Consider the following 71424-nt stretch of genomic DNA (forward strand, 5'->3'; position numbering starts at 1 on the left):
TCGCAGTATAACGTACATGCAATAAAATTCCATCACCCAGAAAATTCCTTTGTGTCCTTTAGTAGTCAATTTTTACCCCCAAAATAACCACTTGTATAATTTCTGCTACCATGGATCAGTGTTGTTTGACTTTGTATTAACAGAATCATGTAGTAATCTTTTCTCCCCATTTTTTTACAGCTTTATTGGGATAAATCTGTGAAATTAGTGTACATACACTATACCTGTTTAAAGTATAAAATCTGAAGTGTTTTTAACATATCCTACCCCCTTGAAACCATCAACACAAGATAGGTTCAAGATAATAAACATATCCATCATCCTGAAGAGTTTCTTCCCGTATCTTTGTACTCCATCCAACCCTCCCCACCCCAACTACTGATGTGCTTTCTGTCAATATAAACTACTTTGCATTTTTAAGAATTGTTTATAGAATCATCCAATATGTACACTTTTGTGCCTGGCTTCTTTCACTCAGCATAATTATTTTGATTCAACCATGTTGTATCAATACTTCATTTCCTTTTTTCCCCCTGAGCAGCATTTCATGATATAGAAATATCACAATCTGGTTATCCATTCACTTATGGATAAACATTAGAGTGTTTCCTGTTTGGGACTCTTATGGAAAAGCCACTATAAACATTCTTATGCAAGTGTATTTTTTAACATAGTTTTCATTTCTCTTGGGTTAATATCAAGGCATGGAATTGCTGGGCCATAGGGTAGATGTATATTTAACTTCTATAAAAAATTGCCAGGGATGGCTGGGTCGCTCAGTTGGTTAGAGCACGAGCTCTGAACAACAGGGTTGCCGGTTTGATTCCCACATGGGCCAGTGAGCTGTGCCCTCTGCAACTAGACTGAAGACAGCAACCTACCGCTGAGCTTCCAGAGGGGTGGCCAGATGGCTCAGTTGATCAGAGCACGAGCTCTCAACAAGGTTGCTGGTTCAATTCCCGCATGGGATGGTGGGCTGCGCCCCCTGCAACTAAGTTTGAAACCAGCGACTGGACTTGGAGCTGAGCTGCACCCTCCACAACTAGATTGAAGGACAGCCTGACTTGGAGCTGATGGGCCCTGGAAAAACACACTGTTCCCCAATATTCCCCAATAAAAAAATAGTTAAAAAAACGAAAAACTGCCAAACTTATTTCCCCAAAGTGGTTGTACCATTTTTCACTCTCACCAATTGGCTGAAGTTTAACATCAATCTTGCTCCTGTTTCACGGCTTCTGTACTTATTCTTTTTTCCTGAAATGCCTTTTCACTAGTTTTACCATGGCTGACTTCAGGTCTCAGTACAGCGTGTTATATTCCAAAGAGGCTGTTATAAACCGAACTGTGTTTCCCCCCCAAAAAAACCACCCTCACTTAAATTCGCATATTGAATTCATAAGCCTCAGTCCCTTAGAATGTAACATTTGGAGATAAGGTCTTTAAAGAGATTATGGGGTGGCTGGTTGGGTCAGTTGGTTAGAGCACAGTACTCATAACACCCAGGGTGTCCTTCGATTCCCACATGGGCCAGTGAGCTGCGCCCTTCACAACTAGATAGAAAACAATGACTGGACTTAGAGCTGAGCTGTGTCCTCCACAACTAGACTGAAAAAAAATGGCTTGACTTGGAGCTGATGGGTCCTGGAAAAACAGTTCCCGATATAAATTTTAATTAATTAATTAAATTAAAATGAACCCATTAGGGTGGGGCCCTAATCCAATATGACTTTTGTCCTTCCAAGAGGAAAACACCCAAACCAAGGAAAGGTCCTCTGAGGACACAGCCAGAAGGCAGGCCGTGTGTAAGCCAAGGAGAGAGGTCTCAGGAGAAAACAAACTTACCAACACTTTGATCTTGGAGTTCTAGCCCCCAGAAATGTGAGAAAATAAATTTCTGTTAAGCCACTCAGTCTGTGTTTTGTTATGGCAACCCCAGCAGACTAATACAGAGGCCTTTCAATCACCATTTTGCAACCATTATAATAACAATTGATTCAGGCAAGAATCATCAATGAATGCTAAAACCAGTGGGTGAGAGTCTGGTAAAGAACAGGACAGTCTCAAAAAAATCTTTTCACGAGACACTTCATAGTTACAAAGGGAAAAACAGTTAACTTTTCGGGCAGACACCCCCTTAATTAAATTATCAAAGTTAACATCACCAATATTGACACAAACCAATGTCACTGTGCCTCCCAACGTGATACAGTAAGGACACAATTTTCTTTCTGTATTTTGGTATTTTTACCAAAAATGCATCGTCTAAATCTAATCATGAGAAAATATCAGACAAATCCAAATTTAGGGACATCTACAAAATACCTCACCGGTACTATGCAAAAATGTCAAGGTCAGGAGAAACAAAGAAAGGCTGAGTAACTAACTGCCCTTCCAGATTAGATCAAAGGAAACTAAGGAAACAACCAAATGCATCAAGTGATCCTGATGGGATCCTTGGAAATAGCTATAAAGGACATTATTGGGACAATTAACAAATTTAAATATGGAAGGTGTATTAAATAAAAGAATGATATCATTGTGAAAATTCCTGATTTTGATACTTGTACTGAGATTATGCATGAGAATGTCCTTGTTCTTAGGAAATAGACACAGAAGTATATGGTGATAAAGGGACAAAATGTCTGAAACACTAAAATGATTTAGGAAAAAACAAAATACATGTTTTGTACACACAGACACACAGATGCACACAAGAAAGAATATGATAATGAAAATATAGCAAAATATAATTTGTTATTCTGGTTGAAAAGTATAGGAAATTGTTTACTATTCTTGCAATTTATATGAAAATTTGAAATTTTACGTATTAAAAAATAGTTAATTTTTCAATGACCACACTATTAGAAGTGGCCTGTCCCCAACCTCCAGGAACCCTTTAGCTCACTCTTTTTCATCACACTTGTTGTCAAAAGTTATGCTGTGTATATATTTAATAATAATACCTAACATTTATTGTGTGCAAAGCCCTGTCTTGTCCTAAGTGCTTTAATTGTATAAACTCAGTGAGTCCTCCAACTACTGTTCTTCCCAATTTACAGATGAGGAACAGACACAAGAAAGTTAATTAACTTGCTCAAGGTGACGAGAGGATTTGTCCTTTCTAATGGCACAGAAACTCAACTAAGGTAGAGACTGTCTTGTGCATTGTTCTTTCCCAGGCGACTTAGAAGGATGCCTAGCACCTTTTAAGAATTCAATTAAGTATCTGTAGATTCAGTTAACAAATATTGGGCATCTTCAAGGCATTGGGGTACAAGGCAGTGAATAAAATATTCAAAAACCCATGCAACCCTAGGAGGTAAGGCTCAATCTACCCCTTTGCAGAAAAGGAAAATGAGGCTCTGATGGGAGCAACGATTTACCCAAGATCAAGGGGCTAATTGGAGGCAGGCTGGGATTCCAACCCAGTCCGGGCGGGTCCCAGGAACGAGCTTTGAATCAATCAAACCGACCAATCCAATCAACCAATCAGTATTTATTAGGCGCCCACTGCGTGCAGTTCCTCTTCACGCAGCACTGGCAAGGAGATAGGAGATTGGGGCGTGCAGGCAGCTGCGGAGACCCAGAGGCCGCAGCGGATCGCGGGAATTTGGCGCCTACTTTTTGTAGGTTGGGTGTTCTCAATTGTGATTGGGCCCCAGCTGCGGCTGCTCGGTGGCTGTGGCAGGACGGGGGCAGCTAGGTACTCGACCGGCCTCCGAAGGAATGGGCCACCAGGAGCCCCCGCTGGCCCGAGTGCCCGCGGGAGGTGCGGCTTATATAAAGAGGTTATGTAAAAGGATCAGCTGGCGCGAACACGTGGAGAGCCGCGGGAACCTGGACTCCGGGTTCTCCCCCGCGCGCTGCGCTGCTACTACGGCCGCAGCAGCAGACTCCGGCGCACGCCCGTCGCAGGCCACTGCCTCTGGCGCTCCTCAATACCGAAGGAGGCCTTGGCCGGGAGCCGACCATCCCCAGCCTAAGGCTCCGGGGGGGAAACGAGCCGCCCGGAAGTGGAGGGGCGCCCGCCAGGTAAGGGCGCAGTCGGCAGAATAAAAGTAAGCGCTGAAACTAGAGCTACCCCCACCGCCTCGGGAGCTTGGGGAGGGCTACTGTTTCCTGGATTTGGCGCGCTCAGGGACGCCGAACTTTTAAGCCTACCCCCTCCACCCGCCGCCCTCTAGCACTTGGGTCAGTCCGCTAGGCTCCGCTCGGGCTTAATTCAATGGACTGTTTACACCCTGGAGAACACACGGCGGGACGCGGGGAGGGAGAATCCCTCAAGGGGGCAGGCAGGAAAAAAGATTTCCACAGGCCGAATTGCTTCTTAAGGCGATTTTAATAAACCATGAAGACTGCTGGTCCTTGTTTTTCCTATTCCTACACGATAAATTAACTGAGAAGGGGGTTTTTTTTGGCTTTGCTTTCCGGTTTCCCCTCTGAGCCACTGCCTGTGGTTTCGTCTTTCCCGCTTTCCCCTCCTCTCCCTAGTTCTCCGAGCAGCGGTGGCTTCTGTCTTAAAGGGGCCGTGGCGGCTGGAGGAGGAGGAGGTGGGGCGCTTTGCGGCCTGCGCTCCTTGCCTCCCCGCCTCGGCCTGGTCGTTTAACCGATTCTTTAACCCGCAGGTCACAATCCAAGCTCCCGCTCCTCCGCGTCCTGGGGCCGGACGGAGGGATGAGGCAGGGGGGCGCCGGGCAGCGCCGTTGCTGCTCCCCCCACCGCCCGCAGCCATGGAAACGGGGAAGGAGGACGGCGCCCGCAGAGGTACACAAAGCCCCGAGCGGAAAAGGCGAAGCCCAGTGCCGCGGGCGCCCAGCGCGAAGCTGAGGCCGGCGGCAGCGGCCCAGGCCATGGATCCGGTGGCGGCCGAGGCCCCGGGCGAGGCCTACCTGGCGCGGCCGCGCTACAGCCTGTTGGCGGAGATCGGGCGCGGCAGCTACGGCGTGGTTTACGAGGCAGTGGCCGGGCGCAGCGGGGCCAGGGTGGCGGTCAAAAAGATCCGCTGCGACGCCCCGGAAAACGTGGAGCTGGCGCTGGCCGAATTCTGGGCCCTGACCAGCCTCAAGCGGCGCCACCAGAACGTGGTGCAGTTTGAGGAGTGCGTCCTGCAGCGCAACGGGCTAGCCCAGCGCATGAGCCACGGTAACAAGAGCTCGCAGCTTTACCTGCGCCTGGTGGAGACCTCGCTCAAAGGTAGGAGCACAGGGGACCCCGGCCCCTGCGCAGGGCCTGGACCCACTGCGGTGGACGGCTCGGCCCAAACTGACCTCGGGCACCTTAGGCCCCGGTGCTGTCACCCTGGGCCCAGACACACCCTCCTTTCCAGGGCCCAGGCATTCGGCTCCACCTCTCAGCTCAGGACTCGGGATCAGTTCGTGGGACACAGATTAGCTGGTAGTTTCATAACTAGCGCTCATGAAGTGCTAATCGTTGTCTTAATAAGTGCACAATACGTGTGAGCCATTATTACGAAACGTTGAGTACTTTTAATCGGTTTGGGAGTGAAGGGGGTTGGGTTCAGAATTGGTAGAAGAACTTCAAGCCCCCCCCACTGTCTCTCCTTTCCCTCCCAAAGCTAACAAAAAGAAGCGACTTGACTGGACCCACCCACACCCCCTCCCTGTCGGGTACCAAATATCCCAACACCCACCCAACTCCACCCCCCCAAACTTGCACTTCTTACTTTTTCTTTTCCTCTGAGACCCCAGCCCTTCTTCCCAGGGCAGTCAAGCAAACTGTCGTTTTTCTGGCTAAGTCCCTGGGGGCCTGCAGAATCATAACCCTGTCACATAACTACCTCTAACATCTTTCTGATCCTTTTTTGCCTTCTTAATCTTTTCCTCAACTCTCTGAGGCTGGCTTGGAAGTGGTTTTATTTATAGGAAGACTGGACTCAGTGAGGCAAGGGGGCTTTGTAGTCCTTGGGAGGGCTAATCCTAGTTTCCCGTTTTTTCTCTGCAGTTAGGAAGCGTGTTCATCCTGAGTGCTCAGTACTCACATATCTTGTTCATACTACAGAGCCATGGATTTGTTCAGAGAGGAGAGGGCCACTGGGCTAGAAGGATCTGAGAAACTGAGTCCCAACTCTGTCCTAGATGTAATACAGAAGTGACTTTAGATAATTCTAAAAGCAAATCCTCACCTTTCTATAAATGGAGAAACTAAAGATTAGGCTTTCGAGTAGATGCTTTTAGCTCACCTGTAATTTACAGGGTCTTCATTTCATTTCCAGACTGTCTTCCCCACTATGGTTGATGAATGGTCTAGACTTCAGTATCACACGACTGCCTTGGGATATGGGAATTTGCCAAACTATCTCCTTCTACTCTTCAGTTCATTGATACCAGGCTTGAAACTTTAGACTGGGTTTGAAAGTCTTTGCTTCCTCTCACTGCATAAATACAGTTAACCTTTGAACAATGCATGGGTTGGGGCGCCACTGCCCCTGCCCCATTGATAATTCTTGTATAACTTTTGACTCCCCAAAAACTTAACTACTAGTGGCCTACTGTTGACCAGAAGCCTTATGGTAACATAAACAGCCAATTAACACATATTTTGTGTGTTATTTGTATTACTTACTGTATTCTTGCAATAAAGTAAGCTAGAGAAAAGAAAACGCTATTTAAAAAATCATAAGGAAGTAACAAATACATTTACAGTTATTTATTGGAAACAACCAGTGTATAAGTGGACCCGAGCAGTTCAAGCCGTTGTTCAACGGTCAACTGTACTGTTCAGACTTCCCTCACCTGTAGAATTTGTCACAACTCCACACCACAGTAAATAGTGGCAGCATAGCATCATGGTTAATATCATGGGCTTTGGGGTTAGACTCACTTTCAGTCATGGCTTGTCTGAACTGACTGCATGAGACATGGGACAAGTTGTTTCAAACCTGTGGGGACCATTCCTTTCTCCCTAAGATAAGGGTACGTGTGTCACAGGGTTGCTGTGCAGCCTGGGAGTGACAGTAAGTGTTCCAGATAAGTAGGAATTCAGTGTCTCAATAAGTTCAGGCTATATTTTGAATCCCTACCATCATCCGCTTTGAGATGCACAATTTTCTTGTTCAAATTTCCCGAACTTGTTGGACCATGGAACACGTTTCCTGTGTTGTCAGGAATGCCAGGCTGACAGAAACACTGGTATTCTTTCTCCCTTTGTGAACTGAAACAGTCCTAGAGAAATGAAACATTTCGCTTTAGGCTGCATACTTAATATGTCTTTTTCAGTAGTTTGGAGTCTTGAAGATTTGAGCCTCTGTTACGGGTCAGGTAATATTCTGGGCTCAGAGATAGAGCAGTAAGAATAAAGCCATTTCCTTGGCTTATGAAACATTGAAATTTACAAGTATTGATTTAGGAAGCAGTAAATAGGCATTTGGGGTTTATTTTGCTGGTAAAGTGGAGAACAAAGACCCAAATTACTCCATTTTCCTGGCTGTTTAGCAGTCTTAATCTGCCCTGGGGCACCTGGGTTTACAACATACTGTGATTTTCAGAAATGTTAGAGCTGGAAGGAATCTTAGAGATAATCTGGTGCAGCTCTATGATGAAATAGAATATCCTTCGCTGTCACCTTTCCCCCATCTTCTGCAACTTAGAATAATTTTGAAACAGACCAGAAAGTGTTAATTTGCCTTCAAGTCTCAATGGAACCAAATCTATGTACATAAAGGCATACCTCGGAGATACTGCAGGATTGTTTCCAGACCACCATAACAAAGCCAGTCGTCATCTTTTTGCTGGTGGAGGGTCTTGCTCTCAGTTGGTAAAAAACAAACAAAAACAAAAAAACCTGAAACACCTGTGAAGTGTGATAAAATGAGGTATGGCCTGTACTTTCACTGAATCCTTGTAGAGTTATTTGCAGGGGGAAGAAACACTCTTTGCCTCAAAGGAACTTAATTTGAAAAGTTTGAGGACTTGTAGAAAACGTAAATGCTAATCAAGGTCACAGGAGGAAAAGGCCAGTTGGCTCATTAACAAGGGCTTTGTAGAGAGTGTTATACAGAATTAACAAGAGTGAAAATCAGAAATTAGCCAGAAGTTGGCAGAGAAGGTGGGCTTGAAAGAAGGGAGCCTAGGACCATGTGGATAGGTAGAGGAGAGAAGGCGGAATAATTTACTTCGCAGCTGGGCCAAGTAGAGGACAGTTTTGGTTTTTTCCCCCTATCAATATCAACTCTAGTGAATGCGCAAAGGCATTTTTATAGTCTTAACAAATTATTTGATGTATGAGTAATTAAACATCCAAAAGAAAAGGGAAAGTTCTTAATGCAGTTCCTGATCTTCTCCAACCTCGTTTAATAGACTTCTGTCTCTGTCCTTTCTTTCTGGACACAGACAAAACAAGTCCTACTCAGAGCATTATGTAGAGAACAGAAGCTTCAGAGTGTCTATAGCGGTCTTAGATGTCCGATCTGGCCTTCTGTTTCGCTGGGAAGGAAACTGAAGCCCAGAAAAGGGACAGACAGGACTTGCCCCCAAAGGAGTTAGTGGCAGCATTCAAACCAGCCTCCCGGACTTTTTAAAACCAGATCAGCAGTCCTGTAAATTATTTGGTTGATGGTCTGGTGTCTGTTTAACTTTTAAATACTTTTCACAGAAAGGAGTTAAGTCATCAACAGTTTGCTCTTCCCTCCTTCCCTCCTTGTTTCCATTGCTAAACACCCCTGTCCTGAATGCACCTAAAACTATTAATAAGTTCAAGATTACTGCCACTTAGAAGACAGCAGGCAAGCCTGAGCTCATTGTTAAACTCAGAAGTTCTGGTGTTCTCTCTAAAGCACACACCGATCCTGAGGACAAAAAAGAGAAGGAAAAAAAAGGACAAACTCTCAAGGCTCATGAAACCGAGTAATTAGAAGTTTGGAAACGCTGGGAGCCTCGCTTATCCCAACTTGGGATAAGCACGAGCTCTGCGTTACCAATTATGTGATGCTTGCTGTCCTCAAGATACCTTTAGGTGGCTTGCCGTGCACGGGAATCTGAAGCCCTTGGTGGGTAGTTTTGTCTGCACCGATGCCCAGTGCTGACTGAGCCAGCACTGTAATAGAAGAGGCTGCACAGTTTCCTCCATGCGGCATATGGAAGACACATGCCCAAGCGACCACAGAGCAAGGTCACGAGTGAGTAGTGGGTATCCTAGAAAATGGTAGAGGTTCTCTCTGGGAGTGTAAGAGGCACGAGGAAGCAGGGAAGGGAGTAGACTTTAGTAAGCTGAGCTGGAGGAACTATGGGGAGAGAGACCAGGCTCTTAGCGGTGGGTTGGTTGTTGGCCTGCGAACTGCCCCCAGCCTGTTGAGTACCTGGGGAAACCTTAGGCTCAGCTCTGGGCCACCCCTGCCAGGCCTCTAGAAAGCAACTCTGCCTTCTCTGCTGTAGCTTGAGGCCTCAAAGTTTAGAGATCCCCCTGGTAAAAGCAGAGAGCTGAATGGTGTTCTTTGGCTACTGTGACAGTGACATAGGTAAAAGGAGGCATTGGAGGCCCTGGAAATTAATAGGATACAGTAGAACACTGGTATTGACTTGGAGTCAGGAGGTCTTAGTCTCAGTTTCATCCTGTTACTAAGAGCTGGAAACTTACTGATCGCAATGTGCCAGGTCTGTTCTAAAGGCTTTATACCTACTAACTGATCCAGTCCTCAGAATCCCCTTTGGAAGTCGGTACTGTGATTATCCCCATCTTACAGGTAAGACAACTGAGGCACTGAGGTTAATGAAATTGCCCCGTGTAAAACAGCTAAGCAGATAACCAAGTCAGGATCCAAACCCAGGCACCCTGCATGGAGTCTGACACCCTGTGTATGTGCTGCCCTCTCGGCTCAGGTGGCTTCAGTTCTGAGTGGTTCTGTTTTTCCGGGTTGTTAAATGGGTATAATCATTTTACACAGAAACTAACATGGCTACTCTTTATTTTTAATGTATAGTAGGTGTTTGTGGCACTGCTGATTGCTCTTGGTGCCTTCCCGTTACGTCTCAGCTGCCAGGGACCCTTCACCTCCTTTCTGGTCTACTCTTGAATGTCTTGGGACAACCTCGCAGACTTGTCTCCTGCTACCCACTGACTGCCTCCCTTCTGTGTGCATTCGGGATTTTAGATACCAGCCCCAGGAGATAGAAGCAACCCTGACTTAATTGAGAGCTTTGCTTAATTGGGGTTGCATTGGGTAGGGCTTTTTATAGTGTGTAAACTCTCAAGGAAAGCTCAGCTTCCTAATGTCAGTTAATTTTCAACTCCAATTTGGCCTTTGGCACCCTTAGGACCAGGAGTCCTGCTTTAGTGACTCAAATTTTGAATGCTTACCTCGTCTTTAATTTACATATTCTGCATGCCCTATACTAGAACTTCCCCTATTTCTCTCCTTAAAGCCTCTCCAGCTCACAATTTTCATCTTGATTTATTCCATCCAATTACTGAGTGCCTGCTATGTGAGAGGTGCACTGTGGGGAGCCCAGAAACTTGGTTTCATTCCACTGTGGGCACCCAATCTAATGGAGAAGATGGCTACAGCACGACAGATGTTACTTCACTGCAGCCTGTGAGGTGCTGTAGGGGGAACAGCTGCCAGGAATGTGGATTGAGTTAGGGGAGTTCCCTCCCTTAACTTACTAAGGGTAAATCAGAAGCGATTTTGGCCAGAGGTAAGGCCTGGGTGTGTGGCAAGGCCTGTTGCATGTGGAGACAGACACAAGCCGGGCCTGCCATGGGTTACTCCCCGCTCAGCCTGGCTGTTGGAAGCTGCATTTTAACAAGATCCTTGTAATGTTCAAGTACTAATAGCTAGCCTTTCATAGTATTTTCTTATTCATTCTCATTTAATCCTCTCCACTTTGTGTTTTTCTAACCTGGTCTTACACATGAGAAAATCAAGATCCATCAAGATGAGTAATTTGTCCAGTACCACACCAGTGGGGGGTCAGGCTCTAGATTTACATCCAGACACGCTTGCCGATTTCCATGTTCTTGATATGCTGCCGCCTTATGACCATATCGGAGGGCTACCAGGGGTGTCCAGACAGGTTAACATAATTAACACTCAGTAGTTGTCTGCTCAGGTGTCCAGGTACCGTGACCGTGCAAGATGCTTCCTATGTCACAGTTAAGTCTTACAGACAGCCCAGTGAGGTAGGTGTCTCTTCCCAATTTATGGAAAATGAAGCAGATTCAGAAGATTTTCCTAGGGTCACATAGCCGTGTAGGTGGAGGAGTGAGGATGGCAGTGACCCCAGGCCTGGCTGGTTCCTTGTCCTTCCTGCTAGGCCTGCTGGGTCATAATTGGCCTCTGTAGGACCCTGTGTGTTGCCCGGCAGCCACCGTAAGGGATCAGTTCTCTACTGCACAATGACTGTGACTAACCTTAGGAAGTACTGTGACTCCACCCTGCAGTGTTGACACTGGACCCAGCCTCTTATAGTGACTTCACCCAAGGCCATTGAGACTGGGACCAGACCTGGTCTGCATGCGTTCTTTCCTTGGGAAGACGTCCTGGATGGGGCCGTCAGCAGCTTCTCAGGGCTGATCTCCAGATGAACCACTTCATTACAGTGGATTAATGTGTACAGCTCTTAACTAATCCAAAACAGAGGTGGCGTGGTCAGCGGGTTCCAGTGTCACTGTTCTAGATTCCTTTCTAATCCTTTTTCTTCAACACTATAATTTCTTTTTCTTTTTTTTTTTTTCTTCACATTAAACTTTCGTAGGATGCATTTTTGGGTTTTTTTATTTCAGTAAATTTTGTTGAAGTATAACATGATCCTTTAAAGCAGTCAACCAGTGGCAATACTATAATGAACTGTTAACTGTTAGACAATGACGTTGTTTCCAGCTCTTCCCTTTTTCTGTATGAAAAAGTGAAATGTATGAAATACCAGTTCTGGGCGTTTTTGGTGCTTGGTGTGTCTTTTTTGTTGCTGTTGGTGATAGGGGGCTTTTTGTTTTGTTTTTTAGGTACTCTTGTCTTTTGAGTACTCTTCTCTTAGACTAAATTGTGATTTTTATATCAAATGGATTGAGCATTTTTAAAATCTGTGATACACATTGCTGAGTTATCATCTCAGCATATTTAAGTCACCATCACAATTAGTCTTTTACTGCAAAATCAACCTGCATGTCATGTGGTTGAACTGGCAGCATGAGGGACTGCTGAACATTAACGTCACTGGGGGCATGTCACACATAGGCGTGCACTTAGCGGGGAGCTCGGGTCACAGGGGAGATAAAACATCGCGATGTTCAGTTCCGCCGCTGGCGTGAAGAGGCAACAGTGGAGCCTCCAAGTTAGGAATACAGGCTGTGGAGACTGGGTCCTGCCCTAACCAGCTGTGAGGACACAGGCCAGTTATTGAATCCTTTATGCGCCTCAATTTCCTCACTTGTGAAAGGGGTGTAATGATCATCCACATGACAGGTTTTGGACTAAGAAGAAAGGGCGGGCTAGAGTACTCTCTGAACTCTTCCCGTTCATCATACTTGACCGGTGTTAAGTTACCAAGTACTGTTGATTCTCAACCTCCCAGATCTCTTTCTCCCATCCCCTTTTCGCCCCTCCCTTGCCAGCCCTCACTTCTTTGGCTTTCAAAACCTCCTGGTGAATCTCTGGGCCACTAGTCAGTTTTCCATCTCCAACTCCTCATGTCTACAGAGGGAACTTATTTCATCAATTCTCAGACATGCTGTTTGTCCCATCCTCACATGTTAACATCTCTGGAGTCAGAACGCAGCTTAGTCAATCACATACCGTGTTGGTGTCAGCAGCCTGTAGGTGTTACTTAAATGTATGTCTTAAAATCGATGACTCTTAGAGTCAGTAAGGAGTATGTATTTCTAAAATAGATCAAGAACTTTCAGTTACTTCCCATTTCTCAGAGTTGAAGTTCACATCCTTTTTGTCTGCCAGACACCACTTCTCATGACCGACTCCAGCTTCTTTATCTGCAGCCTCCTTTGTGCCCATCTCCTACTGCACCTCTTCTGTGATTATTATCCCAGATTACTTGGGTTCCTTGCTGCAAGGTCACACCCTGCTGTGCTGTGCGCTCACTGTCTTCATCCTGGGAGGCCCAGGCAAGGGCCACGCCAGCAGCACTGATTCTCGGCCTGCCTTTGTCATGTCCTCAGTGCCTTTCCCTACCGACCCCCGCAGAGCTGCGCCTTGGTCCTCGTTCTCCTAGCTGTAGTCATTCTACTCGAACTACTGCTAACCTTTATAATGCAAGGGCAGAGACCCACCACTTCTTAACTCATCTCATGGCTGATGTCTGACAAGCACGGTGTTCTCAGGAAGTGTTCCAGTGGAGTTGACTAGAACATGAAAACCTGGCTTATGGAGGAGATCTGGGAATAGACGTATAAAACCCTTAGTATTTTGGACCTTTCCAGAAGGTGCCTGCCTGCCTTTCTGCCTCTCATACTGACTTACCCTTATGCCGCGCATGCTGGCCTCAAGTTTCTGGATAGAGCAGGCCCTCATTTTGGGGCGACTTTAACTCTTCTTATTCCCATGAGTAATAAATCTCATTACTGTGAGACACCTGCTTGATTTTTCCGTTTTCTCTGTCTCCCCGTGAACTGTGACAGGATATGTTTTGGAATACAGAGTTTATTTCATGGTCCTGGCTAATGGGCTTGGGGGGTGGGGATGGTGATAAAACCATCCTGAAGGTGAGCCTGCCTTTCTTTAATCAAAAGTGCATCTCTTAGCCCCCTGTAGCCGGGGAGCTGTCTAGTGGGATGACTTGGCTGGAGTATTGTCTGGTGGAAGGACTTGGCAGTGGTCTTGGGCCAGTGGCTTAGCCTTTCTCTCGTTTCCTGCCTCTAAACAGTGTCTAGCGAGGTGACACAGCTCACATAATGAGCCTTTAAAGTAGTGCCTGGGACCCAGTGGGGCTCTTAGAGGCCAGTTTATCTAAAATCGTTACCACTCCAAATAACACTCTCACTCTTAGAAGAATCCTCCTCTTGGAAGCGAAATTTTTAACTCATTAATCTTATAGAACTATCAGATTATGCCAGACAAGGGAATTATTAAACTTAAGTCAAGTTTGTTTCTATCCGTTCAAAAAACTCTAAGTTTTATTTGGATATTCTACTAGTGGCTGCATTTGTCTGTTCCAATTATACATTCTGAAACTGGGGAAATAACCACAGGCTGGCTTCGGGTACCCACGGGGCCCACTGTGTGATGGACCTGAGCTAAAAGGCCATTGATCACCCGACCTCCGGAAGCCCCTACTCTGACTTGCAAACCACAGGGACATTTTGGGTCTCCAGGAATCAGTGTCATTTCAGAACCAGTCTTTGGTAATCCCTTAAAGTTCGACCATTTTCCCTTCTCCAATTCACAGTCACCTTGGCAAATTATAAGACTAGGGCCTTGGCCGCTCAGAAGAGGGAAGTTACCTGGGACATCAGGCAAGTGTTACTAGGTTGGCATTCAAGTTGCGCCCTAAGGTGCGCATTCAGATGCACCTGCAGAGATTTGAGGGTGGAGGGGGTGCTTTTAAGGTAGAGAGATCACTCAAAAAAAGAAAAAAAGAGTGGCCTGGTGTGGCTAGAACATGTGTTTTAGCTGTAACAGCCTGAGAAATGTGATGTATGATCACTCACTCTCATTTTCTGATCCATTTCATCTTTTGCCTGATAGTTGAGAACTTGATTCTGTGGCTTACAGCCCTGGGACTTACTGAAATCAGTGACTTCCTAGGACTTGGATGAGGTCTGCTGGGATGATGACGTCAGTGATGGTCAGGATGTGATGCCCTCCAAGTGTCTTCTACTCGGCAAATGTATTTCATGCCTGGGCCTGAACTCAGTAACGTGTGGGGCAGGTGTCGTTCTCATTTGGCAGATTGCAATACTCGGGCTCAGAGGGGTTCAGGGATTTGCCCAGAGTCCTAGCCATCTTTATATCATACCTTAGTCTCTTCATGTTTTCCTTTGAATTAAGAACCACCCAGTAAACCCATGGGCAGAGCTGGGCTCTGAACCCAGATTCCGTGCCTTCTGGTCTGTGCTCTTCCTAGTACTTCATTCACACTGACCTGCTTCTTGAGAGAAATTCGTTCATTGAGTGCCGTGTCCCCTCCCTCCATCTTGCTGTGAGGTAGCTGACAGGCCCAGGTAGGCAACCTGCCTGAAAGGAGGACTGGAGTTCTAACATGCCTCGTATGTTTTTTAGCAGGCAGCTGGGATTCCTGCGTGAAAACATAAGCTGTAGCCCTTGCCTGTGCAAAGAAGTACTTTTTATCTCTGCGAAAGTAGCTACGTTCCCCAGTTTTTCCATTCTGTCATACTCACTGGTGCTGTGTATATCTGATTGTAAGAATGCTGCTTCCTGGCCGGTGCTTTCTTCTCAACAAACAACCCCCTCCTGTGGCATCTCCTGAGCTCAGCTCACTTGCGCAGAGCAAACCCTTCACTCCTGGGTCCCAGCTATCCCACCCACTCTCTACCTTAGGGCACTTTTGTACTCTTATTTCTTTCCCTGGATTCTTATAACCTGGATTACAGTGTCGTCTGTTTTGCAGACTTGTTTTCTTTTTGCTTCAGTTGCCATAGTTCCCAACTTTGTATATAAAGTCATCATCATTCCCCACCCTCTATTTCCCCACTGTTTCAGTGAAAAAGTTGTTACTGTTTTCTGAAGTGTCCTTTGCAAAAGGATGGATGGCTTTTTAATCGTTTCCTTTCTGGCTCTACCACCAGCAGAAATTTCTTGTCTCCTTTTTATGGTCTTGGCTCTGGAGTCTAGAATGATTCAGGTTCAGATCACCGGTTCATTTTGTAGTGTTTTTAGATAAAGAGCCTCAGCCCACTAGCGCTGATGACCCAGAAAGAGGATTATGAGATGGGAAACAACTGATTTTTTTTTTTTTTTACCCATCTGCCCTAAACTGGTTCTACCTGTATTACTTTGATGTGAGTAATATCAACAAATTATATAATGACGGGGCCGGTGAAGCCTGTCAGATCGTGGTCAGAAACCTAAGGCTTTTGACTTGTCCATCTTCTTGTCTTAACCTAGAACTCCCAAACCACGGGCTCTGGTGGACTGTGGGCCTTGGTAATGTCGGAGTCATTTGAGTTAGTAGGGGATCCTGGATCAGCAGTTCTCTTTATAATCGACTGAATGACTGGTAAAAGCAACCCTCTGGGAGAGGCTGTGTGAAGAGACGCAGTCCTCATTTTTGGTAGACTGGACACACCGTAATGGGGATACGAGGACTTGTCTTCAGGTCCTGGCTCAGCTCTAAATGATCCATGTGACTACCCAGGCAGGCCTACCCTTATCACTAGATAAGACATCTGTCACTCTTAGGTTTGAGGGCACTGGTAGTCATCACATACCTTCACGCAAGGGCTCAGTGTGCCATGAATTGCTTTATAAACAATATTGGGATTTGTTTGGAGTTGCCAATCCTCAGTTTTCCTGGAGTTTCTGTGGTTCGAAAGAAAAGACTTGGAAAGGCAGAGCTGGGGTTTCAAGCCAGCACGACTTGATTCCACCTTATACATCTACCTTGTTCCCAACAGACTTCCTGTTTACACCTCTAGTCCACTTGTTCCTTTGTTCCATTATCCTTCCATCTCTCAGTCTAGAATTCCCTTCTTGCTTCTCTCTGCTAATCTACTGCCAGTCCTTTAGGGGTAACTTAAATCCTGTCCCTTCTGATTTCTTTAGATCTGGCGACTCCTACCCACCCTTCACTGTTCATAAAGCGACCTTGATACAGATGCACAGCGTATGATGGTTGCTATTTTAGATATGTGGTAGCTCCTCGAAACCAAGCTTCATAGAGACAGAGGCATGTTACGTACTCACTGCTAGGCATATGGTGAGCTAGTAGAAAACACTGATGAACTAGAGTGTGCCTCTGGAATAAACAAAATCGTAGCGCCAGTCTAGGTGCATTGAGAAGAATCATACAAATCAGGAAAGAAGGGGGAAGGTCATTTGCCTAGCATGGAATAACAGGGAGTAACAGACATTTGACCTGCCTCACCTCGTCTCAGCAGCAGCCCTGGGAGGTGTGGGTGGTATGATTCTGCCTGTTTGGAGACAGTATAATGGAATGCCATGGCTTTGCAGTCAAATGCATTTGAGTCTCTTAACTCTAAATCTCTGTGAGCCTCAGGTTCTTCATTTTATAAGATGGGGCATTTCCTCCTACCTCCTTGGGTGGGGGTAAATGTTAAGCTGAATGTCAAGTGCCGGTGCAGGCACTCTGTAAGTGGTTACACGTTGCCATTTCCAAGTGGAGAAGCAGAAGTAAAAACTTGGGAAGGTGAACTCGGTTGTCTCCCGACTGCTCACCCAGTCGGCAGTAGACCAGGCACTCTTAACCCCAAACCCAGGTGCTTGATGCCCGTCCCTGCAGCCTGTGTCATACTGCGTTTTGTTTATCCCTTGACTCCTATGTGTGAGTAGAGACGGGCGGCTTGTGTAGAGCTGGCTTATTATGCCCATTGTGCTGGTCCTTATGGATTGGAGAGATTGTCACCACTGCCACTCTTACTTTAATACGCTGCATTCCTGTAGTCTAAAGGTGGTGTGAATGTGCCATCTCACTCAAGCTTCTTTCCTGGTCTTCCTTTGATTTAGGAGAAAGGATCCTGGTTTATGCTGAGGAGCCCTGTTATCTCTGGTTTGTCATGGAGTTCTGTGAAGGTGGAGACCTGAATCAGTACGTCCTGTCCCGGAGGCCGGACCCAGCCACCAACAAAAGCTTCATGCTACAGCTCACAAGCGCCATTGCCTTCCTGCACAAAAACCACATCGTGCACAGGGACCTAAAGCCAGACAACATCCTTATCACGGAGCGGTCTGGCACCCCCATCCTCAAGGTGGCAGACTTTGGACTAAGCAAGGTCTGTGCTGGGCTGGCCCCCCGAGGCAAAGAGGGCAATCAAGACAACAAAAATGTGAATGTGAATAAATACTGGCTGTCCTCAGCCTGTGGCTCAGACTTCTACATGGCCCCTGAAGTCTGGGAGGGACACTACACAGCCAAGGCTGACATCTTTGCCCTGGGCATTATCATCTGGGCAATGATAGAAAGAATCACTTTCATTGACTCTGAGACCAAGAAGGAACTCCTGGGGACCTATATCAAACAGGGAACTGAGATCGTCCCTGTTGGTGAGGCGCTGCTAGAAAACCCAAAGATGGAGTTGCACATCCCCCAGAAACGCAGGACTTCCATGTCTGAGGGGATCAAGCAGCTCTTGAAAGATATGTTAGCTGCTAACCCACAGGACCGGCCTGATGCCTTTGAACTTGAAACCAGAATGGACCAGGTCACATGTGCTGCTTAAAATTCAGGGCAAAGCATCTTGGGTGTTTTTAAACTAGGTGAGTGTACTTTTTTTGTTGTGCATGCACTCTTCCTGGAGTGGATTTTTCAGCCTGGGCCCTGGGGTGGGCCCTAAGGAGTTGGGGGGAAATGCAAGGTTGAAAGATCCCCCCCCCCCCAAGTCTCGATGAGATACGTGGGATTATTTGAGTATGAGTGGAAAGTCTAGAGAAATTTTCTGAGTGGAGTTGAATTTGAGTTGAGTCTCTTAAGTTTTTTAGAAATACTTTTTCTCATCAATTAATAATGCTTACTGTAGGAAATGTGCAAAAGAGTGCAAAAGAGGTGCGGGCAGTTTTTTCCAGAGAATATTATGCTATCCCTAATTGGATCCCTCCACACACATCCAATTCTAATAGTTCTGCTCTTGCTTAGGTAGGTGCAGTTTTGCTTCCTGCTTTTTCGGTGAACATCAATCTGAGCATTTCCTAATGTCATACTTTGAGAGTATGGCTTTCAGTAATTGACATTTCATTATCTGTATCATAACGTAGCCATTCTCCTACTTTAGCTATCAGATGGTTTCTCCATTTTTAGATACCATAAAGCGTGCTGAGTGAATATTCTTATCTTGAAGTCTTTGCTTATTTAACAGGCTTATCGTAAGCTTTAATTTGTCAAGTATGGTGCTAGGCTCTGGGATAACAGTGGTGAGCAGAATCAGAAACTTGCCCCATCCTCACGAAGTCTGCGGCTTCATCTGGGAGATAAACAGTATTTATCACAGTTGCTGTACAACAAAGGAGAGGCGGTATTAAGGGAAACTGAGCTTTCAGGGGATGGTGCCCAGAGGTGAGAGTAGGGAACTGGGGGAAAAGAGGCGCAATCCAGGTAGAAGGACCAGCTTCTGCAAAGGACCTGAAGCCAAAGGGGCCCTCGGCACACTTGAGAGACTACCAGTTTGGGTCAGGGAGAATGTAGACTTGTGGTAGCCAGGGAGAACGGACCTGCCAGTGGAGTGTGCACAGAGCTGAGGTGGAAACCCAAAAGTGGGGTACTAGGAACAGCAGGTTCAATTGGACCAGAGTCTGAGGTGTGAGCAAGGGAAATAAGATCACAATTGAGCTGAAACCTGGGACCCCTGGAATTTGCCCTTGACTTAGGCAGGCTTAGAAGCCGTCTGTGGCCCAGAGCACAGCACTACAGTGTCAAGAACTTCAGCTTGTGCAAGTTAAACAAAAGGACTGGAGACTGAGAGACCAGTGGGATCAATGATTTTATTCACACTACTAAGGGATGTGTTGAACCTGAAATTGAATAGTAGCACTGAGGACAGAGGAGTGTCTTGATCTTCAGGGCAGAGAATCGGCAAGACAACTGGCCAGATGTGGAAGTAGACAAAAGTAATATAGGAGGTTAATGGCAGTAGATACAAATGCTGGCTAATGTATTAATCAGATTTGAATTCTTTTCCTTAACAGAAATCCTAGCCTTGTTTTGTGGGAAGGAAAAGAACACTGACCACCATATTTGCTAGGTGTTTTCGTATGCTCATTTTGTTTCGCCTGTGCAACCCTGTAAGGGGCTTGTCGTTGACCCAATATCCTAGTAATGGAAGGGCAGGTACAGCTTACTCATGCCCATCCCTCCCCCCTTGTTCTTAATACCATATGGCAGGCGGGAAATACGGTACTGAAGCCCTGAGATGAAGTGGTGGGGCTGGTGCAGATCCCAGTGGTCACAAGAAAGGAGCCAGCACATCGGGCACAGCCGTCCATCCCCTGGCGGGGTGGGTTCTTAGGCCCCGCCTCTCCCCTCCCCACCTTCAGGCTTCTCGCTGGAGTTGATGAGTACTGAGTTGAGCCGGGTTACACCTGTCGTGTTCTCACTGAATTCATTTCTGGAGTGAGGCGCTAGGTTTAGTTCTTCCATTCCACAAACGTTATTGAGTACCTTCCAGGTGCCAGACCAGTTTGTCCTACTGCCCAATGAGTAAGAGAATAGATTCCCTAAAGTTAGGTTGGGGCTAATACCACGTTGGGCCCCCCAAAGGGTTGGGTAGACAGTGTTTTAATTGTATGTCCTGCTGTCACTTCCCATTTCCATCTCATCTTTTCCATCGTTTCCACAAAAACCTTTTAGAATTCAAGTTTGCCCAGGGTAGGAAGAAGGTTGTCATTGGAAGAGGACCTGAATTTGGGTTAGGATTATGGGTTGTCACAGCTAATTGAGATCATGGCTCCCTTTTGGACATCCACACTTGAGATTTGTGCTGATTTGCAGGGCAAAGTTTTAGCTAAAGAGGAGTGATTCCTGCAGGTAGGAGAAGTAGGTGACCTTGAGAGGAGACGAGATTACAGCCAAGTGTCCCAGGCTCTGACAGCTAAGGAAGACAGTACTTGGTCTTTTGGTGTCTATTTGACCATAGCCTATCCTGCCCCGTCCTTAGAATTATGGCCCGGGGGCCAGGACTACAGTGACCAGGACCTGAGCCTCAGGGCAAAAGTTTCAAATCAGTTGTGGCGAAAGTGAGCTCTGTCTCTGCCTGGTTAGAGAATCAGAGGCTTGAACTGGGAAGAAGAGTCCAAACACCCTTCCCTCCCACCGGGCTTTATAGATGGAGAAGCTGATTCAGATATTCATTTGACATATCTATTGGGAAACTATTTGGCAAGAACTGTTAGACACAGAAGATACATTAGTGAACCAAACAAACAAAAATTCCTGAAATTGTAGAGACATTCATTCTATTAAGGAAACAGACAAACGTAGGTCATATGTTAGAAAGTGCTCAGTGCTGTTGGGGGAGCAGGAAAGGGAGATCAGAATGCTGGAAGGTTGGGAGCGGGGGTGTACTTTTTTAAGTAGAAGTGATCAGGGTGGGTCTCCTTGAGACAGTGACATTTGAGCAAAGGTTAGAAAGAGTTGAGGGAGTGAGTCATGAGGATTTCTGGAGAAAGCATCCCAGACAGAGGGAACAGCCAGCCTAAAGGCTTGAAAGCTATAGAGAGTGAGCAGGGAGGAAAGTGTAGGAGAGAGGCTAGAGAGGTAACTAGGAGTCAACTAGAATAGGCCTTAGTGGCCCCTATAAGGATTTTGGCTTTTATTTTTGGGTGAGATGGAAAGCCATTGGTGTGTTTTCAGCTGTGTGATATCTGACCTTTTGAAAGGATCTGTGACTTCTGTGCTAAAAGTAAACAATAGGGGAGCAAGTGAAGGGATAAGATGGGAGGTTCCTGTAAGAACCCAGGTGAGAGATAATGGTGGCTTTAACCAGTGGAGCAGGGGAGGTGATGATTGGATTTGGGGTGAATTTTGAAGTCAGCCAACAAGATTTCCTGTTGGCTAGAATGTATGAGAGAAAGGAATTAAGGATGACTCCAAGGTTTGGGCCTTGGAAGCCATTGGAAGGATAAATCAAGTTGCCATCAAATGAGACAGGGAGGAACAGTTTACTGGAGAAAGTTCGGTTTTTAGTCATCTGAAAGTTTGGAATGCCTATTTAGAATCCAGGTACAGTCAGAGTAAACAGTTTGGGTGCATGGAGTTCAGGGGAGAGATCTGGTCAGAGATACAAGTTTAGAGCTGGCCAGCATACTGCAGAGGGGATAGAGAAGATTTCAAAGAATGACTGAACTAACACTAACACTGAGGTTAGGAAAGACAAGAGTCAGCGATTGGACACCTGCAGGTAAAGAAAAGACCTCAGAGGGAGAAGTAATCAGACACAGCACATAGGCCAGTCGATTGAGTGAGATGAGGACGGAGGATTGACCGTTGGATTTAGCAATGGAGACGTCCTTAGTGCTCCTGAACAATTTGGGTGGCTCATAATGGGGGGAAGCCCTTCACTAGAGTAGGTTTGAGAGTGAAACCTATGAAAGAATTAGAGACAGTGAGAGAATAGACCAATGATTCTTAGTTTGTGGTCTGAAGACCCCGTTATACTCTTGAAACCAAGGACTCCAGAGAGCTTTTGTCTTAGGTTTTATCTATGGATAGTTGCCGTGTTAGAAATTAAAACTGCGAAATGTTTTGAATGCGCCTTTCAGATAAATACCTAATAATAAATTGGTTGCATATTAACATAGGTATCATAATTTATTAAAAAAAAACTTTTCAAAAAGTAATATTTAGTAAATAGAATGGCACTGTTTTATATTTTTGCAAATCTCATTAATATCTGCTTCAATAGTCAACTGGATTCTCATCTTTGCTTCTGCATTACAACCTGGTGCTATGTCCCTCATTACAGAACTTCTGGAAAACTCTGCTATACTCTCATGAGAGAATGAAAGTGAAAAAGGCAAATACTGTCCCAGTGTTATTTATGAAAAGGTTTGACTTCATGGCTTCCCAAACTCCAGACCATACTTTGGGAACCAGTAGAGTAGATGACTGGTCCTGAGGAATTCTACTGGGGAGGGGAGCTGAGAAGTAGGGAGACCTAGAAAGAAGGGAATTGTATTCAAGGTCCCAAATGAAGGGACAGAGCTTGTGTGCCCTGATTCCTAGCCAACTTGCCTGTCAGGCCTGTTGTCATGGCTCCAACTCTACCTGCATATAGGAAACGCACGTGTCCCCAGTACCAGCATGCTGGAGAAACGCCTCAGTAATCTAGATTTGTAGGTTTCACAGTAATGTTTAAATCAGGACTCAATGGTTTTAGTTTTTTGCAACAATGAATGAAAACACACTTTGGATTGCAAACCTTGGGATTCCTCTGACAGCAGTGTTGCCTGATGGACTATCTATGATTGAGTCCCATTTCTGTGGTTTACTGGCTATGTGACCTCAAGCGAGTTATTTCACCTCTCTGGGTTTTATTATCCATAAAGTAGAGTGGATCCTATTTATCTTATTGAGGTTGTTGGGAATCATAAGAGGTTGTGAAAGTGTCCTGTGCGAACTGTGTAAAAGGTAGAATTTTATATACACACTTTGGCTTGAGGTAGTATTGTTTTGTCTTTTGCTTTTTTCTGAAGACAGTGGTCTTTGGTAGTGGCCTTGATTCTGATGATTACTAAATTGCTTGTTTTATTTTTTATTTTAAACAAGGCTGTACTCAAGGCAACTCTGTCCAATTAACTTGTTCCATAAATAGCATCTATTTTTAAAGATTACTGAATGATGGATTCTGTCTTTCCTCTATTTGTCACTTTTTGAAGATATTTAATAATTTCTAATGGTTCCTACGAGCCAGCCACAAGCCTTACCCAAAGTGGGAAGCCAGCCAAACAGGTGTGCCCGGTGCCACTGCCCGCAGGTTACCAGGGTGTTGTGGGATGAGGGAATCTGCATTCACGGGCAAGTTTGCTGTCTAATATGCAAACCTCGGTTACTAGGGCCTTTTGAAGCCAAGGCCCTTGAATGACATTTGTTTGGAGGAGGCAGCTCAAGCCGCTGAAAGAAATCAGATGTTGCTGTGACCCGAGGGGTCATAGAATATTCTTTGCTCCGTATGCAATTTTCATAGCTGCCTAACACCAAAGGAGTCAGGCCTAATTTCTTGCTGAAGTAATAAATGATATCTTTATCCTTAGCCTGGGGTCCAAAGATGTGCCTCTGGCCTAAAAAGCTAAGTAACCCTGGGTGGGTCCCTTAACGTGAGCTTCAGATTTTGCTTCTGTTTTACGAGATTTGAGGACTTTTTTTAATGTGGGGGGGTCCTCAGACCTCCAGTTGGGTCCCTAATGGTCATTGAGGATTCACAAGCTTTTTCAGGTCATCTAACAGGCAGTAGCACGTCTGCTCACATTGAAGCTGTAGAAGCCTTGGCTGGAGTTATACCTCAAACTGTCACAAGTATCAAGTTAATCAGAAGTGATACTAAAAACTAAAAATGGAAAAGAAATGCTTAAGTAATGTGGTTTGTTTTAAACAGCAAAGTCTTCAAAACAGAGTCCCTGGAGGATAAATTAAAAAGGAGATTTTAGGTGAGAAATTGGGAACCCAGGACTAGCTAGGTCTCCAGATCCTTTCTCTATTGAGTGTGACTTCTAGGCCCGGCCAGCAGGGTGGTCATGAACTAATCCAGGAGCACCTAAGACATGCCCTTCCCTGCTCTCCCTGAGGGAGGTGGCAGGATGAGACTTAGCGTTGGGGGCTGTAAGACCCCCACCTACAGCCTCACCCAGTGAGTGTGGAGGGCTAAGGGGTTAGGCTTTGAAAGAGGTGACCGTGCCAAAAAAGATAACCAAAGATGATGATTCTTAATGGTGATCCCTGGGCTAAGTGCTTTATGATCATGATTTCATTTACTTCTTTTTAAGTAACTTCCTGACGGTCACAGAGCTAACAAAGGGCAAAGCCCAGATTTGCACCCAGCCCTAAGCTCATAGCTTTACCCAATATGGTGTATTACCTCATTGAATCATCTTTAAACTCAAATGTTTTTATAACTAAATTCAAACATCTGAGTACCCAGTAGATTGAATTTGCTGCCCTCCTGGCACCGCATATTGAGATGCGTAATGTGGATGGGAGGGGCCTCGTGTAAGCAAGGAAGGCTTCATGGAGAAGGCATAACCGCCGAAACGACCAAAGTCAGAAGTTCGATGCTTCCACCCAGAGACTTGTCCCGCTTAGGCTCTGATGGAGCCTTGACCTGCTCCTGGGAGGGTGAGAGGAGGGAAATGCCAACCTCACCCTGAAGTGGATGAGTAGATCCTTAAAGAATGCGGGTTTTAGTTCAAGTAGAGAGATGGTTGGGAGGGGAGTATATTTAGCCAGTGATACTAATTCTTTGAGCCAAGCAGACCTGGGACCCCTGAGCCTCTTTTGAGTCCCTGTTGGTAAAATGGAAGTCCGAGCCTTGCCTTACCCTGTCTCATTAGACTTCACGGAGCTGTGCAGAGTGGAGGGTCTGGGGGGGTGTGTCTCTTTTCTCCAGGGACTTAAAGCTCAACCTTCACTGTGAAGACCTGGCAGCCCTAGGACCTAGCATAGAAGGAGACACCTCCGGGGGCCTGGTCTGTCTACTGGTGTTTTCTGGGATTCCCCCATGTGGGGAAGGCTGGTGTTTGTAAAGCCAGTCGGCTCCCCCCAGCAGCTTTTGTCCCTGCTGTTGCCATCCCTCATCTGCTCTTGCTGTATCCACAGGAGGAAGCTGAACTGTAGGTTATGTAATGGGGCCGGTGGCCCCCAGGGATTGTCTGTCCCTGAAAGCTCTGCCGGACATCAAAACATCTGTGAGGGGACAGGCCTGCCCCAGGGCTGTGGCTGCTCACATTCTCCTCCTCCCTGGCATCCTCGGCTCCTCCGAGCGTACACAGCTTCCCTTTCGGCAAATCAGAATCCATCTGTGTGCAAAGCTGCCTGGTGGTTGGGGTCCTTCCAACTCCCATTTCCTCTTCCCGGGACAGACACACAGACACTCCCACCAACACGAACAGAACCTGCTTTGAGGGGCCCCCTGACTTGTGCAGGGCAAAGACCCTGCTCTTTTATCTCCAGCTTGAATTAAGTACTTACTAATTACTAAGTAATTATTAGCATATTACTATCATGCAGCGTGCGCATGGGTTCTGTTGTCTGTCATCCTGCTGACGGAGGAAGGTGATCATCACTTTCCTAAGGTTTTGAGAGTTAGGATTTGAAACAAGGTACCTGACTGGAAATCCCACTGTTCCTTCTGCCTCCTGCAGCCTCTGTAAAAGCTCCTGATGGGTTTATATTCTGAGGCAGACGATGGGTGCCCCCCCAGATAGCACCACACCGGTGGCCCCTCAGGTGTAAGAGGGCATCCTTCTGCGTCTGACAGTGGATTGAGCCCAGGCACCCGTTGCTTCAGGTCACCTGTGTGTGGATTCCTCTTGTGTCACACTGATACAGCCTCACACATGGGCAGGTGAGGCGTGGCTGGAATAACCGAGGGTTGGGCAACAGTAGGCAGAAGCCACATACGCAGGCAGACATCAGAATTACCAAAAGAAAGTGGGAGACCCAAAGCACACACCATATAATGGCAGCCGGGAAAGCACTGGCACTGAGGCAATGTTGACAGAACATTCTATGGCATCTGTACAAGCAAAGGGCTCTGATAGGACCCATAGGTACTCTGTGGTCTCTGCTCCCCAGTACCCTGGCAGAAGTCGATTCCAAGTGAACTTAGCTTGGGCATTTGAAGTTCGTGAGGACCCAAAGCGAAATGGCAGGGGTTGCTGGGTTTCTCCCAACAAATCTAGCTCATTTACTGAATCTTGACCAAAGCAAGGGATTTTATCACGTGTGCCTATTGTTGGTATTGGTTGCCTGCAGTCCTGTGTGGAAAGATTCTGGGGCCAAGGCAGGTTCAGTGAGCAAGAGCCCTCCCGGCATGTGGCAGGCACTGGTACAGTCGTGGTGTGGATAGTGTAGACCCTCAGGTTAGCGGTGGGGCTCAGACATAGACACTTCATTGTAGTAGGTGGGAGGGAAGGCTTCCTGGCGGAGGTGGTGCCTTGGGCTGCTGCTTGGAGGTACGTTTAACTTAAAGGGCACCTTGTCAGCCAGGTGACAAGTGAGGAGGTCACATCTCAGTTTGTCACAATCTCTCCTTGGCATATTGAGGCTTTTTTGGGTACAGGACTCAGCTGGCAAGGGGAAAGGGTATGTCCTAGTACGCAGTGAAATTCCAAAGCCGAGATGCATGCTAGGCGCAGGACCTGGGGAGACTGCCCAGGGTTCTGTCTCGATAAACTAGGGCAACAGTAGATAAGCTCCCAGCCCCTCGTTTCATTTCCACTAGTGAGTCCTCAGTGGTATTGCAGAATCAGAGGAAATGGAGACCTCCTGCAGCATTTCTAGGATTCAGAAGCATGGCAGGCCTTAAAACTGCCAGCCAAGTTTAAAATAAATCAATACCGTAAAATACTGCAATGAATTTCCAACTTAAAGGAATTTCACTTTCCGTTAGAGGTGCCAGGGGAAAGCTATAACTCAGCCCGCATCGTGCACAGGTCAGAATTCTGTATTTTGTTTCTTTGTAAAAGAAAGTGATGTCTGGGGACTCAGGAAGAATGGATTAGAGCCATCCAGACACACCGCAGGGCCCAGTGAGGAAGATGGAAACGCTCTTTTCCCCAGCGGCAAAAAGGAGCTGAACGTGGGGACTCAGCAGGTAGCCTTATGAATGGTCACCTTGACTTTTCATAATTCCTAGGTATGGCGCTATCGTAGTAATGGAAGGCGGGTTGGCTTTGGTATATCATGTTGGATTTTAGTATTGACCATCTGTTCCAATGGGAAAGGCACAGAGGTGACGTGAGCCAGTTGACTCATTCTGCCTTTACTTCCATTCTTTTGAAAAAACAAAACCCTAAAATATCATGGACTGTACCCTTTTGTTTTTTTCCTTTCTGGTTTTTTCAGACATGTCTAAGACATGTCCTTCCAGAAAGCTCCAGTCTGGGACAGATCTGAGGCCTGGAAGTGTAGTGCTGTCAGATCTTGGCACCGTGCATGGGCCTCTCCAGCACCGCCCAGCCTCGTACCAGACAGAGAACTGGAAGTCACCAGTAAAGACTCATTTGTTGTTAGTAACGAGATTGCATGCTTGAATTTGGTGGATGTTTGGAAGGAACCGTTGGTTTGCGTGGGGTGGCAGAAATTCCACACCCCAGACAAACAACAGGGTGACATTTTTACCTTTAAAAAGAAATTACTTGGGAGTTTAGACCGACTGCCTAAAGTGAAATCCAGATGTCACCACTGACGTGATCCAGAGGTGGTCCTCCCTCGCCTGCCCCGAGCGTCTTGGCCTGGGCACCAACCAGGTATAGCACCGAGAGCCTTGGGGGCCCAGTGTTTTGGAAGTCCTACAGCAGTGGGACAGCTGTTCCTGGAACTCCAGTTTCCTGTCTCCTCTGAGGATTTCGTTAAGTTGGCCCACAGTGGTGCCATTGGCAGGCCCAGATGGCACCTTCAGCATCTGAAGCCTAATGACATGGCCTGGGTGAAGTTTAACTGGTTAGAAAGACTGCTTCCATTTTATCTGTGGGAGGAGCTAGGATGTCATAAGTAAGTTTTCTATCTAATAGATCAAGCTTCTGTCCAAACTTGAATCTATCGACGAGCTATTGCCACGCTCCTCACTAGTCCCCACCCCCCAGCGCAGTGCTAGTGCCAAACCTTAGCAGCCGTGGCTCTCCAAGTGTGGATCCCAGACTGACAAGCATCCCCTGGGAACTTGGTAGAAATGCGTATTTCTGGCCCCACCTCAGACCTGCAGAGTTGGAATGTGGGGAGGGGGTTCCAGAAGCCTCCGGTGATGCTGCCGCACACTCGGGTTTGAAAACTGGCATGGAGGGTAAAGGCACCCTCCACCTCCTTACCATGTGTTACACACAGCCCACTGCCTCACCCTCCTCTTACCCTTTGCCCTCAAAACCCTTGGATCCACGCCTAAGAGCTAGGAGGGCTGGCCAGCTTCTCATCCTGGCTCTGTCTCCTGTAATTACCAGCATTGGCGCTTTGGGCAGGTCACTTCTCTGTGGCCATGGTTTCCTCATCCAAAACAGCAGCGTGCCTGAAGGACCACTGTTGGTCCTCTGCCCTACTCCATCAGCCCTGGCGTGTTCACAGTTCCACAGTGGATGCGGTTCTAGGACCCGGGACTCCTGGCTCTTGCCTAGTTCCCCCCTTAGTGCGTGTGTCTTGAAGATGGGGTGAGGCCCTGCCTCCTCCAGCTCCTTAAAGGAGGAAGAGGAAAGCAACTGAACGTCTCCGTGGACTTCTGAGCCATAGGAGCAGTGAGCACCTTGGGGTGCTCTCGTGTAAGTACCATCAGGGGAATAACAGGCCCCGTGAGGTCTTTATGGTAGGACAGGAGGCCACCCTGAGAGAAAGGGGGGTTCACAAGGCAGCGAGGCATAGGGACGGGGGAGCAATGGGACGCACAGGTCGGGCTTAGTTCTCCACGTGGCATCTTAGACATGGCTTTGAAGTGGACTGGAAACCTTCACGGGTTCGTTTCACAGGCCTGTATTGAGCACCTGCCAGGTGTGAGACGAAGCTAGTCCTGACCTCAGTCCGTCTACATTAGGGTTTCCAGGCAGGAATTCCCGCCCATTCTCAGGAATTTTTTTTTGCTTTCCCGTTTCCGTATCCCGAGACAAACTGTTTTCTGTTCTCCGCGATGAATCATTTCCGCAAAGTGACGGCCGATACTACCAACCACCTGGGTTCAAGGAGCCATTTTTCCCGATTTCCTGACCAACTTTTCGTGGGATTCCGGAACGGGAAAGCAAAAAAAATTCCTGAGAACGGGCAGGAATTTCCACCTGGAAACCCTAGTCTAAACCGTAGGCATCTCTCTGAGCCTTGGAGTCCTCATTTATCAAATGGGGTTGCTAATGCCCACCCGTTGGATTTTTAGGGGGAGTCAGAAGAAAATGTGAAAGTAGCCTAGGCGTGCGGTAGGCGCTCCAGCTGTTGAATCCTGCTGGCCTTTCATACCAGTTCTGGGCCACGCTGGTAACAGAGGTCAAAGTGGGATCTCAGGGTGTGCGGGTTCATGTGCTTTCCACCCCATCCCCCACCGATAAAAAGGAAAACACACCCCCGAGGGCCCATTACTTTTCTCTTGATTAGCTGTGTATGTTCCAGGCACTGTGGGCAGTGCTTGTAGTACATCAGTGAAAACCCAGACATGGTCCCCACCTTTGAGGCTCTCATACCTCCATCCACATGTCGTGTCGTACAGGAGAGCTTCAGATACGACTTCAGGTGCATATGGATGGAGGAAGTAGAAAACGGGACCTGCCCACGATAGTCAGGGATAGTCGTTCTGAGGAGGTAACATTGAAACTCAGACCTGAAGGATGAGGCGTGTGCAAGAAGAGACGCAAGGAACTGGCAGGAGGGGGGTGGCCAAGAGTCCCATCAGGCCGGGCTTTGTAGGTCATGATAGACCATTTATTGCACAGAGGCTTTGCCCGTCCAGTCTACATGTGTACAGGATCACTCTGGCTCTGTGGCCAGTAGGATTGCACAGAGGCAAGCATGGAAGCCGGAGCCCAATTAGGAAGCTGCAGTTTTCCAGCTTGGGTGGGTGGTATGACAGGTGGAGAACAGTGAGTTACAGGTGTGTTTTGCAGAGCTCTACAGAGTTCGCAGGTGGACTGAGTTAGGGGGCAGAGGAAGGGTGGCTCAGGGTAACTCCAGTATCTGTGGCTTGAGTCCCTGGGCGGGGTGGGGGCAGAGCCGTTAAAGAGATAGTGAGCGCTGCAGGAGAGGAGTTTTGGGGGGTGGGGAATACCCAAATGTATCTCGGGTGTATGGATATAAACCCATCCTCTCTCTAGATGGGTATTTGGTAAGTTGTGAGTGATTGTCCAGCTCTTCTTGGGGGGCTGTTGAGTCCCGAATTGGGGGCTGAGCATCGGGTACCTGGGCACAGAGTGACCTCCTTAGACCCAGGGCTGTGTTTACAGTCTTCAGTTGATGGCTGAGTCTTGCTGTGTTTTGTTCTTCCCTTTGTAATCAGCTTCTCATTAGGTGACGGATGTGTCTAGCTCTTCTGTGTCTTCATTTGCATATGCAGTCCGCTGTAATTATGTCTCAAGAACATAGCGTTTTGTTGTTTTGGTATTTACTTTTGCATTTTAGGGCTGAAAACCTGTGCAGTGTCCTGTCACATGGACAGGCTGGTGTTTCTGCCAGAGAGCAGCTTTCTAGCCCTGGCATCTCTTTGTTTTTGTTTTTAATAGTTATATAACATCAGGACCTGAGTGCTGGCTATAAAATTGATTTTGAGAGCCACTGTAACTTAAATTGGGAAATACTTTCTATTCTAGGTTAAGAAAAGGAGCACAGGGGAAGGAGGTGGGGGGAGAAGACCTGATCTCAATTGCCTCCAGATTTCTAAGTGCAAGTACCAGGAGCACAGGGGCGGCCCTTACCTTGACACCCAGCTAGTGGAGTAGGGGCTTCGAAGTCAGTCCTGCAGCTGCCCTTCCGCCGCTTGGTTTGAATTCCACCTGGGGCCTCGAGTGGAGGCTGGTGCCACCTGCCTCCTCACCACCTCCCTTTCCCTGGAAGCCAGGAGAGTCCTGGGTTTTGGCACTGGTTTGGCAAATGCTTACTGAGAGCTTCTGCAGCTTGCTGTTAGTCTGGTATTCACTGTTATTTGTTTCTGGATAGGAATAAGCCTGGTACAGCCGGGAGTCTTTATCATCGTAAGGCACATGGGCAGACGGAGCAGGGGGACACCTTCGAGGAGACTCACCTGAAGTTTCTGAGCAGAGGCCATTTGCCAGACTTCATACTGTCCCCCTGTTTATTATCTTTGTAAATCCTCATGTGTGTCCTGGGTAGGTGTCTTCCCCCGTCCCACCCCAGAGAGGAAGTGATTTGCCCCATGGCTAGAGCTCTGGTGCCATGGTCTTTTCCATGAGCTTCCACAGATAGGTCACATTAGCAAGTCTGTAGTGGCCACAGACTGTCTCTGCTCCCAGGAGCTCAGATGAGCGAGTGTGGGCTTTTTGTTGAATAAATAGCAGCAACATGTAGGACGTGCCTTAAGATGACCCTGGAAGAAAGAAGGGCAGACGAGATTCTAAGCAGGGGACACAGCGTGAGCAAAGGCACACACTGGGAATTTGTGCCAAGAGCAGACCTTTGGGTTGGTTCCCACAGAGGTTATCCCAAGATAGCACAAAGTTGCCAAGGGCCTTGAACGTCAGCCTAAGGAGAGTGAACTTCATCCTGTACAAAAGGTGAGGATGGGTGGGGATGGGTGGGGAAGGGGGTGCATGAGGCTGTAGTTTTGGCAGGTGAGTAGGTCACAGTGAGGAGACAACCATCAGCCCCTTGGGGTGGGGTGTGGCGGAGATGAGATGCTACACCTGCCGGTACCGGTCTTCAGGTGTGAGACTGCACAGGCACCTTCCTGAGCAGGTGAAGTGAGAAAGGGCGACCACTGACTGGGGCATTGAGAAACCCTGTGCCTCCGTGTTGGTGCCAGGACATTGGGAGACTTGCTTTCGAACCTGATGTGCTGAGGAACCTGGGCTTCAGTCACAGCTCTGCCACTGAGTAGCTGAGTGACTGGGGGCGAGTCACCTGACTTCTGCGCCCCCATTTCGTTGTCCATTAAATGAAGCTCAATGTACACCGTTGTAAAGACGTAACTGTACAAGGAATCTAAAGGCCCCAGTGCAATTCCTAGCATCCAGTGAGGTTAGTAAGGATGGCTCTGTGTTGTCCCTGCCCTGTTTTTGCCAAATCCTCGTAGGCTAATCATTCATTTTCACTTCGTTTCTCATGAACAATTTGCTGTGCCCTTCTTTTCCCTAAGAGAGCTCCAAACCCCTTAGCAAGAGCCCCCGGTGAGTTCCCCTCAGCCTAGGGGGCGTTGGGCTGGTTGTTGTAACCAGAAGTCCATATGGTCTCCTTCTGCCCAGACCGCCGGGGGCATGACCTTATTTGAGTCTTTCCTTTTCTAAGCACAGATTGTCCTACCCCCATATGGGGATATGGAAGGGCGACCTGTCCCCTTTGGCTGTAGCTGCCCCGTAGCCATCTTCCTCCTGGCAGAGAGCCCACAAGGAGAACTCTCTCAGGAGCCCAGCTTCTCCTGAGCCCTTTCCGTGCTACTCACGGCAGCCACAGCTGAACCTCAGTCTCTTTGGGGGCCAATTGAGGCCGTTGGCAGCTTTCGTTTCATCCTCACACTTAATAAGTTGAGGGGGGGAATTAGGGTATCCCCGCAGCCTACAGCTAATTACTAGCGCTGTTTCTGGAGACAAAAAGTTGCCCCTTATTCTGTTTTGAGTGAATTCCACCCGGTACTTGTTTACCAGCTAAGGTACTTAGGGGAAATCACCAACCCCCGTCCCCTAAGGGCTGCCATATATGACTTCCCAAGGCCGGAAAGACCAAGTTAAATGGTCTTTTAATAGGGGTGATGGTTCGGGGTGCATCCTGCTCATTGCTGGTCACCACAGAGACCTCCAAGCCTTTTAGGTCTTGCCCAGTGATTCTTATTTTGTCCATTTGGCAAACTTTTAAATACTAGCATTTTGGCAGCACGTTCCAAGTATCAGAAAGTTTAAAACAATATTAAGCAAGTCAGCAATGGTGACATGATCGCTGCCGTAATGTGACCAAGTCTCCGTGTCTGAGAGCACCTGCGGGCAGCAGTTGGTGTGGGACCACTCACTGCCCTGTCCGAACCTGCGGACATACCTGAGGTAAAGCTGACATCTGTTTGTGTGGCTTTAAGCTCTGCTCGTTCCCTTTCTCTCAGTAAGCCAGGCCCTGCCGTCCAGTGGGCCATTTGTTGCTGCAAGAGTGTGTGTCCTCATCGTGGTAAGTGGGCCAAGCTCAGCTGACATGGCATAGAGCCCTCTCCGCGGCATTCGTCTGCTCCAAGGGAGTCTCAGATTCTGCTCAACCTGTAGGGAGCGGGACCTCCTCATCCCACTGTTAGGAGGGGCTCTGGTGTGGGGAGTGAAGTCCGTCTCCCCACTCCACCCTGAGCCCAGCCACACGGGGGGGTGGTACTACCACCTTTGCGTGGGAAGCCCCACAAGCCCTCCTGTGCTGCTTTCTGTTGGGAGTTTTTGCCTTAATAGATAAGGAGCCTAGAAAAGTCCTCTTGGTTCTCAGGGATTCCTTGTGGACTCTTCTCAGGATCTGAATGTTGGGGATATTCTCCCAGAAAAAGCATGTGACTTACACACAGTGGGACTTCATGTGCCGTCAGGGGATTTGCAGAACCTGTGCATCTTTGGAGTTAAAGAGCAGCAGCTTGAGATCCCCTGCCCTGGTCCTACGCCTCTCACTGGCATGTGAAGCATTGATGTCCCCAGAGAGAGTGGGGAGAGCTGGATGAGACCGGAAGCCAGGTCGCCCACCCCTGCGCTCATCACCAGGCAAGATCCTGTATCATTTTCCTGCATTTTACTTCACTATCTCCAAATAAGTTGCCACCCAGCGGGACCTTCCTCCCCTTGTATTTCTGCCGTCACAACCTGGGCGACAGTCCATGTTTCTGAGAATTCGTGGGGTTGCTTCCTCTGGACACGCCTTCAGTAGGTGAAGAGGATGTGAGAGATGGGAGGGGTGACTTCTTAGGCAAAGGGTGGGCCCCGGCTGCCCAAAGGCTGCTGCTCAGTTCCTAGTAGGCGGCCCTGCCCCCACCACCTATCGCAACAGCCTGTGTGTTTTGAGTGTGGAGCAGGGGAGTCAGCCACACCTGGCAGCACGCTCGCCAGGTCTCCACCACCACGTCTTGAACCACTTGTCAGCTAAGGAGAGTTATCTGCCATTTGCTCCGTGTTACAGGGTGCCACGGTGGGCCTTTGAGCTCTGAGGAAGTCCAGAGAGTCGAGGCCAAACCCAAGTCTCCCAGTCCTAACTGCCCCTCTGACAGACAGACTCAGGGTTATGCTCGGAAGCCGGCCAGCTCCACCTTGCAGCAGCCGGGTTTCAAGTTCCTTCTCCAGAGTAAGAGGACTGCATTTGAGACACTTGGCTGTCTTCTTCCCCTTTGAGGGTGGGCCTCCTCTCAGAAAGTGCGTGAGGGCAGGAGTAGCTAAGAGAGTTGGAATCAAGGTAGGAGCTTCCTGGGTTTCTAACTGGTAGGCTGTCATGGCAGGAAGATCCTGCACCGTGTTCCTGGTTTCTCCCCCCAGCTCTGATGCCGGGGAGGGGCATGGCCCCGTGTAGCATGGGAGAAAAATAACAGAGACAGAGTCCCAGCTCCTTCCTCTTCCTCCCTGCCCAGCTGCTGGAGCCAGATGAAGTAAGTGGCTGGGCCTTCTCCCCCTGCCTGCTTGAGGTGTTCAGTGAGAGCGCAACCGAAGGCAGCGGGTTTTATAACCGTATTTTTTATATTAAAATCCTGTCATACTGAATGAATGATTCTGTGAAGTTTGTAAATTAGGTTTTTATTGCTGTATTCCAGCTCCCAGTTTCTATCGATCACCCAGTATTTGAGCTCCTTCTGTGTTTGGCAACCTGAAGGCTTAAGGGAAGCAGGAAACTGTCTCTGCCTTTAAGGAAGCTTGTGGTGAGGAGGTGGTGAGAGTGGCAGATACGGGGTGGTTATTGGGGGGTCTGGTTGTTCCCTGACCACTCACTGGAGGACAGGACACTGGCTCCTCTGGGCCAGTTCCTGGGAAGAGGCATGTGGAGGGGGCCTGGAAGGGTGAGTGCCACCTGAGGGTCCGGACAGCGAGGGGACAGGTTATGGAACTGGAGTGAGTGGGGAGCACAGCACAGCCAGACCAGAGCAGGGAGGAGGCCGTCATCTTCAGAGAAGACGGACTTGAGGCTGAGTCGTCTGGTCTAGAATTGTTGCCTGAGCCAGTGACGATTGTGAGATTTTGTTTTAGGGTGTTTTTTGTTTTGGGCTGTGATTTAAAGCTGCCATCTCAGCGTATTAAGTACCTCATTGAGTGCCTCAGTGTACCCATTACAAATCCCATCACTGGACTTCACACCCTACAAGGTAGACATTTCCACATCGTAAGCTGAGAAAACTGAGGCTCAGAGGGCCTTGACTCGGTAAAGATCAAAGCTAGTGATTGGCCGAGCTGGGATAGGGGTTTTAGGTCTTCCAGCTCTGAAGCCCCTGTCCGTGACGGCACGTCGTTTGCCATTCTGTGTCACACGCTCTCTGAATGATGCTTCCCCCGCCCCCGCAATCGGGACCTGCTCCTAAATTTCCACCTGGTTTTGGTCTCCTGGTCAGGGCTCAAAGACCACATCGTAGAAGCATGGCTTCCCCGGCATTCTGGGGCATGGTGGCTGCCGTGAAGCCTGGTGGGTATACTTTAATAACCTCCAGCCTCTCGTTCCCTTTTCCCCAACACCACCTCCCTTCTGTGAACCTAAAGACTGAAAACACTGTTGCCCCGTTTGTCGTCTCTTCCTCCATTTTACCAACCTTGACACCAGGACCTCCCATATACTATGCTGGGGTCTGTTCATGGCCTGGGCATTTCTGCTTTTGTCCTTCTCTTAGCACCACTGTTGACAGCTAAGCCTTCGAGAAATGATGCATCAGAAAGCTTGGCCTCACTCCCTCTGACAGATTGGAATTGACAGTAGTGCTGGGGCCACCGAACCCCCGAGGGCTGGCACGTTGATAGCTGAGTATGAAAAGCCAGCTGCTTTGTTTGGTGTATTAAACAAGTGAAGAATGACTCATTTTGAAGCTAATCCTGTTAAGAAGGAGAGGCCTGCCCTCTGTGACCCTGAGAGATTACCTTCCCACTGTGTCTCCACAGCATGACATGCTGAAAATTAATCCCTGAGCCTCAGTTTGCTCATCTGTAAAATGGAGAGAATTCCTACATGGTCCTTTGTTTGCAAATTAAGCCTTGCGTAGTGTCTAGCATATTCAAAGGTATCATTAGCTGCAGCGATAATACCACCACACAGGACACGTTGGACTGCAGGTAAGGGTGAGTTCTTGGCTACCACCCAGTGATACCTCAGTTTGAGTTTATACTGTGCGTTGGCCTATGAGCACGCCAACCAGATGCCTGTCTTTTCTGTATATTGGCCCATTCTGTCCCCGGCCCCATCATGGCTTGCCCTCACCACAGCTCTCCCCAGCCTCTGTTCTCCACACTGCTAGTGGCCTTAATGGGAACTGTTTGGTTCCCCAGTCTCCTTGAACGGGCCATACAACTGCTTGGCTGGCAGAAGACTTTGCCAGAAGGCTTCTCACTGTCTGGTTGACACCACATCCCGCTTTGTGCTCTGGACACCAGACCTGTGCAGAGGTACCTAAGCCAAGCCTTCTGTGAGCCTTTTTCTGAGTGAATATGTTTATAAATGAAAGGCTTAAATAGGTTAGAAACTGCGCTTAAACTCTTCTTGTCTCTGTAGGAGGGGATTTTACATTACAAACTTACACGTTAAAAGCAGGCTCCTGGGAGCGAGATAGACCTAGGTTCCAACCCTTTTCTCTACCTCATCTTAGCCGTGCAGGTCTTCTCTCTGAGCTTGTTGCCTCTTCTCTAAACCTGGGTGACCAGCTCCTACCTCATGGGGTTGTCGGGTGAAATGAGGCGGTAGGTGTAAAACTCTTGGTCCATTTTGGGACACGGTGAGTGGAAAGCAGTGTAGGCGAGTTAACAGTTGCCTGAGTTGTCACATAGAAGGTGTTCTACCAAGATAGAATGTGCCTGGCACACGTGAAATGCTTGACAAGCCATTGATGTTATGATAATTACAGAGAATGAGGTCTGAGGTGTTGAGGGAACGTGGTCCGAGAGCTGCAATAAGAAAGGGAAGAATGTGCCAACATACCTTCCCAGGTCACCAACACCTCTTCCCCTCAGGACCACATCAAATGCAGGCTCTGAGCGCCGCTGGCTGCGCAGCTCTGGAAGCACCCGGTGAAGGCTGTCGTAGTGGAAAGACTTGGGACAGTGCAGGGGCTGCGAAAGGTCGGATAAGTGCTGGTTCTCTGTTGCTCCATCTCTCTGGGTCTGCTCTCTCCTCAAAACAGGGCAAATAGGTCCTCACAAGATGAGGTGATGAGGAAGGTGATGGATGGAGCACACTACAGATGTCGTGCAGGTTTATCACACCACCATTTTAATTATGCGCGTATGGCTTTGCCCTCCAGAGGGCTCTGGTCAGAGGTCGCCGTTCCACTGAAAGGGACAAGACCAGCCCTGGTTGAAGCTGGTGACTGAGCAGTCAAGCCTCAGCCTGGGCAGTCAGAGAGCTGAGGCATGGCCTCTCTAGGATGAATTTTGAGGACCCGCCAGGGCTGGGACCTACCTCATTTACTGTTCCACTAAGTGCCTGGGAGGGTCTGCAACCAGAACTGTATGGTCCGAGCCATTTGGCCATAGAAAGGGCCCCCACTGTCTTCCCGTGAGGTTGTTGCCATTGGCTCCCTGGGGAAAGGTGTACCTTCTCTAGTGGGAGACGGGAGAGGGATTCCAACTCCAGGTCCTCGCCACAAAAGAGAGCGCCCTCTCATTTCCCTGTCCCTGCCGACAAGGGAGAAGCCGACAGACCTGTGGGCTGTCCTGAGGTGTCCTACCAGCAGAGCCAGAAGCAGTGCGAAAGCTGGAAGGAGGGTGGAAGAGCCTGTGGGAAATGTCAGCCCGGCTTCCTGGCAAGTCCCGTGATTACAGCGGTCATTACACGCTGGTGTGTCAGGCACTCTTACATGGTACTGTGATTGGTTTGACCTTCTGCGGTCACACTCTGTTCCCTCCACCAGGTTATTTTGTAAAAAGGGACTGTGGCTTCTGAAGGTCTCTGCCTCCTTGACCACACCACTTTTCAGCTGCCTTGGGCCACATTCCTGCTGCTGGTCATCCCTTTGAGGAGGAGGTCCTCAGCTTGGGTCCTGCCAGAGGAAGGAGGAAAGCAGTGTTGAAAAGGTCATAACTGTTCCCAGATAGTATCTCAGCAGATCATACATGACCATACAGTTTTCTGGGCTATTCTTGTCATATTTCAGAAAGACTTAGGAATGTCTTGGATGGCGAAGTCCCCCGAAACCCTCCCTTCCCCCATCTTCGGGTTGCTTTGTCTACTGAAAGCACGGGGAGAATGCAAGAGGTATGCTCAAGAGAGCTGGACTTGAGATGGCTACTGGATCATCACGGGACATGCTACGATGAGTTTATTTTTCCAAGTCAAAAACTGAGACACAAGACCCACTATTGGGTTTTTGTTGAAAGCCCTGAATAGGCAAGGAAACCAACAGTGGAGGAAAAGGTTGGGCCTGGGGAATCCAGTGTTTTCTTTTCAGATTAAATACTTTTCCAGTGTCTTTATCATCCGTCCTCACTTTACACACAGAAGCTGGGTCACCTCAACTGTACAGCAGAGGAGGGAATCACAGTCTCACCTCTCGTCTGACAGGTGTGGGAAACTCTCCACGTCCACTGCGTGTGGAAGAGCCCGAGTCTGGTTTCTTGGACCACTCGCTATTCCAAGGACCTTTCTGTCCAAACTGCCAGCTTTTCTTGTTGATGAGAGTACGCTGTTTTTTCCATTGCAAAGTAGAATATGACCATGTGATGTGTACTCAGTACTAAAAATACAGAGGAAAACTGAGGGGAGAAGAAAACACTCACGACAAGTACAGTGTTGAGATGTATTTTTTGCCAGATTTTCCGATACTTGGAGATTTTTGTGTTTTACATAGTTATGGTCGTGCTATATGCCAGAGAGCTTGGTAGGTAGCCTGCTTTTTCACACTTAACCCAAGGACGTGCTTCTGCCATAATGTTCAGAATACCACACAGCCTTCTCATTTCCTCTGTAAATATCACCGATTGGATGGATTGTTTGCTTACGTCTCTTATTTTTGGATGTATGAGCTGATGACTCATAATTCAAATATACTTCAATGAACATCTTTTCATTGCTTTTCATCTTTTCAAAGCTCTTTTCATATTTAGGATTATCGGGTCATCCACATTTCCAGAAGTGGAATTACAGGGTCTACAGGTTAAAATACTTGTGAAGCGCTGAAAACACATTGCCAGATTGCTGTCCAAAAGGCTTTGTTACCCTCCTCCAATGGTGTCCTGTCCGTCGCAACCCTCACCCAGCTACAAGCAGTGTTGATGGTTAAATGGCTGAGGACCGGGCCTGTTTAAATCTAACACATTCGTCACTTCTGGGGGGGACAAATGGCTGGAGAGGATGGGCTCATAGAGTATGTCAGTTCCTGCTGTGGGCCAGGTACTTTTTAGTTAATAGAGCCCCACCCTCAATCTCAGAGGAGGAAACTGAGGCTGACAGGCAGTAAATGGTCCAACGTCGCCGTCCCCCACTGTCTCTTGTGAGGACTCAGGACCTGAGGACAGTGGCCAGTGTTGTCAGACTGCACATGTGGCAAGTAATGGTGGGGAGGGCGCGGGGCTGGGAGGGCCCCTTTCACGCTGCAGAGAGCTGATAGAGCCACGGGGGGCTTCAAGCGCACGGTGAACGACTCGTCTGACTCCGTTATTCAGGGTGAGAGCGAGCACTTGGAAGCTCATAGGTGACTTCCGTGTGTGCAGATGGGGCGCTGCTGCCCCGGACGCTGCCCTGCCTAGAACAGGGCTGCACTTAGCTCTGGTCAGGCCCAGACTGGGAAAACCAGGCTGCGGTAAGCGCTGGCCCACGGCTACTCTCTGCAGGGGCTTGTGTTCTGGGCCTCCCCCAGAGCAGGTCCCTGAAGGGCGGGGTGGTTTGTCTTGTGTTCCTGAGGCCCAGCACCAAGGCGGTTCCCAAGTAATCATATCACGATAGGACTCGGCACTTTTCGATGTTTTTCGCTTGTTCCTCATGAGAACCTGTGATTTAGGTACAGGTGACAAGACCAAGGAACAGAGGACTTACATGTGCTCATAGTCAAGTGGCAGAGCCTGTTGACCCAGCCACAGGCTCTGGCTCCAGAACCTCGCTCCTAACCTCACCAGTGCACTGCAGTGACGGGCCGAGCCGGTGGCTCTGTCCCCACCACTGCCCCTGGCTGTGGGGTCTGGCCGCTCTACTGCAGAAGAAGCCTGGCTACCTAGCACTAGATAAATAAACTTGAGAGAGTTGCTTTGAACTTTCAGGACAGCACAGTTAGTCAGAGAGGGTGGGGACGGAAGTATGAGAAGAAGTGGGGCTGCCAGGGCCTGCAGGGATGGGCGGCTAGGATCCGGTGGCATTTTTCATAACAGTACAGGAAGCCTTTAGAAAGGGACCGGGATTCATGACCAGATTTGTGGCTGGGGCCAGCGTGCTGGGGTTCCCAGCCAGGGTCTGTCTGCCCTTCAATGTGACCTTGGGCACGTTACTTAACCTGTGCCTCCGTTTCCTTATGTGAAAGTCTATGGCAGAGGGGTAGTAACCAATGAAGCTGGATTTACTCCAGATAAAGTATTTAGAAACCTCCTCGACCCCAGCACTTCACAGATCCTGATTTCATTGGGTTGGGTGCTGGCACCTAGTGGGCATCTGGAACTTGGAGACAAGGCACCTCAAGCCCACTGACCAGTGTCCACTCGTTCCCTGCCTTCTATCTTCCAGATTGATCCTCGGGACCCACAGTCTCATCAGTCTCGCACAGAGGACGGCAGAGGGTACAGGTGGTGGCGTGGCGGTTGGCGATCTCCCGACAGCTGGACCTCCAGCAATGTGAAGCTTTCGTTTGGGTTTCCCCCTTCTTTCATTTTGCTTAATTTTTTTTATTTTGTTTTATTTTTTTGTCTTCCTCTTTTTTTTTCTTTTTTAATTTAAACAATTGAGACTTCAAAAGAGCAGAAGCTGTGCTATGGACAGGCACCCATTTCTTTAAAGAAATTCAATATGGACAAAGCATATGTATAAATTTCATTTTTAATTTTTATAAGGGGTTAGGGAGCTATTTTGTTTTTGTCCTTTTATTTTCCCTGTCTTTTACCCATTTCTCAGTTCTGCTTATAAACACCTCACTTCCCCAGAGAAGGCCTGCCTTTCCATGGAGAATTTGGGGAGTTCTCCTGGAACGGGGACATGAAGACAGAAGGTGGCCTCGGGGCCACCTCCCCACCAGACGCAGGCACTGCTGGACTCTCTCTGGTGGGCTGCTCCTGGCCAGCCCTGGGGCCTTGGGAAGGATCAGAGGTGAAGAACCACCTGGAAGAGGAAGACCAAGGTTTGGCCAGGAGAGCTCAAGAAAGAAGCTCTAAACTGTGGGTGTGTTTTCTTTAAGGTGTTGGAAGCCCCAGGCCGCCCAGGACTTAAGGTGGTGGGACTCGTTCCCTCTACTGCCCTTTACACCCCAGCGCTCTGAGCGGGGAGGGACAGAAGGAAGCCGTGTCCCACTTCTGGCAGTTGAGCACCAGCCGACCTAGCTCCACAAGCCTACCTTTCTGTTAGTGACAGTCCTCCCAGAGGAGGTTCCCCAGGAAAAACACTGTTGTGCCAAACCTCTGCCTGGGAGGCAGCCTGGTCTTCAGCCTCTGCCACTCTTGTGAGCTCAGCACCCATCACCTACTGGCTCTTCTTCCCAGATGTAGCCACCAAGCATCCAGGTTGTCACAGAGGCTACATGAGTCCCTGGGAGCCAGTTGTGACCACTGCCATAGGAACAGGGTGCCCTGGACCGGATGCCACTGTTGTCTCATCTCAGTGAGAGCTGTGTCCTATGTGCCGGGTCCCCTGGTCACTTATGGCGACAGTATCAAGCTCTGTCTCCCTCACCGCAGGGACGTACTGTTAGTTGCCGGCCTTCAGTGTACGTGTGTCTGAGGGGGAGAAGGCAGACCTGCCGGGAGTAGGGAGGTGACTGGGCAGAGCCCTGCGGCCTGTAGGTGCCCGATCGTGGGCGTACCACCTTCGAGCTTCCCCAGCTGTGAGCCCGGGCCCCACCGCCAGTGGCTGCCAGGGGAGCTAGCCGTTCTTCCACCCTCCGGCGATGCTCGCAGCCCCCTCCTCGCGGGCTTCTGAACCTGGCGTTCTCCCCATGCGCGGAGAGGGGGACCCTTTCCGTGCTGTCCCTGTCACCTGGGCACCACTTTGACAACGCCGTAGGCTTTTCACCCCATGATAGCCAAGCAGGAAAGGGTCTTTGTGGAGGGGGAGAAATTCTTGTGTTTATTTTTGTTTTTGTTTTCTCTAAACCAACATAAGATCAATAGGGAAGATAACTGGAGGGCATTTAAGTTGGTGTGTGACCAAGGGGGGGCTTTCCCCCCACAGCAACAGTCCTGGTCCTGTGACCCTGGGAGTTTGGGAGAGTCCAGCACCACATCAGCGCAAACCTGGCAATGCGTTTGTTCCCATTCTTTCAGCCTTTACTCAAGCCCCTCAGATACCAAGGCTGCACCCTCCTCGGCAGACAGTTGGCTGTGGTTAGCAGGATCCGGCAAGGGCTGCAGGTGGTGACCAGGCCCTTCCCTTCCTTGGCTGAAATCCTTGGTGATCGCCTGTCTCTTGTCTCTTCTGACTTCTCAGGCGACCTCCTGTGTGTACTGAGCTGCAGCTGGCAGGGTTGGGAGAGTGGCATCCCCTAATGGCAGTATACACTCCTGCCCCACCCCCCTCCCTGCCTTCCCTGGGGGCAGCTGTCTCTGTACATGAGCAAATGGGAAAAACAGTCCCCAAACTCCGCACCCCAACACTCCCTGCCTGCATCCCATGCTCTGAAGTCCCAAGTGAGGGCCCAAGCCTAGCAAGTTACCTCCCTTCTGCTTCTCTTCTTCTTCTGCCTTCCCCAGGTCTCTTACTTCGCTTTCTTTGTCTGAATAAGGTCTTGGAGCTGCAGTCTCCCCATTTATTTGTCTTGGCACCAGAGTATCCCCTGTAGGCCACAGGATGTCCATATGTTTTGGGTGAGGTGGGCCTGGAAGGGGTAGCGTCTACGCACCCTAATCTTGCAGGACTCGCAGCCCGCCCTGCTTGGTGGTGGGCCCTCCTTTCCTGGCTCCTGAGGACTAGCTCATTAACCCCAAGTGCCTGTCTCTCCCTCTTCTCCTTCCTCGCCCGCTCTCTTCACTTTGTCCACCTGAGGCACCAGGCAGCAAGGTAGAAGGTAGAAGTCCGCCCTCAGCAAATGCTGGCTCTGCCCAGGCAGCCATCTAGCCTTGGGAGGAGGCCCGGGTAGCTCCTGTTGTTGTTCTCAGCCACTTGCCACCTCTTCCCACCGTGATCAGCTTCCTCACCTTCTCCACCTGGGTCTCAGGCCAGGCAGCAGCCCGGTAGTGCATCATCTCAGCATCACCAAGTTGGTTAGGCCTGTCCCAAGTTCTAGAAGTTTCCTCACCTTAAAATAGCAGTGAATTCTCATCTCCTTGGATCTATGAAAAGTGTAGCCTGTTGGAGGGAGGGTCAGGGCCTCAGCCCTGTGGGTCTGAGCTCAGTTTCCCCCTCAGTGAGAGGGATCAGCAAGACAGATCATAGTGCCTTACTCCATTGCCTTCCTCTGACCAGACCTCCTGGCTCTCTTGGAGTGTGCTTCTTCTTTTCTCCCTGTCTGTGTCCATCTGTCACTTAAACTCTCGCATTCACAGATACCCACCTGAGAAGGTTTACCCTCCCGCTGCCTCCCTCCCCCCACACCCCTTCCTGAGGGCTGCAGCCAGGCACGTGTCTCCCCACCCACCACCAGGGCACTCACTAGCAGCTTTAGCCCAGGACAGAAAAACTGTGCTTCAGACAGGTGCACTCTCCGCCTCTTCCTACCCAGCAGGCCCCTGCCTTTTACCTGACTAGGAGGATGCCACAGTCTGTTACCACAGACTGGCTCCATCTGACCCCCTTCTGGGCACCAGGGACTAACTGAGGTTGCAGGCCTCAGACTCGTCTCATCCCAGAGGCACTGGGACGAGAGGATGGGAATTCTGTCCTCCCACCCAGACGTGGCTTGCCACTCGTGGCTGCCTTTCCGAGGGAGTGTATTAAATGTTTACTTGAGAAATCACCTGTTTACAGCCAGAGGAGAAATGTGCCCAACACTAGGTGGAGACCGCCCCTCTGGACAGGGCCTAGCCTCTGTGGCATTGCCAGTGGTGGCCCAGAGTGAATGAAGGCAGAGATGCCAGGGGCAGGGGCACACGCCCTGCACTCCCTCTGCTTCCTGACCCTGCGGTGCTAAGACCACTCGCCACCTTCCTCAGCCTTCTTGCCCCTGGACGGTCCCCGCCTCTCATTCCCTTCCTCCAAGATTCTCAGCTCCTTGATATATCAGTTGTCTCCTAGAGAACCAGTGTTTGGAGCAATAAGATTATTATTTCTTCTTGAGTCTTTTTCTATGAAAAGGAAAAGAGCTGGCATTGTGGGCCTCTTCTTTCTCTATGCTACTGGCTGTTTACCTTCCTAAAAGACAGATCTTACTAGGATGGGTGGATGTCTGGGTTTCAGCCTCGGGGTATGTTTTGGAAGCTTGGAGAAGCAAGAGTTGCGCTTCCACCCCCTAAGGAGGGGACCCTAACTGCCCTGGCCTTGTTCCATGCTATCTGGGCTTCCATTCCGCCTACCACATATGCCTCCCACCCTTGGTCCTGCTCATGCCACCCCTCCATCTGGGACACCGGTGGCTCTGACTCTAGTGGGGTCTTGCGTTACTGTCCCCCACGACTCCTTTCCCCTTCCTAGGTCTGTCTGGTGGCCCCCAGACAGACACAGCTGCTGGCTCTCCTAGGAACTGGCAACCTGACAACAGCCAAGCTTGAACTATTCAGCTCTTCAGGCCGAGGGGCTTGGGGCTGAGGTCCAGAGACACTACCTCAGCCATCCTCCCACTGGGCTGAGGCACAGCCTTTGGGATGACACAGGCCCATCTCTGAGCCTGCCCTCCGGGCTCCTGTCTGGAGAGATGCCCTCACAGGGAAGCAGGAGGTGTGACTAACATAAGCATCCACAGCCATCATTGAGAGATGACCTCACTGCCACTGGTTGCCTGGAGCCCCCCTAAGACTGCAGGGGGCAACAGAAGGGAGGCCTGCGTGTCTTTTTCCTTGAGAGGCCACATGAGGAAGCGGGTTCATTTAGGGCCGTTTTAAAGACATCGTCCGTGCCCCGGGGGCCTCTTTCCATCACAGCAAGGGAGTATGTTGTGATAATTTGTCGTGTGGGCCGAGTTGGGTGTGAGAGAGGTTTTAACCCAGGCACAAAGTTCGTTTCAAATACTAGTTAATCTATTTTCCTTTTCTTTTTTTTTTTTGCACAGAAGCTGGTAATCTAGGACCTATGTGTGAACAACTTTATATGAATATTTTTTTGTACTTGGTTTACTTGGGTTGGTATGATACATTATATTTAAGTTCCTTGAACACTGTGGATCCCCCTAATGTGTATGAATGACTGAGGCTTTGTAAATTAAGGGACGTTTGTGTGAATAAAGTTATTTGACGGGGTCAGAGAAGCCATATGTGATTTGAAAATGAGTGTTTGTGGTTTTGTTGCCACCTGTTTGGGAGGGAGGAGGGGCCAGCCCATGCCACACTCCCTGTCCCCTGTCCCTGGTCCCAGTGGATGAGCAGCATGAGAGACAAGGACACTCGGCTGCTTGATGAGAAAACTGCCTGGAGACCTTCACCTGCTTTTCCCATCCCACTCCACCTGAGAACAGGCACTCAGAAGTGAGGAGCCTGCGCTTGGGGAGCAGGAATCCACACCCCACCAGGTCTGCCCTTCCCAGCGGTCCAGGACCTCAGCTTACATGGCGGCCCTCTCCTCCAAACATCTCAAAGTCTCCTTCAGCCCCACACTGTGCTTCTGCAAGTTCTGCCCTTAGGGATTTTTAATGTAGAGATCAGAAGGGTCTCCAAACCACGGCAACAAGTGGAGGGGTGTTCTAGAAAAGCCCAGAGGAGAGTGCTCAGAGGAGCAGGGTGGAACAACTCTGGGCTGAGGAGGAGTACCCACGTCCAGAGAGAGGAGAGCTCTAAGCCAGGCCACAGTGGTGGGTCTGGGGCGGCGGGGAAGAAAGTGCATATAGCCCATCGCCCTCTGCCAGGCCAACAAAAGCCACATTCCCTGAGGCATGAGGACTGCCACTTACCAAAAGCCAGGCACTTCTGGTACCTCCACTGGCTTGCAGGGTAGGTGTGGTGTGAACCCCGCTGCTGACGAGAAAACTGAAGCCTGGAGAAGTCCAGGCCACTGCATGAGTGGTGCTCTGAGAAGAACGGAACTCCTGCCCCTCGACCCTGGGCAGGTGCTTTCGTCTCGCTGCACATGCCCTTTCTCGTGAAATGGAGGTGATGATAGCTACCTTCAGAGCAGTGGAAGGGTAAATACGAACCTAGTATTGGGCCCAGCACTTAGTAGGCTCTCAACAAATGGTTCCATAGTTTCCTTTTCCCAAACATTCGGGTTTGGGACTCCCAGAGTCTGCTGAACACTGAGCCCTTACTCCTGGCACCACACAGCCTCAGGAAAACTCACCAATCTGGTAAGGGTGGATGTTTGACATGGGACCCACCACTCGGGCCTTTCTGAGAAGACCTGGTAAACCGAGGAAACAAAACTAGGAGGACAGAGTCAGGGCTTTGGAATGTGTGTTACAGGAAAAGATAAGACAGGCTTCCTGCCTAATCTGAGAGTGAACAAGCTGCATTCCAGGCCCAGGCTTTGCCCAGCGCCCGCTGGGGATGAAGCTGCTTGCAGTGGATACCTTTGTGCTCGCCCAGACCGCAGCCTGGAGCTTGGGGAAAGGCGACCCACAAGTTTGGTTTTTCTTAACAACTTTGTTGAGATAGTTCACCCTTTTGAAGTGTTCGTGCCGGTGGTTTTTTATTCAGTTGTGCATCCGTCATCACTAATTCCAGAACATTTTTATCACTTCAAAAAGAAACCCGTACCCAATCATTAGCAGTCACTTCTCATTCCCTCTGAAATACACACTCCCAGCCCCTGGCAACCATTAATCTACCTTTTGTCTCTATGGATTTGCCTTTTCTGGATATTCAGTATAAATGGAATCATACTACAGTACGTGGCCTTTTGTGTCTAGCTTCTCTCACTTCACAATGTTTTCAAGGCTTATCCATGACGTGGCACATATCGATGCTTCATTCTTTTTTATAGCCAAATGGTATTCCATTGTATAGAAATACCACATTTTCTTTATCCATTTATCAGTTGATGGACATCTGAGTTGTTTCCATTTGGGGGCTTTAATGAATAATGCTGTGAACATTCAGATACAAGGTTTTGCATAGACCTATGTTTTTAATACCCTTTGGCACATATATAATCTAGCAGTATAATTGGTAGGTCATGTGGTAACTATAATTTTTTGAGGAACTGCCAAATGGTTTTCTTAAGGGACTGCACCATTTTACGTTCCCACCAGGAATGTGTGAGGGTTCCACTCTCTCCACATCTTTGTCAACATTTGTTACTGTCTTTTTTTTATAGTGGGTGTTACAGAGGTCTACACCATTGTACTATTAATGGCAGACAACGAGAGCATAGCAAATTGGTGCTTTAGAGGCTTGATTCAGTTAACTGACCCAGCAAGTACTGAGTGCCTAACAGGCCGGCTCCGCTATGCACGGGCTCTTTGATCTTGAGGCAGATCACCTTTCTGATTCCATTTTCTCATCTGCAAAGTAGTACAAATCCACTTCAGAGGATGGTTGGCAGGACTAAAGATTTTCATACAAAATACACGGTGGGCACTCGTTCATGAGCTTTTCCTTCTCTGTCCTTGGCACCCATGGAATTCATTAGGGCAGGGATCAGAAATGAAGGGGTTTTGAGGAGCTCTGTGTTGGGTTTGGGTGACGAGACACTTGGGACGTATCACTGTAACACAAGGGTCTGTACACCGATGAGAGGTCGTCACCCAGTCCCTGGAGGGAAGGGTCCACTGCAGTGCAAGAAGTTACACGTCCGAGCCCTCCCTCACTGACCTTCCCCTCCTGGCCTGCTCCCACCTCCCATCTGACGCCAGCCTGTGGCTTAGTCGTTCGGGAAATCCACACTCCCTGCCACCTATCAGTGCTCGTGAACCGGACAGTCCCTGCCAGTGAGGACCTCCAGGTTCAGAGGGGGAAGGACTCAGGAAAGACAGAGACGTCGTCATGACATGGCGGGCCTCCAGGGGCTGTGGAGTGGGGGTGTAACTGAGACTTGCTGGAGGAGGTGAAGCCTGAGAGCTGCACTCGGTCCCACCCGCTGCCTGTCCTGGGCCCCTGGCCTGCGCCAGGCCATGCTCTGGCCCCCCTCAGCCTACAGCGGGCCCAGCACGCTCATCCTCTGCTAGCCTTTCAACTTGAAGAGTGGCAGCATTTCCCTGCCTCCCAGGCGGTCTTTGCCTCATGCCACCCTGAGGACCCAAAGGAAAGTCTGTGGCATGGAGACCCACCCCTCAATCCAGCCCCCACACAACAGACTTCCTTTTAAATCATCAGAACAGGTCATGGTGCAAAACCCTCTATAGATTTCCGTTGCACTTAGGGTGTTATCCAGACCCTCTCCTTGGCCTATAGTTCCCTTCACCTTCCTCCTGCTTACTCCCCAGACCCTATCCTGGAGTCATCCTGGCCTTATTGCCGTCCTTTAACCACACGCAGGACAGTTCCATCTCAGGGCCTTTGCACTGGCTGTTTCCTCTTCCTGGAATGCATTAGTTCATTGCTTCGTATAGGTGGTCTCTGCTCATATGACTGAGTGAGCTTTCCTGGCTCCCTTATTTAAAGAAACACTTCATCACCGTCACTATCTCTTTAACATGCTTTATTTGTATAGCATTTATCACTAGTAGAATATTTTATATATTACATAAATACATATAATACATACACAAGTGCACGTACAAGTATATATTAATATATACAGATGCTTCTTGATTTACAAGGGTTATGTCCTGATAAACCCACCATAAGTTTAAAATATCATTAAGTCAAATGCATATAAATCCACCTCACCTACTGAACCTCACAGCTTAGCCTCGCCTACCGTAAACGTGCTCAGAACACTTACGTTAGCCTACAGTTGGACAAAATCATCCAACGCAAAGCCTGTAATTTATTGAATGCTGTAGTGAAAGTGAAAAACAAGATGGTTATATGAGTATCGTTTTCATATCATGGTGAAGTTGAAAAATCGCAAGCTGAGCCATCATAAATCAGGAACTGTCCGTATATAAATAAGCTCTCTACATCCTTACACAGTACCTGACATGGCCCATAGTAGGCATTCAGTATGTATTTATTAAGTAGATGGACGAGAGTACATTATATCAGTAGGAACACGGCCCCAGTGGAAGGCACTTGCTCAGGAGCCTACAGTGAAGGGGCAGCCCCAGGCCGTGAACTCTGGGCTCCAGGGCCCCTGGGCTCCTGAGCCATGCATGGCCCCCCTCTTTGCTTGGCCTGCAACTTCTCCCCATTTCTGAGGTTTAGTCACAATCCATTTCATTCTGGCAAATCCCTGAGAGGCAGGAATGAAACCAGCTACTTGAGAAGGAATCACCAGATGTGGATGGAGATACTATAGGGGTTTGATCTCATTCACCTAAAACAGAGATCAGCAAACTTTTTCTGTCAAGGGCCAAAAAGTAAATAGTCAAGGCTTTGCAGGCCATGGGCCCCTATTGCAGCTATTCAACACTCATTAGAACTCCCAAGCAGCCATAGACAATATGTAAACAAATGAGCATGGCTGTGTGCCAATAAAGCTTTATTTATGGACACTGAAATTTGGCTTTCATCAATAATTTTCACCAGAATGTCACAAAATGTTGTTTTTCTCCAACCATTTAAAAATGTAAAACCCAGACCCCCAGAGTCGTCCAGGGCTTACTTCTGTGAGCGGAACCTATGGTGGACAGCATGGCCCAAAGCTGATGGGTCCATTTCAAGGATATGTCCCTGTATCATGTGTCAGGTCCATAAAGGTGAAAGAGAGGTCACTGTAGCATGTTGGTGATGGAGGAAGAACCATTCCCAGAAGTTCTGCTTCACCTCCAGCTGGTCTCTTGGCTCCAGCTCTGGATGTGTGGGAGGGAACGGCAGTGCAGGGAGATAGATGTCACCCACCAACTGACATATGTTCATGAATCGAGAAGCAGCCAAGGATGAAAAACAATTGAAATAGGAGTCAAGAAACCTGAATTCAGAGCTACATATTAGGTTGCTGCAAAAGTAATCGCGGTTTTTGCAATGATTTTTGAACCTTTCAAACCACGATTACTTTTGCACCAACCTAATAGCACGGCTGCCTGCCCGCTGTGTGGGACATGGCAAATTCGCTCCTCTCCGGGCTGAATAGTGTGGTGGATTCTGGAATCACACAGAAAGGTTTGGATAACTGATTTATCACTTACAGTCTTGCACCCTTGGCATGTTACTCTCTGAGCCTCAATTTTCTTACCTATAATATGGCAATGATATCATACCCACTTCATAGATTTTTCTGAGAATTAATGAGATGGTGCATATATAATGCATAGCACAGTGCTTGGTATGCAATGAATTATCTACTGATAATATTTTTTAAAGGGAAAAACATACTTTGAGATACCTATTCCTCAAAGAAATGGCTCACATTTCAAATACTGTTAAGGAATGCTGTATATGTCATTCCTCTCCAGGAGTGTCCCAATGCATGAAAGACTTTGAGAAGTCCTGTCGTAAGTCCTATTTCTCAAGCTTCCTGGATTCCAATGCTTCTACATTGAACACCTGTTAACATCTCCTGATACCAGTGTTCTTTGGCAAATGCTTTGGAGCCCACTTTGGGAGACGCTAATCGCGATCATCTTTGCAGCTCTCAGATCCTAATTCCCTGTTGGGGAACTTCAGCCGCCCCATCCTGTTTCACATGGCGCTGGAATCAGCTCTTGCAAAAGCCTCCAATAACTCCCTCTGCTTGGCCTGCTGGCTCCTTGAGGGCAGATCAGAATACGAGGAATGTAGTAACGTGGTCTGAGTCCCCCGCCAAAATGCTGTAGGGCCCTGGCCCAGACACCGCGAATGTGGTGAGAACAGAGAGCAGTGGCCCCTGCCAGCAGACCAAGGCCACTGCCAAAACCCTCACATTCCTGGTTCCCACGTTGGCAGAGCCCAGCCACCCTCCAACTAGTGTTTACCCAGCGCAGCGAGCAATTAGCATTCGGCTGCAAGGCACCTGTAGTTTAGTGGTTCTGCACACAGGCCCACCGTGAGACTGCCCGGGTTCAAGTCAGTTTCCTCATGTGTAAAATGGGGATAATGACTGAACCGGTGTCTGTGATGATAATAGCTGCCTAAACAGGAGATCCCAAATAGCAGCAGCTGAAATAACAGAGAACGAGGTTTCTCTCTCACATGAAAGTGTGAGGGGGCAATCCGGGGCTATCGTCCTGGTTACACGAGGTCATCAGGCATCCTGTCTCCTTCTATCTTCCTGCTCCAATATCTTCAGCTAGTGGCTTCTATCTTGAAGGTCAGCCCTGGTCCAGGATGGCTGCGGGAGCTTCAGGCATGTTCTCTTTATCCCAGGCAACAGCAAAAAGGGAAGGAAGGAGAGCGCTTGTGTTCTCTTTTTGTGGAACTGTCCCTGAAGCTCCACGCCACCCTTCCACTTACATCCCATTGGCTAGAACTTAGCACTTGGCACATCTCGTGCCAAGGAGGCTGGGAAACAAAAGGGGCAGTGGTCCGGTTACTAAGGTTGAGGGGAGACTTGGCGTTGGGTAAGACAAGTAGCTACTCTGGCCCACGAGTGTGCTTCTGGCTCATTCTACTGAAGGTTAGGTATCATTATCAATAATAGCTCTGCAGACCTGGGTTTGGGAGAGACAGAGACAGAGAGAGAGAGACAGAGAGAGAGAGAGAAAAAGGAGGAGGAGGAGGGGCAGGAGGAGGAGAGAGGAGAGGAGAGGAGAGGAGAGGAGGAAAGGAAGGAAGGAAGGAAGGAAGGAAAGAAGGGAGGGAAGAAGGGAGGGAGGGAGGAAGGGAGGGAGGAAGGAAATGTAGGAAAGACCAAATTAGCCAGAGGGAATCCAGGCTGCCTTATTCAGAGAACGGCTACCTATGTTGTGCAACCAACAGAACTACCTGATGCTGGGAGAGCTACAGACTTTGTTTCCTGTCTGTGGACATGTCACTTGTTCAGTAAATATGTATTGAGTGCCATCTATGTATCAGCACTCTTCTATGGCTGGAGATACAGAAGAGATGGGTGAAGAGCTATTTTATGATGATTAAGAGAGAAGGGTCTGAAATAGAGTGCCTGGTTAGAATCCCAGGTCTACCACTTGTGGTGTGATCTTGGGCAATTTATTTAACCTCTCTGGGTTTCGTTGTCTCCATCTCTAAGATGGAAAAGATGACAAACACCATCACAAGATTATCCTGAGAGCTAAATGAATTAATACACATAAAGTCCTTTTGAACACTGATAAAAATAGCTCCAATCTCTTCATGGGCCCACAAAGCTCCTTGATCCCTACTGTGCTTTCTTCCTGCCTTGCGCATTCACTGAGCACCTACTATGCTGAGCACTGGAGATTCAAAGATGAAATACATCTAGACCTGTTTCCCTCATCGTAGGGATATTTTGTGAGCCCCTACTGTGTCCCAAGCTCTGTGTCCCAAGCTGACAGTCCTGAAGGAGATTAGGCAGAAGTGTGGAGTCAGGGGTGGGACACACAGAAGACATATCCTGAGATCTTTGGCTCAGCCAAGATGGATCTAAGGGGCTCAGAGACTTGAAGTCTGGTCGTCCCCTCTGTTGGTGGGGTGCAGTTTGTGGATATCTGTGTCTCATCATTCTGCACAGGCAGCAAGGGAGAGGAGGCCACCCAATTCCATCACAGAAAAGTAGTCCTTTATTTTCCTGGGTCATCAGATGAGCAGTAATCTGGGAACAAAAGATGATTAGCGATGGATGCCTGTGGAGCTGAGCCAGTTGTCCTCACCCAGTTCTCTGCTCCCAGGGCCCCAAACTTGCTTCTCAAGACTGTTCCTTTGATCCCTTCCCTTCTACCTTGTTCTTGAGATCCTCATACTCCCTCTGCAGCCAGCTTTGGAGAGTGGTTAAAATAGTACATTCTGCCCACCTGTTATTAATTTATTGCCTCAGTTCCAAGTGCCCGTTCAATATGTCCTCAATGATAAGCGACAGAATTCCTTTAAACATTTGTCCTTTCAAGTGAACATGATTTTAAGCTCTCAGTAGAGGACTCTGGAGAGACATTGCAAAAGGAAAAGCCTTTCTGCAATTTCCAGCACTTGACAAGGGTTTGCGGTGGATTCCTACCCCAGCCACTGGCACAGGACACCGTCAGTTTGTGACCTTGCAGCCTCAGCCCAGTGATAACCTTTCTACAACCCTCCCGAAACTGAAGCCCCTTCGTGGCCTGCACGCAGTTAGCTGCCTATGGCCTGGAGCATCTCATATAGCCAGCAGTGTTCCTTCTACAAGCACACGTGTGACCCAGGTAGTCTGAAGACCACCTGCCCCACCAGTGCCCAGTCTCCCACGACCCATGACACCGTTTGCTGAGGTCCTGCTTCCTCTACACACATATACTATGGAAGGTTGCCTATTGCTTGCCCGGAAATTCCGGGTTAGCTCCAGCCTGGCTAAATCATCAGACTTCTCTGCTAACTGGTGGCTCAACTACACCCTTTCCAAGTTTATATCCCTTCCAATTTTGTCCTTGCTTGGGCATTTATGATGAAACTACAGTTAACATCATAATTAATGGTAAAAGCCTGAATGCTTTCTCCTAACATTAGGAACAAGAAAGGATGTCCACTCGTACCATTCAACATTGTACTGGAGTTTCTAGCCAGTGCAAACAGACAAAAATAAAATTAAAGAAACTAAAGACAGGGAATTAGAAAGACGTGAAACTGCATTTATTTGCAGATGCCATGATCATCTATGTAGAAAATCCAATGGAAGCTACAAAGAAAAACTATTAGAATTAATTGAGTTTAGCAATGTTGCTGGATACAAGATCAATACACAACAATTGTATTTCTATACGCTAGCAATGAATAATTGAAATAGAAAAAATAATACCATTACAATATCATAAAGAATACAAACTACTGAGGGATAAATATTGCACAAGTTATGAAAAATTTATACAATGGAAACTATAAAATATTGCTGAGAGAAATGAAAGAAAACCTAAATAAATGATGAGGTATAAGTTGATCCTCATAATTTGTGGATTCTGCATTTGCAAATTCACATACGAGCTAGAATTTATTTGTAACCCCCAAATCAATAATGGCAGTGCTGTTGAGGTCACTGGCAGACACACACACACAGGGCAGCAAAACATTTGAGTAGCTTGATGCACCCATTCCCAGCTGAAGTCAGACAAGGTGATACTCTGCCTTCTAGTTTCAGCTCTCATATTATAAGCAAGTGTTCTTTCTGCAGTCTCTTTAGTGCCACATTTTTCACATTTGTATTTTTGTTGGTGATTTTAACATGGCCCCCAAGCATAGCGTTGAAGTGCTGTTTAGTGTTCCTTTGTGCAAGAAGGCTGGGATGTACTGTACTGAGAAAATTTGTATGTTAGATTAACTTCATTCAAGCATGAATGCCGTTGGCTGTAATTTAAATGTTAATAAATCAACAATAGATATTACTTAAGGTGACTTTAAACAGAGATACACATTAAACAGAGATACACATTAAACAAAATTACATATGTATTGATCAGAACCACAAAAGACCCCAAATGGCTAAAGCAAGCTTGAGGAAGAAAAACAAAGTTGGAGGTATCATGCTACCTGATATCAAAATATACTACAAGTCTGTAGTAATCAAAACAGTGTGGTACTGGCATAAAAACAGACACATAGAGAGACCAGAAATAAACCCTTGCTTATATGGTCAATTAATACTGTGTTTCCCCGAAAATAAGACCTAGCCGGACCATCAGCTCTAATACATCTTTTGGAGCAAAAATTAATATAAGACCTAGTCTTATTTTACTATAATATAAGACCGGGTCATAATATAATATAATATAATATAATATAATATAATATAATACCCGGTCTTATGTTAATTTTTGCTCCAAAAGATGCAGTAGAGCTGATGGTCCGGCTAGGTCTTATTTTCGGGGAAACACGGTATATGACAAATGAGGCAAGAATATACAATGGAGTAAAGACAGTCTCTTCAATAAGTGGTGTTGGGAAAACTAGACAGATACATGCAAAAAACGAAACTAGACTATTTTCTTACACCGTATACAAGAATAAACTCAAAATAGACCAAAGACTTAAATGTAAGACCCGAAACCATAAAACTCCTAGAAGAAAACATAGGCAGTAAACTTTCTGACATTGTACTTAGTAATAATTTTTTGGACATGTCTCTTTAGGCAAGGGAAACAAATGAAAAAATAAACAGATGGGATTACATCAAACTAAAAAGATTTTGCACAGCAAAGGAAATCATCAAAAAAACAGAAAGACAACCTACTGAATAAGAGAAGATATTCACCAATGATACATCTGATAAGGGGTTAATACCCAAAATATATAAGGAACGCATACAACTTACCACCAAAAAAAACAAACAATCCAATTTGAAAAATGGGCAGAGGACCTGAATAGACATTTCTCCAAAGAGGACATACAGATGGCCAATAGACATATGAAAAGGTGCTCAATGTCACTAACCAATCATCAGAGAAATGCAAATTAAAACCACAATGAGATGACCTCATACCTGTCAGGATGGCTATTATCAAAAAATTGAGAAACAACAAGTGTTGGCAAGGATGTGGAGAAAAGGGAACTCATGCACTGTTGGTGGGATTGCAGATTGGTTCAGCCACTATGGAAAACAGTATGGAGAGTCCTCAAAAAATTACAAATAGAACTACCATATGACCCAGCAATGCCACTTCTGGATATTTATCTGAAGAAATCCAAAACACTAATTTGAAAAGATATATGCATCATTTTGTTCATTGCAGTATTATTTACAATAGTCAAGATATGGAAGCAACCTGAGTTATCATCGATAGATGACTGGATAAAGAAGATGTGGCTCATATATGCAATGGAATATTACTCGGTCATGAAAAAGAATGAAATCTTACCATTTGCAATAACATCAATAGAACCAGACGGTATTATGCTAAGGGAAATAAGTCAGACAGAGAAAGACAAATACCACATGATTTCCCTTATATGTGGAATCTAAAAAACAAAATAACTGAATAATTGAAACAGAGACAATCTCATACACAGAGAACAAACTGATGGTTGCCAAGTGGGAGAGGGGTTGGGGGAGCTGGATGGAAAAGGTGAAGGGATTAAGTACAAATTGGCAGTTACAAAATAGTCACAGGGATGTAAATCACAGTACAGGAAATATAGTCAATAATATTGTAATAACTATGTGCGGTGCTGGGTGGCTACTAGACTTATGGTGGGGATCACCAATAAGTTATAAAAATGTCTAACGACTATGCTGTACACCTGAAATTAATATAATATTGACTGTCAACTATAATTGAAAAACAAAAATTTTTAAAAAGATTGTGTATTGATCAGTTGATGACAATGGTGTGACTGGAGGCTCCCAGAGACCTAGCCCTGTGCTTCCCTTAGGAGCAGTGGTTCATATTCATTAATTCAATGTGCGCGGAGACTTTACAGAACGCAACTCCCAGAAATAACGAGCATCAACTGTACTTTGTTCATGGGCCAGAAAACTCAATATTGTCAAGATGGCAATTCTCCCCAAATTGATCTATAGATTCAATGAAATCCCAATCAAAATCCCAGCATGCTTTTTGGAGAAATTGACAAGCTGATTTTAAAAATCATATAGAAATATAAAGGACCAAAAATGGTCGAAACAGCTCTGAAAAAGAATAAAGTTAGAGGGCTAACACTACCTGATTTCAATAATTATTATAGCTATAGTAATAAGAACAGTATGGCATAAAGATAAACCACAGATCAATAGAACAGAATAGAGTCCAAAAATAAACCACACATATTTGGACAATTGATTTTTTTACAAAGTTATGAAGGCAATGCAGTAAACGAAGTCTAGCTTTTTTTAAAAAATGGTGCTGGAACAACGGGATAAACATATGAAAGAAAAACAAAACTTCAACTTATGCCTCACAATGTATACAAAAATTAACTCAAAATGGAGCATAAATCTAAATGTAAAACCTAAAACAATAGAACTTCTAGAAGAAAACACAGGAGAAAATCTTTGTGGCCTAGGGTTAGGCAAATATCTCTTAGAAATGCCACCAAAAGAACAATCCATAAAAGAGCAAATGGATAAACTGAACTACATCAAAATGTAAAACTTATGCACTTTTAGAGACATTTAAGAGAATAAAAAGACAAAACAGACTGGAAGAAAATCTTTACAAAGCATATATTTAATAAAGGACTTGTATCCAGAATATTTAAAGAACTCTCAAACTGAACAATAAGAAAACAAACAATCCAATACAAAACTTGGCAAGAGATTTGCATAGACATGTCACCAGAGAAAATTAACATAGGCCCTATAGCACACGAAAAGATGGTCAGCATCATTTGTCATAAAAAAATTAAATTTTAAAAATGTTTAAGTTTAAATCAAAATACCAATGAGCTCTCACTAGATACCTAATGGAATGGCTCAAATTAACAAGACTAACCATGACAATCTTGGCAAGTATGTGGAGGAACTGGAACTCTTATATGCTGCCGGCAGGAATGGAAAATGGTAGAACCACCTTGGAAACACTTTGACAGTTTCTTAAAAATTAAAACCTCCCATGTGATCCAGCCATTTGACTCCTAGGTGCTTACCCAAGAGAAAAAGAAATCTGTGTTCCTACAAAGACTTCCACGAATGTTCATAATAGCTTTATTGGTAGTAGTTCTAACCTGGAAATAATCCAGATGTCCATCAACAACATACTGACTTGTGGATAAACAAGTTGTGACATATCCATACAGGGAATGCTACGCAGCCTCAGAAAAGAATGAGCTACTGACACACACAATAAAACGGACAGATCTCAGAATAATTATGCTGAGTGAAAGGGACGAGACAAGAGAGTACAAAAGCAGGATTCTATTTATAAAAAGCTCTAGAAAATGCAAATTAATCTACAGTAACTGAGAGCAGATCAGTGGTTGCCAGGGGGAGGATGATGAAGGGCTAGAAGGGAGGTTTACAAGATGAAAGTGAAAATGCACGAGGACTCTTTTAGGGGTGATGCTTATGTGCCTTATGTTGAATATGGTGATGGTTTCGTGGGTGTATACATACATCAAAAATTATTAAATTGTACACTTTAAATATGTGCAATTTGTTCTATGTTAGCTATGCCTCAATAAAAATGTTTTATTAAAAAAAGTGGGGGACATAGAGCCAGCTTGAAGGGACTCCCACAGGCCCAAGTTGGAACATCAAAAAGAACAATGATGACAGTGGATTTTTACACATTGAATAGTAATAATAATAAAAGAATCCATGAAGAGAGAGGAAAACTTTCCTTGACAAAGAATGTAGAAAGGATAATAGAATTAGGAAAAATCTCCATCTTGCAGTGACCAATAAAATAGTTAATTCAGAAAAGGTATCAATGGCTGCTAAAAGTCACAGAGTAAAAATTTGTGGGGGAATTCACACAGGATAGTCACACAGTCTCAAACACGCAATTCAGGACACAGATGAATTGCCATTTACAAAGGGAAAGATTCACTTTACAATGGAGAGATCTGCTGGAACCACTTTAACCAAATGATCACATTTAGCATCACTAATGATAGGACAAACGGGCATGATGCCCTCCTTATATAACGCCCTGGGGAGGACGCGACCTTACCTCTGTAGTGTTATTGCCTTAAATGTGCCACACGAAGCTAATCACGAGGAAACAATCAGATACGCCCAAATGGAGGGACATTCAACAAGACAACGGGGCTGTCTCAAAAAATGTCAATGTCATAAAAGAAAAAGAAAAGAAAGAAAAACGGCATGGGTAAGTACCATGGGCATTATTCATTCTAGACCAGACACTAAAGGAATATATCAGCCAAACGAAGTGCCTAATCCTTGATGGAGTCCTGGACTGAAAAAAAAAAATCAAAATAAAACGGCTATAAAAGACATTATCATACATTTGGGGAACTCAGAACATGGGCAATACGATGACAGACTGTGCGCTGCTAGTATTGTAACAGCGTTAAACGTTTTGGTTATTTCAATGTTTGCTGTTTTTGTTGTATAGAAGAATGCTCTTGTTTTGGGGTGATACATGGTACGTGCTGAAGTATTTAGAGGTGAAATGGCATGATAGCTAAACCTATACCTCTATTCAATCTCTCTCTCTCTCTCTCTCTCTCTCTCTCTCTCTCTCTCTCTCCCCCCCCCCCCCACTGCTCTCTCTCCCTTCATCTCTCCCTCTTCCCTCTCTCCCTGGAGAAAGGCGGGAGGGAGGGAGTACATAGGTAAAGAGCATACCGGGTGTTCGTTGCACGATTATTGTAACTTTTCTGTTGGTATAAAAATACTCCAGTTAAAAGCTGAAGGAGACCGGGAGTGGGTAGTTGGCCCAGGAGGGTCTTTCCAGCTCAGGGCTCAGACCTTTGACCGCCAGGCAGCACCTGGGCCTCTCCTGACCTACCACCCACCCAGCAGCTCCTTTCTCCTCTCAGCAGCCATATAACCCTGTCTGGCCTGGGCCTCTGATAGCAGGAAGGTTGTCCCCTCCGGCCTGTGTCCTCCTCCTGCGTCTTCCCTCATACAGCCCCCTGGAGTGCAGCTCAGAAGAAAGCAGGGTCAAGCTACAAGAGGAGGGAGCAAATATGGAGAAGCCGCGCAACGACAGGCTGCTGATGTCTTCTGGACCTCCTGCAATGGCCTCAAGAGGTACAAGGCCACCAGCTCCGTGTGACGATGACGGACGTGGTGTATGCTTACAGGAAAGGTTCACCCTGCAGTGGCTTCCATCTCACTGCGGGTAACAACTAGAGTCCTACCATGGCACACACACCGTTTGTGTGGCCCTGTCCCCATCCTGGCTGATCTCTTCCCACCTCACTGTTCCAGCCCCATTAGCTTTTGTGTTATCTGGATGACACACATCGCGACACTCCTGCCTCAGGGCTTATGTGCCTGTCTGTTCTCCGGAATTCTTCTCCCGCTCCCCGCCATATCAATTCAGCTCCCTCCCTCTCCTCTTATCTTTCTTGCTGACCTTATTTTTATTTTTTTCTCCTGCATACACATCACCATCTCAGGTACCGTCTGTTTGTCCTATTTATTGTCCGTCACTCCCACTAAAATGCCAGTCCCTCTCCTGTTCACTGCTGTATTCCCAGCACCTAGAAGAGTGCCTGGCACATAGTAGGTGCTCAATAAAGATTTCTTGAGTGACTGACTCCACAGCCAAGTTTCTACTTTCCTTTGGACAGCGGTGTGTGTGTCTGCATGCATAGGCGAGTGTGTGTGTGCGTGCGTGACTGTGTGTGTGTGTGTGTGTGTGTGTGTGTGTGTGTGTGTGTTGGGAAGGCTGGGGTGAGGGGTGGTGGGCCAGCTGGGCCATCCTCCTGAGACTTATTTCCTGGGGTGTAAGCAGAGTTCTCAGAGCATTGGGTGGACGCCACTCGCAGCATCAACACGTTATATAATCTGGCACCAGGCAGGGGTGAGAGGGGCTGGCAGGGCCTCTATTCTGTGTTTGCCCAGAGAAGCATCCCCAGGCCACATCCCAAGCTGCCAACCTTTCAGCTTTGTGCTCCCTAATCACCCTGACAGGAACCACTGTCTATTCGCCCAGCCCACTTGTTCTGAAAGAAGCTGCACACACGGACACTCAGGGCCTGGGAGGAGCTCGGGCACTGGTATGTCCTGGATGCTGGCTGCTGCCTGCGGCCTCGGCCCCACCGAGGCATTGGTGACCTTGGGAGGCTGAGCTCACCTGTCCACCTGCCCACACATGCCTGCGGCTCTACTGGGCCTCTGCCTCTGTGCCCACTGACCTTTCCTGAGCTGGGTCGCATGGCCTGAGCTTCCTCGAAAGGCACAACCCAGTGCCTCAGACCTCCTCTTACTCACAGAGTGACCCAGGGCAGGTCATAGGGTGATGCCAGCCTCAGCGACCTCCACTGTATGCCAGGGAGTCATACTGGTAACTGACCTCACATGGTTACGGGATGTAACACACATCAGGGGCCTGGCTCCCTCTCAGAGGCCAGCAAGTGACGGCTGCTGTTATAGTCCCAGTCATGGAGGGGCCACGCTGAGCCAGGCCCAGGCCAACTGCTGGGGATCCAGAGTCATCCATTCATTACACTTCTACTTCCTTGGCACTCGGAGCCCAGCGCACGGAGACAGATTTAAGTAAACAAACAGCATGAGCAGGCAGTGAGTGCTTTGAAGGACAGAAATCCGGGCAATGGGATAGGGAGGGTCAGGGTGGCAGGGAAGGCCTCCCTGCAGAGGTAACATTGAGCAGGGGCCTGACTGAAGTGAGGGGTGAGCCAGGCAGCCGGCTGGGGAGAGGGGAGCAGCAAGTGGGGGAGCAGCAAGTGCAAAGGCCCTGGATGGAGGGTTAGACGCAGGGAGGCTGCAACGGAGTAAGAGGAGAGGAGAGGAGGTTGGAGACATCAGGTCACGCAGGGCCTGGAGGCCACTGCAATGTCTTTGGCTTTTCCTGCCAGTGGTCGAGGGAGACTTAGGAGGGTTGTGAGCTGAGTGACAGAATCCAGCTACCATTTTCAAGGGGCCCCTTGACTTCCATGTTGGGAAAAGATTTGAGGTGGGGTCGGTTGGAGAAGGAGGGAGGGGCCAGGAGGCCAGCAGCGTAACCCTGGGAGAGGTGCCCATGCTGCACCAGGCTGGCAGAGGCACAGGTGTGGGAGGTGGCCAGAGTCAGGGGAGATGCTGGAGGTAGACTGGCTGACCGATTAGACGAGGCAGAAGAGGAGAATGGTGTCAGGACAGATGCAATAATGACAATTGCGGACTCCTCTCACCTTTCCTGGCCCTCTGCAATAATCACAGCTCTCTGAGAGCTACACATTATTCTCCCCATTTTACAGATAGAGGAATGGGGCCCAGCAAGAAGGGGGGTGACTCGAAGCAATGGCTGTCTGGCTCAGCCCAGGTCTGGACACAGAGGGTTATCACTGTCTTTCTCAGAGATATTCCCTTCACAGACAGGTGTGGCCCGTGCCACGGTTCGCCCACCTGCGTCTCAGACTCTTCTTTCCGGGTGCACACGGCACTTTCCTCTGAGAGAACGATGCAAGACACCGATTCGCCGTTACATGACAGGGCTACTGAAATCTCCATGCCTTCTGGCCCTCTGTGCCACAGCCACCTGCCCAGGGCCTCACCCCTGCATCCAAATGTGCCCATCATCTCCGCTCACCCATCCAAGGGCACCTCAAAGTCAACAGGCTGGAAGTGGCGCTGACCTCCCCTCCATGCCCAGTCTCCTTCCCATCTCTGGGGGTAAGGACACCACCGCCTCCCTTAGCACTCGGCAGGTGTTCACTTACTTGCTCCCGGTACCTGCTCTACGAGGCAGGCACCATGGATAGCCCCTTGTACAGGTGAGAAAACCACCGCACCAAGAAGTGAAGTGGCTTGCCTAAGTCAGCCAGCTGGTGAGTGGCAGAGCTGGGATTTGAACCCAGGCCCTTCTATTCCAGAGCCTAACTCTACCCTCGCTGCCCACCAGTCAGCACTGCGGGGAGGCTGAGGCCCAAGAAGCAGAAAGTGCTTGACAAACATCTACTCCCTCACCTCTGACTCCGTACACGGTCCTGCCACTGGGAACCACACTGTCGTACTCGATTCTGTGATGTCCTGTTCTTCACAGATTAGAAAGCCACGGTCCAGAGCTATTGCAACATGAGCCAATTATACACAATTAGAAAGTGGCAGAATGGGATTGAACTTGGGTCTGTCTGACGCCAGAGCTCATGCCCACCTAGAGGAAGGCAGTTTCTTCACTATCTTTTCTATGCAACCGTGAAATGTGCGTGGGAGAGGGGAAGACGTGCCAGGAAACCCTGACCTACGGCAGACCAGGCCAGGGAGGAGAAACCCAATCCAAGGCGTATGTTACACTTTGGGGTTTTCTTCCAGATGGAAAAGCGGTTTATTATTGCGATGGCCACCGCGTTCCACCACCTGAAACATCAATAGCCGAGGTAATTGGGGGCCTGTCTGGCTGCTCGGTCCCTGAAAAGAATTTTCAGGTAGGTTTCAGCCAGGAGCACTGAATTTTACTTAGAATGTAAAATGTATGTGTGAAATGTTTTCTCTGAAGTGGGAATAGGTAATTGATTTTTTTTAAAAAAGGCAACCTTTCTGGTCTCTGAAAAATGCTTTCAGGTCCCTTTCTTATTTTCCTGTGCATAAAGACAATTATCTCAGGTCAGCACTCCACGCAGGAAATGGGACTCCCTAATTCCGCCCAGCAAATGGTTCACTGTAGCTTTTCCTTGTTGCAAGAAGAATTAATGTATCAGCTTGATTCATATCAGAGGAGAAAAACCAGGCCCTGCCTTCAGCCATGGACTGAGGTAAGAGATTCCAGAGGGTATGGAAAGCCCCCTCTCCACTTCTACACACAGTGTCCTGCTTGGGAGGCTCACTTTTCCTCTCTGTGCCTTCCTTTCCTGTCTGGACAATACTGGTCATCAAAGCCCCCACCTCTAATAAGCCCCTCTCATGGGAAGTGGTGAAAATCGCCACACATTATCCCCTTCCTCCATCCATGCCCTTTGGTGTTTCCCCCTCACCCTGACTCTGGACATGTCCATATCACTTGCTTTGGCCAACAGGACAATAACAAGTGTGACACAAGCAGAGCCTGGCAAAGCACCGGCTGCTCGTTGGGACTCTGAGACCACCATGTGAATGAGCCTGAGCTAGCCTGCTGGAGGGTGGGAGGCCACCTGAAACAGCAATGGGCACCCAGACCAACCAACCTGCCAATTGCCAGACAGGTGCGTGAAGCCATTCTAGAGGAGTGGACCAGCTCAGCGGTCCAGACCAGAAGAACTTCCCGGCAGACCTATAGGAGTGTGAGAAATAACTGCCTGTTGTTTCACTCCACTCATTGGAGGAGGGGAGAGGAGGGTAATGTTTTGTTCCGCAGCAGCAGCTGACTGACATATCGCCTCTCACCTTGTATCCATTAGGTTCTTTGGTATTTGAGTAAAAAAAGAACTTATTGGGAGATTATCAGGGATAAGAGAAGTGAGGCAAAGGCTGGAGAGCCAGGCTTGGAAGCAGGCAGGAACCAGAATAGCAGCCAGGGCCCTGGCTGTGGAATGAACACGTCAGCCAATCCTTCCGTTCTTGCATCACCCACTCAACAGTTAAAGCACGAGTTCATGTGTCCTGCCTCGGTTGTGTCAGTGTGCCCCGAGGAAAAGACACCCACAGGGCGGTGAGAAAGCGTGAAGCCTTCGGAGCTGGCCTATCTCAGCTCAAACCCCAGCCTGCTCCGAGCAAACGAGTTCATCGTTGAGCTGGCTTTGGCTCTCCGTCAACGGGCTGGGAGCCGCACCGTGTTCTGGATTTCCTGCGAAGAGGAACGAAGTGATGTGTATAGAGCACTGCGAACAGCACCTGGCATTCGGAAAGCACTCAGTCAGCACAGCTCGTGGTACTGTTATTACTATTATTGTTGTTATGTTCTGCTATGGGAGGGGAAAACCACAGGAATTCTCCTGAGGGATTTGTCAAATCACTAGGTGCCACGTGGGACAGGGAATTTCCCAAAAGGAAATCATGGTGCTGTCAGGAAGGGGAGGGTGGACACGAGGTGACCAAAAATGGTGAATGTCCCAGCTGGCGGTGCTGTGAAGACTCGGCTTCGTCCTTCTTGTTACTGAGCCAAATGTCACGACAGAGACAACTGCTAAGCTGGACCTAGTGCCTGCATCTGGGGCTGACCTTCTGGTTGGGGGGAGGCTGGCACTGAATGGGTGAGTTAATGAAGAATGCAATGATTCTCGACAGCACCAAGTGCAAGGACGGATGGGGAAGAAAGGGGCACGGCGCTGCTTAAGCAGTGTGATGGAATGAAAGAAGTGTTCATGAAACTGGTGTAAAGTGTGAAGGGAATGATCTAGCATCTTATCAGCCGCCGCTTGATGTATGCACAGGCTCTCTGTACGCCATCCATTTTATTTGGCCTCACAAGGAACGAGGAAAGGCTAAACTGTTTTTGAAAACTTGCTGACCCATTCAGCACCTTCATCACATCAATGTGAAAACTGAGGCTCACAAAGGGGAAGGGACTTGCCCAAGCAGCACAGCAAAGACCAGGAGACAGGGCTCCTCATCCCCCACCCAGGGACTTCCTGGGGGGAAGGGGAGGGGCAGTAACACAATTACAGGAGTATCAGAGTCCCACCTGTGAGCTCAGCTTCTCTATCAGCTCCCCTCCGAGGCCCCTGAAACCCTTCTGTGGACACCTGAGGCTCCAAGGAATCCCACTTGCAAACCACAAGTGTGCATAAATGATGTCTTAGAATAAACAGATGTGGCTGGAATCCTTGATCTGCCCCTTACTTGCTGTGTGATCTTGGGTTGGTCACTTGACCTCTCTGAGCTGTCTGCATCATCTCTCCAGTGGTGATAGGAATGAGGAGATAGATCTGGGTTCTGGAGCCCTGGCTCCATCACTGCCTTGCTCTGTGTCTTGGTGAGCTCCTTCCCTCTGCTGGGCCCCAAACCTGATGACAGATTGGGATTCCTCATTCTAGCCTTTCCTGGGTCTGCCTCTTGATGGACATGGCAACTTATAGAGTCCTGAACGCACAGCCTGCCCCCTCCTCCCTCTCAGACTCTATGGAGGAGAGAAATCTATGAGGCCACTGGCAGCCCCCACAACCCAGAAATAGCAGGCCAGCTGGTAAGCGGCTGACCTCTGGGGGCTCAGGGCCTGAGCTGAAGCCTGTTGCCTAGCAACAGGAACCATCACACACCGTGGGTAGCCAAGGGTTCCGGTGGTGGCCCACATCATCAGCCCAGACCAGATCTGTCTGGGTGCTGCTAAGGGCAGGCAAAAAAATATCCTTGGAGGCTTGGAAGGAAGCTCCCCTCTGCAGGGGCCTTGCGTGTGGTCCTGCCTACCTGCAGCCTTCTAGCATGTCCTAGAAATACACAGGCACTGCTAGGTAATCATCTTTAATTCTGGCAAGAACTCAGCAAATAGGGACCATCCTCCTCCCTGTACAGGGCCTGGCCCAGGGTCTTGCTCAGGATCAGGTGCTTGGTCAGCCGACAGCCCGTCAACCGTGGACTGAAGGGAGCAAGGGTGGAGGAGCCGGAGGTCCTAGGTAGGTTTCGGAGTGGGTTTGGTGAGAGAGGTGGAAGATGAGGTGGTAAGGAGAGATGGCGTTTGGGGGCCTGATACCTTCCAGGTCCTGGCAATTTAAGGTCTAGGGTATAACTGCAGTGGAGTGGCAGTCCCAGAAGTAAAGTGGTCAAGGCCCTGAGCTACTTGGGGTGGAACGGGCCTGCGTGGCACCTGGGCCATGGCTCTGGGAGGCAGTCCCTTCCATGGACACACTCAGGATTGTGGCTGCTGAAGCACTGAGCGTCTGGTACTGACCCGTTTCTTCAGACACCACCTCATCCCTTCCTTGGCCAACCCAGCTTGTAGCGTTAGGGAGTACTTCAGGGTATGGGACAAAGCCCCCTGGACCACGCCTTGCACAAACCTCAGACTCCAGCTTCCAGGTCTCTGCTTGCTGTCCGTGGCACCCTTCACAAATGAGTCCCCCCACCCCCCGGGTGTGATGAGGGTTTCTCCTGAGGATAACTCCTAATGGGTATCATTACCCTCATTCCACAGTTGAAGACTCTGAGACTCAGAGAGGTTAAGCAACTTACTCAAGCTCACACAGCTGGTAAGGGCAGGGCTGGGATTCAAGATTATTTATGCTAGTTATCTATTACTGCATAACAAACTACCCCACAACATAATGACTGAAAACAGCAACCCTATTGTGTGCATGAATGTGCGATTTGGGCCAGACTTGGCGGAGATGGCTCATCTCTGCTCTTGTTGGCATTAGCTGCGGTAGCTCGGAGGCTGGGGCTGGAATCTTCTCAAGGCTTCTTCACTTGTGCTGCCTGTTGGCTGAGACTCTAGCTGAGTGGCTGGCTCTCTGTGGGGCCTGGACTTCCTCACAACATGGTTCCTGGGTTCCAAGAGCGAAGAGCTCTGAGAGAGCCTGCCTCCAAAGCCCATCTTCTCCTCCTAGGAAGGATTGAATGAGGGGAGAATAAAGCTTGGAGGGAGGGAGCTGCCTGGAACTGACAGGTTGCCATCTAGGATCCAAGCAGAATGCTCTGTCCATGAACCCCGGGTAAGCCTGGAGGGCAGGGCTGACGCAGGTGCTCCACAACCTCTCTCCCAAAGGCAGAAGAGTGGGACTGGTCATCAGAGGTCTGAGCTGGTTAGACAGGCCAGGGAGCTGGCATAGAGAGGCCCCAGGCAGAAACCGGCCTTTAAACTGCAAAACTGCCCCTGACACAGCTGCTCCCACTTGGAAGTCTAGCCCCTTTTGAGGCCAAGAACCCAGGAGAGCCCGTACTTCCTCCTTTCACCGCCACAGTCAGCAGCACCTCCACAATGCATGAGTCCGAGCTCTTGCCCTCAGGTCCACGGGCACAGCCGGAGCCAGCCGCCATCACTTCTGGATCATTGTAACCTCCTCACTGCCTCCCCTGCCCCCTTCCAAGTCATTTTCCACTTAGCAGCCAGAGAAGTTTTAAAACTTGTCAGCTAAACATCACACTACTCCCAGATTTAGAGACTGAGGACTTCCCATCCTTAGACTAAAATTAAACTCTTCAAACTCAAACCCCTGCAGGCATCACTGTCAGCCCTTTGCCTCTTCACCCCAGGGGGCCAGGAATGGACTCTGTGGGGACAGAGCCAGGAGTGCAATTTCCAGGCTCTCGGCCTCATGTAGAAAGGTGCTGGCTCAGGTAGTAAATGGCCATCAACTGGGATTGGATGGCCATCAGCTGTGTCTAGTTGGCCGTCAGCTGTAACCAGTGAGCCATTGGCCACTAATATAACTGCTGTGGCTACGCTAGCAGCAAATGGGGGCTAGCAAGAAGATGGTGGCTGAGCTAGCAAGAGCGGATTGCAGCTAGCAAGTGGGGTTGGTTGGCAGAGAAAAGCAGACAGCAGGTTGCAGATCATGTGGCTCCTGCTTCCTGCGTCTCCAACCCAGCCGCCAGCGAGAATATAGTGGTATGACTCCCCTATCTATGGCTCCGTGGGTGTTCCTTTTTGGCCTCACCATGTCCTGCATTCTTATATTGGGAGTGGGACCAGAGACCCCGCATGACAGCCTCCCACATCTTTGGCCAATTCCTTCTTGTCCTGGTCTCAGCTTCAATGCCACCTCCTTGGAGAGGTGTCTCTGACCACCTGGTCTAAATGAGTCCCTACCCTTTATCTGAGGTCATCTTTATCCCTCTGTGATGTCACTCTAATTGTTGGCTTGCTTTTTCTTTGTCTCCCCTCTACCCAGCCCTGGTCTCATGAGGGCAGGGACCACATCCAACTGGCTCACTCACTGCCGTGTCCCAAGCATTTAGAGCAGGGCTTGGAGCAGAGCAGACACTTAGTAAACCCTGTGAATGAGTGAGAGGGTTGAATGAATAAATGCATTCATAAACACACATATTCTCACTCTGGGCACTCTATCACATGCTCAGATCCTCTCCCACACTTGCAAACACACACGCTTATCCACGCCTGGCTCACACATTCCGAGACTCAACAGGCAGATAAGCTCTTAGATGCTTGCTTCCCTGTAACAAAGCAGGGACGCTGTCGCCCCCTTCTGGACAAGTAGAGGAAGTGTAGTCAGGTTTTGGACGCCCCCCTGAGGCTAACCCTAGCTTTCCTTTCTTGCAGATACCAGGGTGATTCCTGCCTGCTCTCCCCTCCCCAGCGGGATCTCGGTATAATTTCTGAGCCTTCCCTCTTTACCCTGGTATTTAGCTACGGGCCTGACCTCAGGATGCTCTAATTGGGTGTTTAGAAGGAATGGGGGAGGAAGAGAAGTGGGAAATCAGAAAGCTCACCTCCTCCCCTCTCCAAGCCGAGTTTCAAGGCCTGTCAGGGCAGGTGTGCAGTCAACGTTCGTACTCTCATAGGTTTGAAATAAGATGTGAAAGCCTCTGAATGTCAGGATGAAACCCTGGATTCTATCCTGTAGTTCACAGGGAGTCTCTGCGAGTTTTAGAGCAAAGGAGGAAAAGGATTAGAACTATGCTTTGGAAAGATAAACCAGACCATGCGTGTTCATTTGTTCATTCATTCATTCATTCATTCATTCATCTAACCAGCTCTGGGAATCCAATAGTAACCAGACAGAGGTGATGCTGGCCTTTGTGGAACATGGTCTCCGGTGATATGTATGGGTAGTTTGTATGGGAGTGGAGATTTGGACACAGAGGGGTATCACCCCAGTTTTAGGCATGGTAAATCCTGGGGCAAGGAGGGACTCACATGAGAGCTTCAGCTCCTGCCCAGGTAAGCCCTGTCGCCTCGGGCCCCCTCTCCAGCCCCATCTGACTCAAGATCTGCATCAGTTGATTTTTGTTCTGGTCCGGTCAAATAGATGCAAATAGCATGCAAATATATACAAGAGGTTCTAACTCAGGGTATGTTAAATAAATGTATTATGGTCTGCCTGCTGCAATTATAGTCAAACTCAGCATTTAGGTTGTGACCAACATGAAATACTGAACTGATTTTAGTATCAGACAGCATAATCACTTCAGAGACAAGATGAGGCAGAGGCCTGGGGACCCAGACAGACCATATGGGAGATGCACACGTGGCAGATGTTTATAGAAGATTCACTGTGCTCAGGAGGCAAGACAAGAGGAGGGCACAGATTTCATTATCAGCCAGGGCTGGAGCTTCAGTCCTTTCATCAAAGGAACATGGACAAGGAGTTAGACGTCCTGGGTACTAGTCCCTGCCTGGGCCGCTTGGTAGCTCTGTAACTGCTAACTAGTCACTTACCCAATTTGTTTTTTCATCTGTAAAATGGGTACACTCACAGGGACGCATGAAGAAGAACATGGACGGTGACTTAGGTTAGGGTTCCTAGTAGTTATTGACCCTAAGACAAGGATTCCTGTGAAAGTAAAGAAAGGATTCATTATCATATCATCTATCATATCGTGTATTATAATAAGCTTATTGTGAAGCATTCCCAGGACAGCTGGTAGAAGATGGAACATCAGGACAAGGAATAGACAGAAGCCAAGCCAGGGTGTGTCATCTCAAAGTCTGCGGTTGGATCAAGCCTGCAGCAGAGCCCTAGAGATTGTACAGGTTGCACCTCAGACTGTCCTATTTGTAAGGGAGCCAGGGAGCTGGGGTATTTATACTCCTGTGTCATCAATGATTGGAGGAAGTAAATTTCTCTCTGGAGGACATACATTTCCAGGCACTTCCAGCTCCCCATAAATGTAGGCCACAAGCAGCCTGACAGACAGGCTGGCTGCCGGGAGTGAAAGCATACTGGGAACTGGTGTCCAAAGGGAAGTGCTCTGTAAACTGTGAAGTGCCACACCAGGCTTGGGGAGGTCCTCATGTGGTCTCCTCTCTGAGCTCACTGGGGACCCTCAGGCAGGTGATCTCACCTCTCTGAGTCGATTTCTTCCTGGGCAAATGAGAGCAACAATGAACATGAATTGTCATGAGTGTAGGAGGAGTTGAGAAATAACTATTCTGGTG

General features: G+C 48.2%; 1 protein-coding gene across 1 annotated transcript; it reads left to right on the plus strand.

The window, feature by feature from the left end:
- The first annotated feature begins 3613 nt into the window (after nucleotides 1-3613).
- On the plus strand, nucleotides 3614-46090 carry STK35 (serine/threonine kinase 35). The gene is made up of 4 exons (XM_033094797.1): nucleotides 3614-4032; nucleotides 4626-5193; nucleotides 17609-18358; nucleotides 41277-46090. Exons 1-3 carry the CDS (start codon nucleotides 3727-3729, stop codon nucleotides 18319-18321), a joined length of 1587 nt encoding a protein of 528 aa, XP_032950688.1. The 5' UTR covers nucleotides 3614-3726; the 3' UTR covers nucleotides 18322-18358; nucleotides 41277-46090.
- The last annotated feature ends 25334 nt before the right edge of the window (nucleotides 46091-71424 follow it).

Source organism: Rhinolophus ferrumequinum, chromosome 23 (assembly GCF_004115265.2).
Source record: "Rhinolophus ferrumequinum isolate MPI-CBG mRhiFer1 chromosome 23, mRhiFer1_v1.p, whole genome shotgun sequence".
Classification (NCBI taxonomy): Eukaryota; Metazoa; Chordata; class Mammalia; order Chiroptera; family Rhinolophidae; genus Rhinolophus; species Rhinolophus ferrumequinum.

Bases quoted from the DNA above. Each gene is read 5' to 3' on its own strand.
- STK35 (XM_033094797.1), top strand. From the start codon at position 3,727: ATGGGCCACCAGGAGCCCCCGCTGGCCCGAGTGCCCGCGGGAGGTGCG. The intron at 4,033-4,625 runs GTAAGGGCGCAG...TTTAACCCGCAG, and splicing joins AGTGGAGGGGCGCCCGCCAG to GTCACAATCCAAGCTCCCGC. The intron at 5,194-17,608 runs GTAGGAGCACAG...CCTTTGATTTAG, and splicing joins GGTGGAGACCTCGCTCAAAG to GAGAAAGGATCCTGGTTTAT.